Source organism: Condylostylus longicornis, unplaced genomic scaffold, assembly GCF_029603195.1.
Source record: "Condylostylus longicornis isolate FDR11 unplaced genomic scaffold, ASM2960319v2 ptg000048l, whole genome shotgun sequence".
NCBI classification, from domain to species: Eukaryota; Metazoa; Arthropoda; class Insecta; order Diptera; family Dolichopodidae; genus Condylostylus; species Condylostylus longicornis.
Window position 1 is genome coordinate 3793329 of NW_026578017.1, and position 72089 is coordinate 3865417.

At 27.3% G+C, this 72089-nt stretch overlaps 1 protein-coding gene across 1 annotated transcript; it reads right to left on the reverse strand.

The window, feature by feature from the left end:
* Positions 1 to 20518: 20518 nt before the first annotated feature.
* Positions 20519 to 52189, reverse strand: LOC129610907 (probable cyclin-dependent serine/threonine-protein kinase DDB_G0292550). The gene is made up of 8 exons (XM_055523705.1): positions 51731 to 52189; positions 51045 to 51671; positions 32279 to 32399; positions 26720 to 26771; positions 25983 to 26409; positions 24908 to 25247; positions 21315 to 21519; positions 20519 to 21238 (listed from the first exon to the last, which is right to left on the reverse strand). Exons 3-7 carry the CDS (start codon positions 32345 to 32347, stop codon positions 21352 to 21354), a joined length of 1056 nt encoding a protein of 351 aa, XP_055379680.1. The 5' UTR covers positions 32348 to 32399; positions 51045 to 51671; positions 51731 to 52189; the 3' UTR covers positions 20519 to 21238; positions 21315 to 21351.
* Between the last annotated feature and the right edge of the window lie 19900 nt (positions 52190 to 72089).

The following is a 72089-nucleotide window of genomic DNA, read 5'->3' on the forward strand; positions in this document are numbered from 1 at the left end:
AACAAACCAATGAAAACATTTTTTTAGTTTAATTTCATACATAAGTTCATACATATTTTATTCAGTTTATAGATATGTACTTTCTCTTATTATTATGTACATACATACATATATTCTTTTTTCAAAAATTTATTTTTTTCTCCAAATCCAAAAACACAAAAATAAAATGTGACATTCAATTTGAATTTTGATTTTCGCACCAAAAACTATTATGACAGGTAAATACATGAAAATTAATTCCGACATTGCCAGGTTAAAAATATGTTAAGGAATTTCCAAATTTTTAACTAAATTTTTATGGCTTCCGCGTTTAACAGTTTTTCCGTTTTTTTCAGTATTAAATATTTTTGCCCGAATTTTAACTTAGCATTTTTTCCAGCAATGACAGGTTCTCGACTCTCGCAGTGTCCGTCTTTGACAGGTTTTACTGTACTTTGTAATTCTTTGAGAGTTACCTACTATGCCAGATAGAATTTAATATTTTTATTTAATATTCAATATCAATAAATTTGAATCAAACAAATGGTTTTTAAAGTAGCACATTTCAATTGGAGGGACGACTATATTTAAAAAAAAATGTAGCTCCTTGAATCATTCTCATTAACAAACAAGAATTATATTATATATACAATAAATAATTATTGCATGCTTTCAGAGTGAAAAAAGAATTAAAAAAAGGGTTAACATTATAATCGAATCTGACGACTAATTAGCTGAGGTAAGATAAATAGCTATATTTTTTTTTTTATGGAAAAATATTTACCGTTAGTTTAAAAATAGAAGGAGCCGAGGATTAAAATTTTTAAAAATTTTGAGAGACTTCACAAGCTCAGGTTACTTGATATTTCAAATTTTGAGAGTCCTTGGTTTTATTAGGAAGAGCGTTCTTCCTTCTTTCAGTGTTTGTAGAAATTCTTAATTTCTACAAACTTCTAAAATCTTGGACTTGTACAACTTACCATTTAAGAGAGAAACTATGTACCTATATGTTAAAATTTTGAAAAATTAAAGCCGATTCAAGGCAATGGTTTGTTTGTCATTGTAATCTTTACCATTCCGTTTCACAGTAGAATAACTAAATGGCAGTATTTTTGTGTTTGGTCTTGTTTTTCGTGTTTGGAATAAATTTCCAAGGAATGTCATTTTTGAAACTGTGATGAGTTATAACCGCAAATATGGGGAGGTAGGTAAAAATTTGTTTCTGGAAAAAATAAGTTTCTTGCAAAGATTCGTTGCAAAAAAAAATTCAGCTTCCTATGTTAAAGAAATTGAATTTTTGTAAATCGGAAATCAACCAGATCAAGATCTAATTTATATTCAGGACATAATTTTATAATGACAGTGATGTGATGGCTAATGGGAATTGATTCTGCATTTCATTCATAAATTATCATAAATTTTTATAATTACGAATTTTTATTTTATCAACCTTCTATAACTAGCCATTTTCGAGTATATATGATTTTATTGAATCAGTTTATAATTCGAAATATTTATTATGTAAGGAAAAATTAAAACGTCGAATATTTTTATATTAAAACTTGTTATATGTAAAAAGTTTTAGTAAAATTTGCGCCCTTGCTTGTATTGTTAAAATAAATTTTTCATAAACTAAATGTTAATGGTATTTCCCAAATACTTAACTTACATAAAATACAAAGCGAGGTTATATTTTAGTCTAACATCTCCACTTTATACAGGTGTGTCAGTATTTACTATACTAAAAACACTCAAAAATCATATGGATTAAATGAATATATACGCACAATTCTAAGAACACAACTAAAAGATTTTAGAATTTAAGTTGAAAATGTATGGGGGAGTACTCGTCGTACTTAACTCATTTTCTATTCTTAAATAAAAAGTTAAATAGTATGTTTACAATTTAATTTTCATATAATTTTCATTATAATTTCAATAAACTTTTGCAGACTATATTTACAAGAGGTGAATTTTTATGAACAAAAAAGCAGTATTAAAAAAATATGTTCTTCGTAAAAAATGTCAACAACAGCCATCCGTATAGCCATTCAGATTTTAAGAAAAAGTGTTTACTCATACTCAATAACCTAGTTTATCCCATTTAATATACCATTATACTTATGTACCAACACAAACTTATGTTCATGTATAAAAGAAATTGCAAGACGTTGAATAAAGGAGAACCTTTTTTTTTGTGTTTGAAAACCATCTTGAAGTGGAGATAGTTAAATATTTATTGTACTGTACATTCAAAAGTTTTAAAGCTGTTCATACACATATTCACAAGTTTTTGAAATCAAACACAAAAAGTGAATGACCTCGATTTGAGCTATTTTAGCTCATATTTTTAAGTTTATAATAATTTTCCCTTATGCAATGGATAAATTAAGAAATATATAATAAGTTGACGACCGAAGTATGATGAAACAAAAAGATTTTTTTTATGATAAGAAAGCATAGGTGGTACACAGTATACACAGTATTGAATGCTTAGATTTTGGAGATTTATAAGCAAGAAAATTATTTTTAAACATTGCATATAATGATATTTTTGTGTATATAAGGAATATAAGGATTTATTCTATGATAAAATAGGATTTTTCTATTTTGTATAACTTGTGTTAATAATATATGTGTATATTATTCCTTTGTAATTAGGTTCGTTGATGTAGGAGTTATTTTAGTAGTATTAAACGAATTTGATATTTATAGAAATGATAAACTTATGAGTGTTTTACTGAAGAATCTAGGTAGAATCGCAATTGTCTAAACAAGAAAAATTTCTGGATATTAATCTTACATTTTATATATAGCATCATATAAATTTGTATAGTCTTCGAATTCATATATAAAAGCCATTTAATTGTATGTAGGTTATAAATCCTAAAACTCCGTATTCCGAATATTATTCTTAACTGTCCTTCTCCCGGACGATATAAAGAAATGAAGGCAACAATTTAGTTAAAAGGGAAAGCTGAAAAATTAACTGAGCCAAAGTATAATTTTTTGAGGAATTAGAATATCCTTTACTAAATGGATTTTACTTACTACATTTGACATAGTGCATTTAAATTTTTCGGCTTTCTACTTTACTAGATTTTTTAGCAGCAACTTACTGTCCATGCTCTAAATTTTTAACATATCACTTGAAAACATAATGTTGCAAATCTTTTCATAATGAATAGGCAGATAAAAGAATTTTATTAAAACATAAGTTTTTTTTTAAATATTTTGGAAAAGTCTTAAAACTCATAAATTTAAATAACTTCACTTTTATTTCTCTTTTTAAATAATTTTTCGCCTTTTTATTGCTTTGAATATTATGCAAATATTCCTAATAATTTCTTGCTAAAGAAAACTGAAAAGACGATTAATGTGGTTAAATAATGCTTTATTAAACTTGGTTTGCGTTAAAAGGATTTGAATGTTATTGATTGGTTAATTCATTCCGTTCATTTATAGATGTAAATTTGTACGAAATGTTGAAAATGTTGAAAATTTCATTGCGTTAAATTTCAGTTATAGGCTGCTTAAACCTTCATATTAAGGAAGATAAAAATTTCAAGAATATGTACACATTCTGCTTGAAGAGAATACAAGAATTTTAACGAGGTATCACAGAATCTGCAGGGCTTAGAGTTTAACTTATTTCGGATTTTAGTGATAGAGAAGAAAATCATTTTGTCGGGAATTCAAAACAGGTTGACGGAAGATCGAACTGATTATGAAATTAAAATCAATTTTGTTTGTTAATGTTCGTGAAGGAGCTTAATAAATTCGTGAAGGATTTTTAGGCTATAATGAATTGTTAAAAAAAATTGTCCTTCTTATCAATGTTATAAATGGAAAGTAAAGTCTTTATAGCAATCTAGTTTTGTTGCCGGAATAAAATGATTCAAAATGTTTTCACGAAAAAATTAAAACTTTTAACTACATGTTTGGTTTTCTGTTCTCGTTACCTCTTTTAACTTCAAGGAAAAAACAACAAAATGGAAAAGAATCGAAATGAATTTTCTAAAAAGATTTCTGGAAAATAAAAACCTTTTGAAAATGTGGAAAGAAAAAAAAAAACGGATAAAGGAGAGAAACAAATAAAAACAAATTTTTGAAAGACAAGTAATTAATCTTTGTTTTTTGTCCTTTTCGGTTTCGGATTTTCTTTTTTTATTTGATGACCCACCTATTAAGAGGAAATTATTCGTTAAGCGATTAGTTTTTCTTTTTTCCTTTTTGTAAAATGAGTGCTGGGATTTGATGGTTGATTTTTAATAAGTTTTTGTATTTTTAATTAAACTGAGTCTTTTAGTTTCAGATAGACTATGATACATAGTTTCACATCCTCCAATTTTAAAAAATTTAATTTTGTTTGGCTTATGCTAGTACAATGAATTGCTTGGACTATAATTATGTGAGCTAGTGGAATTTGTGACCATTTATTATGTTGGCTTTAGCCTTGTTCAAATTGTTAATTTATAGCATAAAAATTAAATGTCTGAAAAGTACTTTAAGTATTGGCTATAAAAAAATGTGCTTAATAACTTTATTTTGCTAAAAAAATTATTTTTTTCCGTAATGAATTTCACATGAATTTTTAATAAAGAGAATTGTCGTAAATGACATTTTCGATTTTTTATTGTGACTTTAAAATTGCTTTTTGAGTTCTGTATTCAAAAGATTTTCTATTTAATCTGAATTAAATTTTCTTAATTTGCTTTTCAAAAATTCTATGATTTCAAACTTTACATCAGTTTAATAATTTGTTCATTCAATAATGTCATTACGAACTGGAAGAATCGCATGCAAAATTATAAGAACTCGAAATGGTTTGACATTATATTTGGATAATGACAGTTATCTAAAGCTGCCAATTCATTCCAATAAAACTCCTGTAATATATATGAACAACCAATTTTCGTGCAAGTAGCCGTATAATTTTTTCAAATATTCAAAATTATTTTTTGGAGTTGTGTGGCAGCTATTCGAAATATTTAAGCTGTTTCATTAAATCTTACAGAATATATGTGTATCTGGACACATATAGTGTAACTGGAAACATGTTTACTAACTTTAACATTAAAATCTTTATTAGGTTTTGAATTATTAAAAACATTTGTTTTGTACTGTATGACACTTACCCGTTGTTCGAATGGTTCCAATCCAATTATAATTTCTACTTTCTGTGGCAGAAAAGGAAAGTAAAAAATTTGTAAAAGTTTGGTGGTATTCGCTATCTTCCTTTTCAATTTATCATTGGATTGGACGGACAGGCGGGATTGTCGAAATGTTTAAAGCAAAGCACAATCACTATTCACTAATTTTCATACCGCAGACTACAACTCTAAGGAGTAGACAAACTCCATACCAAATTTAACACCCTCTTCACTAAGATGTAGGGTACAAAAATGCATTCCTTTTTTATAAACAAATATAAGTGGACTGATAGCAAAATGAGCAATCAATTAAATTGAAATAATTTTGGGAAAAAAATATCGTAAATACTCCAACTTTTTGAAAAGTAAATGACTTGAATATAAAATTTCAACAAAATGTTTTTTAAGAATTTTTTTTCAAAAACAAATTGTTAGAAGCGGAATTAACATAAGATTTAAACGAATTTTCAGAACCAATAATTTGATTGTGAAATTTTGCATGTTGAAATCTATACTTACAAAGATTTACGTAGTAAATCCTTATTTCTAGAAAAGATTTAAAATTTTTTCTATCAGTATAAGTTACAAAACTTTTAATATCATGCTGGAAGTTTTAGAATTTTTCGCTTTCATTAAACTTTCATTTAAGATGTTTCCAATTGACTTCAATAATCTTTAATATCTTTTATTAAAATTATGTATTGAGAAAAAAAAGTTTTTTATTTACTCGTGCGTTTAATTTGATTCACAGATGGAAAATATTTATATATAATATGTTTTTTCATACACGGTAGAACTCCCGTATCTTCCTCAAATTGTAAATTATAAAATTCTTAATTTTTCATTTTCACACTAAGAAGTTCTCATGAAATATTAAAAAAAGGTAAAGTTAAATTTTATTATTTTTAAAGTTTTGTATAAAAAATTGTATAAAAGTTAATTGTAAAAACTTTGATATTAATTTCAACATATGTAGAGAAACAAATTTAAAGGAATCTAGAAGTTTGAACAATGACAAGGCTGAAAACATAAAAATTTAATTGAACATGCAATAGTGCTAAAATTTTCCGGATCTTAAGGCTTCAGAGGATAAAAATGTTTTGTAAAATAGCATTAGTGTTCCAAGTTCGACCTTTTGTCTTGAACAGTGCAAACATTTTTGGCAAGCAGATAAACCAACAATTGATAAGCAATCGCTATGTTCAGAATGGTTTAGTCTCGGAGCTTTATAATTTTGTTGATCATATATATTAGTGATTTAAAATATAAAAATATTTTTCAAAGTGACTTTTAATCGATTATTATTGACTAAGCAAATGAGATTATATTTTGTAAAATTATTAGAATAATATTACAAAAATAAAATTTCTTCATTTTATCAGGATTTGACTGCTCCTTCACAGTTCGTATATATATATACATGTATGTATTTAATATGCAAAAGAGATCGATTATGAGATTATAATATCATTTAATATGAAATTTATTCTTGCCTTTCAATAAAGTAACTTCTGCCCAAAATATATGTTTCTTGCTAGCATTGTTATTATTCTATAGAAATCCTTAAATAAAACGAATAAAAAATTATTAGAACACAAACAGAATAATTAATTCAAGGTCAAGGATATGAAATTATCCTGTTTTATATCCTTAAAATCTTCAATGATTGTTAATAATAACGATACAAGACATTTTTGCTTAAAATTTTAACGAAGCTGATAAAATAAGTTCGTGATTTACTTTCCCCTTCAACACTTCAACCAATTTTTCTTATTGTTATTCCTTTTTCTCAAATTCATTTTCGCTTTACGGTACTTATGTATGTATGTGTGGATGTACGATTTCTTTATAAGTTTATAAAGATATGAAGAAAAAATTGTTTTTTTCTTTCCATTGATTTTTATTGACCTTGATGAAATAAGTTTGGTTGATATTTGAAAGTTAATCATTTTCATTAATTTGTACAAGTTTGTACAATTATGTATTTATGAATGCTTACTACAACTAAAAATTAGAAATATTTTGGTGTAGGTATATTCTTCAAGATTCATTTGTCATTGTTCATTTACACATTGGAATAGTATTGTAATTAAAGTCAACTCTTTTGAGAACAAAAATTAATTCATTGTATAAAATTGTTATGTAATTTGTCGCTATATCGTATGATGTTGTTTGGGTTCTTATAGTTTCAGACATATAAATGTTTTATCTTCTTTCTGAAATATTTTAAAAAGAGTGACATTCAGAAAATCGAATTAAGATAAGGTCGAGCAAATAAAATTTTAATAATATTTTCCAATTATTAATCAATTTTATCAGCCATAAATTCAATTTTACTAATTAATGATGGGACAATGGGATCGGTGCGGTCAAAAAATAAAAGACTATTAATTTTATTTCATTGTATTGCGTTGGTATACTTTTGGTAAATAGAAAATAGTTAGCACATTTCCAAAAAAAATGGGAAGAAAGTGCTTAGTCGTTTCATTCTGTTTTTCAAGTATGTTTGTGTTTACAAATTTCTAAATCCTTTGAGATAGGCATTTTCATATGTAAATAGATTTTCGCGAGAAGTATGCTTTATCCGTGATTTTAACCTCGTTCTTCTCAAGTACTTGAAATTATTTTCCTCTAAGACAATTTTTTTAAAATAATAAATAATTTATTTGGTTGGTACACAATATTTGTTTCCTGTACCTTCCATTTCAAGTTTTCGCCCGGTAAAATCTGTTTTATCTTATTCCCCTTTGCTTCATCAAATTTCGACAATCAAAGAAGTCAATAAACTAAAAAATGAGAACGAAGAAAGATTTGGGTTTATACACAGTGGTAATTAAACTTGCGTCAATGATTTTGTAGAGTCAAAATTTTGCCCATTAAGCGACAAATGTAAACGATTAAATATGAAATTAAAGATTTTAAAGGTTAAAAGTTAAGCGTTGAGTGAAAAAGTACTGAATTTAGAAAAAATTTCTTACTTTTTGCACAGTTTAAAAATTCTTCCTTTAACATTTATGACATAAAGACCTAGGTTGACAATATTTATGTGCAAATACTAACTGCTTGTTATTTCAATATTCGTTACATCGAGGATTCGAAGTAACTGGTTCTTTGTAGGTTACGAATACTCGTTACTCAATACTCGTACATAATCTTCCATGTTGTCATGGTATTATTTATGTTACATAGGTAATGCAAAAACCAGAACGTAACAGATTCGCATAAGAAATGATTCACATGTTGTTGTTGTTGTTTGGGTGCAGTTATTACATTCTGGTGTTTGTTATTAAAATGTTGTACTTCTGTATAAGTGGAGAGAATTTTTAAATTTTTTTTTTATATTTGATTACTTATCCCGGCGGATTGGGCTACGAAATATCCGCAGTAAGGTATGCTTGTGGTAAGAGTCCACTAAAATCCAAATGAAAATCCAGACGCGACGGACTCACAATGAGCGGCTTTCTGGTCTGCGACTGATCGCTGAGAGACGGCAGAAATTACATGTGCTGCCTTGCACGAGGGAATTATTCTCAAAGGCTAGGAGAAGAAAACTCCGCAATAAAACAAACAAATGCAATGAACAAAACACAAGGATTGAATACCCCAGGTGGTAATCCAGTAATGCTGGAAAATCTACACTCTTCGGAGGCTGGTCTCATGGATTCTGGGGGAGACCACTTATTGCATAGTAGATCGGCGTTGATGGACCCATTTAGAAGGAGATCGGGGGTCATGCGATCACCTTCATTGGTGATTGCAGAGAAAGAGGACAGAGTTAAGGATGATAACTCTGAGAAAAAGTCTAATAAGTTTGCGGAAGACAAAAAAATGAAAACCCAAGAGGGTAATATGAAAAGGCATCTCATACAGGAGAATAAATTGGATTCTCAGGACTCGAGAATAACCGAGTTGGAGAGTCTTTGTAAGGTGCTACAAAACGAGATCTGCAAATTACAGGCAGAGAATGTAGATTTAAAAAATCAAATAAAATCTGCATCAACAGAAAAGAAAAACAAAGATGCGGAAGTTATCGTATATGAAACCGAGGAGAAAGAACTGGCAAGAGAAACTGACTGGATCCTAAAACAGAATAATGCAAAGAAGCGAAAAATGGAAAAGTCTCCTGAAATAAATTCAAAGGTAATAAAAATAATAAAACCAGCCCTAAAATGAAGGCTTCTACAGGCTGGGGTCTAGAAGGAAAACGACATCAAAAATTTGACAAAAAAAAAGACTTTAGATAACGGTAAATTTGAACGGCCATTTTGTTTTTCTAAAGTTTAACTATAGTATACCGCGCTAGGGAAAGCAAGCGTTTGGAAAATTTCAAAAATTCTTATGGTTTCATTGCAACAAATAGTTAAATAAGGCCATTTTTAGGGTTTTGGGGGGGTATAACTTCTAGAGGGGGGGAGATAGGTAAAAATTTTGTCCTACGGAAGTAAGTTTTTAGTAAAGATCTATGTACATATAAAATTTCAGCTTTCTATCTTCAAGGATGTAGAAGTTTTGTAAACAAAAAAATTGTCCACTGACGGATGGACGGACGGACGGACGGACGGATAGAGTGAAACTAATAAGCACTTTTTTTCAAAAATTTTTTTAGAAAAGTGCTAAAAATTGAAAAAGTGACAAAAAGTAGCACAATTTTTTTAAATCCGATTTTCTCGGTAAAGTCGAGAGACTTTATCTTTCAATTTTTTTTTCGCAAATTGTAAAGAATACTTTGTGGTTGGCGAGAGTTGATAAAGCACAGTTGGTAGAGCGTCCGCCTAGAAAGCGGTAGGTCACTGGTTCGAGTCCAGTTCGAGGAGAAAAATTTTTTAATGAATTTTTTCTGTCTTTAACTCGTTCCTTTGATTACGTCATCCATCTGTTCTGCAGTTGCATGAAGAAATTTCCATTATGTTAAATTCATTCTTTAATTTAAGATTTATAAAGAAAATTATTTCAAAAGGAGATCGTTCTAATTAGTAAGGCGTCAAAATATATATATGCAAGTTGAAAGATTTAAATTGGTAGAAGGAAGTGCGCTATAAGTTTGGTCGGCTATGTTTTTTATGCATAGTCTATAAAAAAATATGCTTAATATACTCTAAAATTTTATCATGTACAATTAAATAAATTTTGCAAAAATAAAAAGCAAATCTGCAATAAAAACTGTAATCTTTTTTAATTAAATTATTTTACTATGCATTATAAAATAGACTAAGAGTAAAGGCTGTTAAATTAATTTTGCAAAAAAGGATTAAAAAAAAAAATGAAAAGATGAAAAAGGATTTTTTTCTTTCACATCTTAAATAAAATGGTAGTTTAGATTTAAGTTTTTAGCTTTTCTGTTCGACATTTTTATAGGCATAGACAAACGTACACTCATATAGTTAGAATTTAATTGCTCGTTATATCTTGAATTTGAAATAAAACCAAAGGCAGTAAAGTATTTTAAGTCAAAAATCTTTATTTGGTTTCCATTAATTATCATTTTCTTCAAAAAGTAATCGAATTAAGAAAAAACTTTGGTAGTTGAATTAAACTAGACTTCGCATAATTAATTTTTTTAATCATTTTTTTGTTTTTCGTTTCGCAGTTTTTAAGCAAGCTTTCCTATTTAATTAACTCTATTTCAATTTTCCGCTCAATATATCTTACTTAATTGTAAATCTACTTACAGGTTTTTATTATAAAGAATCAAAATTTCCATGGCCTCAAATTTATCGTTTACCAAGAGTAACATCATAATATTTGAACTAGAAGGTTTATGTGTTTGTATTTCTGTTTTACTGTAATAAGGAGTAAATTTGAAAATTTAAGGCTTCAATTAGAGTGTTTTTTTATTTTTATTTGTTACTAGTTCTCTTCTGAAGATTTCTATATTTACTAAGGTATGTGTATGCTATGTGGATTGAGATATTGAGAATAATTAATTTTTTCAATTCAGGTTTATGTTAGAATTTTAAACAAATTTTGGTTCGAATTTTGCATGTTTTCTAATTTTAACTATACAAAAGTATTTAGATGAAGAAATTTTAATACAGGTTCGTTCTTTAGCGCAAAATGTTGATTGTGTTTTCTAAAAGGGAAATTTGTAAGTTTAAGACAAAAACTTACTTAGTAATAATGAATTTAACTTTAAAACTATTCAACTACTTCAAGAGTGTTGTATTTATATATTTCAGTAGCGATGAGAAATGTAAATAATGCCAATATTGGGCTATCAAAGGGTGACATTTTTGTAATTTAGTAATAGCGATTCTGGTGCAATTAAAATTGAATTTCAATTTTTTCACTATAATTATTTAGGCAGAAAACTCCTAAATCTACAATTTTATATAAACATATTTTTCTGATAAATATTTTTAAAGTTTTTGAATTGTAATTGCATTTGATGTAAAGTGCGTTTCCATGTTACTACAAATCTGCAATGCTCAAAGAGCTCATATACTAAAAGAGTTTTGAAGAAACTAAAGCACAATATATTAGATTGATATTATTTAAAGTGGCACTTCTTGTACAAAGAAATTTTGAAATTATCCTAATAATAGTACTATTGAAACTATTTTAAGTAAAGTACTATTTTAAGTAAAGTGTTTGCCTACACAGAAAAAGAAAAATAGCAAAATAATAATGACTTCTTAAAGAATAATTGAAGAAAACTTTGCGGATTTAGTTATAATCCAATTGGCAATAGAAAAAAATGGAGAAGAACAAAGTGCTCACTTAACAACCTTGGGATATCAAGGCAAAGCGTTAAGAATGAGCAATATTATTTCTACATAAATCATACGTAAAAAAAATAGTTACAGGTTTTCTTTTTTTGAATTCATATTGCTGCTTTATTTATGAATTTTACGTAGGTCGCTTTAATTCATTTGTAAGTTGAGCATGTTGTTTTAACAATTAAATATTTATTAGCACAAGAAAAGTAGAAATATTTTAATATCAAAATTTGTAAAACTAGAAGCACGTACGCGTTGCATTATATAAATGTATATTTATGTAAATGTTGTATACGTGTATAATATTCTGTGTTGTTAAATATTTAATTATTGTTTCCATTCAATGTCGTGTTACAGACCCTTTGTATAAGGGAGAAAAATAAAACTCAAACAAAATTATTTCAACCCAATAGAATTTTCCTCATCCCAATAGTCCTTAAGTATTAAAAACGGTTTGTAATAAACAATAAACAATACAAAAGCACTTTAATCCAATAAATTCGGAAATACTTATAATCTGAACTGAATATTGGTATTCTATCGTTCTAATGAAACACGAGTCCGTCAATTAAAAATATGAAACTATTAACAAACGCAACTCATAAATTTTATAGATTAGTGACGCTATTCTCCCAAAAAATCGAAATGAAGCCGGTATTTCTTTGCATAACGTACAGCCTTTTATTCTTTAGACAACTTTCGATAATGACTGTTCAACATCGAATGACATTTTCAATGTTTGAGCAAGAATGATAAACGAAAAAACAATATAATCATTTATACTCCGTTTCCGTTTCTTTTTACAGCTCCTCATGGAAAAATATTAAAAGATAGGAAGAGATTTTATACAGTTAATTTCAAATAGTAATAAAGTTTTGTGTGGCAATAATAATGCGTAGGGCTTTATATATAATGAGAACAACTTGTATTGGCACTTTTTTTATTAAGCTCTTACACTTACATCTTGAAGGGATTACAATAAATTTGTAGTAATTTTCATTGGAAATACAATGAACAAACTTAAATATTGCAAAATATAAAAGGAAGAATGAATATTATGCGGACACATGACTAAGAATAAAAATCAAAATGTGTATACACAAACATACAAAAATAATTTATATATGTACATATGTATGGATATTATGATAATCAAAAGAAATTACTGAGTTTAAGTCAATTGGGAAAGCCATTAGTTTCGTATTATCGTAAATTAAAAGATTTGCTGTAAGATAAAAGATGAAAAAATCACGTACATACCTGAAAGGACTTGTATAATTTAATATAGTTGTATGAATTTTATTCTTTTGTCTAATATATTGAGAATAACAAAATTCACAATATGTGCTGTTTTGAAAATGATATTCAAGGTTTATTAGCATGCTATTAGGAATTAGAATTTTTTTAATTATTTATTAGATTTTATTAGACAAAAAGTTGGAAGAAGAATTTCGTTTTACTTGGTAAAGAATTGAAGAACTTCGTCTTACTGCTTGTAAAAACCGTATTTTCTTGTCCATTTCATAATATTCAAGCGGTGGTTGGATCTATTTCATTTAGCTTTATCAGACTCTCCTATAATTAGTTCTAATGAACTTTTGCAATTAATTGATGCCTCTTTTTATTGCAACGAAGGAATTTTGTAAGCGAGAAATATGCATTACTCTATTATTTGGTCTACGGTACTGTGAAATTATTGGTCCTGAATTCTTTGGAAATGAGGAGGAGGAACAATTCATTATAGTCAACGGTTATTGCTGAATTATATATAAAAACACACAATTGATTCAAAAAAGGACGCGACATGTCATAAAGCCAGTCATACAATAACTTTATTGATAAAAAGTTGGGTGAATTGATTACACGGCGAAATTCTCCTAGGAATGTCAAGAATTACTAGTAATTGAAGTCGACTAGATTATAAGTTTGTGATTTATTTAAAATTCTTGGAAAGTGAATATCAAAAGCTGCCATATACTATTGAACATATGATTCGTGAAACTATTCCCAGATATTGTATAATTTGAACTACATTAAATTTATTAAATTTACTCTTGTATCTGCATTAGAGCTGGCGCTTCAAATGATATTCCATGACGTATAATGTGTAATTGTATTTAATATATTTAAAACTGAATTCTAAAAAACTTTTTTTGGCTTATTTTGACAACAAAGTCGGGTTTTGCATACTTTTATTAAAACAACTTTTAAAACTTACAGTTTCAAATTTATTGAACAACAATAGCTGTTATTAAGAATTTATTTAAACTTGCTTAAGTTTAAAATATTTGAGGGTCAACTATTATCGGTATATATGAGGGTGTCAGAAGCAGAGTTGAAAATGATGTTTCTTTCTACTGTTCAGGTCCAACCAAATAATTATTTTTCTTATTTTTACATTTCTTGTTCGATAACTATAAAAGAAACAGGAATCAGAAATAAATTTAAAATTGCATCTCATATTTTCATAATATAGAAGCTTGAGTACGTAAGAGCTAAAATTACGGTCCACTTTTGTATTTTTGCAGAAATTTATTTAAAACATCACGATCTCTAAAGACTATTTTGGAAAGAGTGTAGCAAACAAGTATTGAGAAGAATTAAAATCTTAAAATTTTTAAGGAAGTGTTGAAAATCGTAATAAAATCTTAAAGCAAAGCCGATTTTATAAAGTTACTGGCAAAAAAGAATCTTTCAGAACGAAAAGTATCTACATACGCAACTATTATAAATAAAACAATGCGCTTAAATATAAGCATTTCTATATCTGTACGAACGATTTTGTGAACGAAAAAATAAGTTGAAAAATTAAAGCTCACATTTTTGATAGCCTTAATTTAATTGAAAAATGATTTCAATGCAAGCATACTCGTACCTCTGGTTTCCAAAAAATACTTCTTCCATTTTGGTTTGTTGGTTTTTATTTCGCTACTAATGCTCTAAGAGTTTAAGAAATAAGAGGTTCATTTATTTTAAATTTATTTCCTTTTTAAATAGTACGCTAATTTTCCTCAACATATTCTGTATTTTTAGTAAATTATTTTAACTATTCTTTAAAAAAATATCAAATAAAATCTCTGCAATCCATTAATTTTAATCTTAATCGTTATTGATTATGGGTTCTTTGTAATCTTTACTGTCCGTTTCTGCTATCGTAAAGTATATTTGTAATTTGTGTGTGTGTTAGTTTAAAATCTCAATTCCGATATTTTTATTAAGGCATCTATTATTTTGGTTTCGGTTCGGAAACATAATAAAAATCCAAGGAAAAATAAAAATATAAGAAATTACAAAAGAACATTAGTTATCCTTTTTCCTTATTCTTCTTTTTTTTAAATTTTCCTTATACTTATGTCCTAATTTTAATTCATGTCATGCACAGTCTTATGTTACAAGAAAAATATTATAAACCATAACAAAAAGAGCTGAAAAAAAAAAATTAAATCATGTCCTTAAAAAAATTATATCCAAGAATTTGTTATTGCTTTTAATTTTTTTAGCATTTTTTTTAGTTTTAATGTTTTTTTTTTTTTTTTTTAGAAATATTAAGGTTCCTTTCTAATTGACCGATAAGTAGTCATAAAAAAAGGCTACGAAGAATAAAAAAAAAAATAAAAAAACCGGAAATATTTCTTTATTGTTGAAAATTTTCACAGCCATTGCACAAATTTTCACGAGAATACCGAACTTCCGACATAATTTGGGATAAAAAACGTTTCTTGTGTATAATGAAGATATGAAACGTGACAAAATTTGTATTATTTCTCCAAATATACACACACATGCACATATACAAGCGTGTATAGTTTGCATTTTTGTTTATATTCAGCTTATCAAAATTGTCGTGATGAGCAATAAGTTAAAAGAGAAAAAAATAAAAAAAAATAAAATGTTTTTGTAAGTCTTATGTATTTATAAAATTTGACCTTTTACGATATTAAGATTTTAAGAAAATAATTTGGATTCAAAATTTGTAATTAGATAACTATGAAATTTTTGTTGAAAGCAAATTTTAACAATTAAGCATAAAAAGAGAGAGAAGAATTTTATTGCAGTGCAATGTAAAAGCTTAAAGAATATTTCCATATATATTGGTAGCTCTAATCAAACGAAATTAGCATAGAACTAATTTGGAAAAGACAATTCGCATTTATAGCGTATATAATATAACTACTACTTATATAAAATAGACCGACTTGACAGTTGCAGTTATAAGGTAGGACTGCAGTCATAGCAGTGTGATTTAATTTAATTATTTAATTATTTCACTGCACCAAATAGTTTAAGGTTGTAGTTGTGTAAATATTTGTCTAGAAAATATGTAGGAAAAAAAATTGATACTTACTTTCTTAGAGTTTTTAATTATATCCGAAAATATTTCAATTTTGACCTAAAGCGCCGATCATCAAATTATGGAGAAGAAGGTTACATTTATTATACGATATTTAATAATAAATTGAAAATTGAGGAAGAATCAAGTATCCGAACTTTGTTTTGTGATTTTTTGTATAAATATTCGTTTATACTGACAGTTCTACTTTTTTTAGTGCTACCCTCTTGCAATTCTAAATTTATAATAATTCATATATAGAAATATTGTTTACATGCTTAAAACAGGGCTGAAAACAATAGGTGAGTTGAAATTATTTTGTAAATGGAATGTCAATCATATTGCTAAAATAAACGTTTCAGAATATCAACAAAGTTTTCGTTTGGAAATTCTTGAAGTTATTTGGCTTGCAATATAGATCTAAAATCGATATAAAAATTTGGTGATACTTTTATAAATAAATCTTTTATTGAAAAAAAAAATATGCCAAAAGTTCAAAATTTACACTTTATTTGTATTTAATATGAAAGGTTGAAAAGTTTTGGTATGAAGTCAAGAGCCTTATATGGCACATAATAGTTCTCGGAAGAAATTTTTTACACAGTTGGTTATTTGTAATAGTAATTGATTCCTGGAACCAAATTGTATGAAAATATTAAAAAATTTGTTTGATTTGTCTGGCTAAGGCTAAGGCTTATATTATTATTTGTTATTATTTTTCTTTCTATTTTTTAATACCTCTCATATTTATAGTTAATTCCTATGTTTCTTATTAAATATTAACCAATAATTAAGAATAAAACCCATTTTATAAATTAAAATTTCAATTTTTATTAATCGATTCAAAAATTTTTGTACATGTGCATGCACATAGTATGCATGTACGTGCAATTTAAAAATTTAAAATGTATGTACGTAACTCGATAAATATAATATATAGATTTAAATATTTTATTAATGATAACGTATGTTACACACAAATTTTCAAATAATTATTTAAAATTAAATTACATTATTCATATTTTTCGTTTTGCTTGAATATTGTGCTGTTTGGTGACTAGTAAAATGATTTTCTTAGCACCCATCCATCGTATATATTGATTTGTTGCTGTTATCTGTAAAAAACAAAAAATAAATTAATTTAATCAAATCAACCATTTTAATAAAAATCACAAATAGTTTTTTTAATAATTAGTCATAATATTTGAATTATGTATGAATTGAAATTTAATAACTCATTATGTCGAAATTTTCTGAATTCCTATGCGGGTTTTCAAGTATATTTTAATTGAATATGTAAGTAAGAAGGATAATGCAAGTATCCTTCATACTAAAATTGAATTGTGTATATTAACAAAATATTTAAAATACTTGTTAGTGACATATAGGAAAGGTTCAAGTAAAGCCAAAAATTTTGTTTTATTGCATAAATTTAGATTTCCATTGGAATTTATTCAATTACAAATTAAGGTTGGCAAGGAGGTCATTCTAATCATTTTTAATGGAAATTGCTTTTTCTGATAAATGGTAGATGAAGTTGTTAATGATAGAATCTACTAAAGAAGATATATGCTAGGAAATTTCAACTAAAGCAACAACAAATGATTTTGAAAAGGTTAATTAATATTTTAATTAGAAATAAAATTTCATCAACTTACGATTCTCAGTAATTCGTTATCTTTGTGATCTTTGATTTATTAATACGAGTCGCCGACATTTTTTTTTTTTTTGAAAATTTGTGATAACTTTTCTTATTTTACTTAGATTGAAGTCGTTTGATTATTCTATATTATGTCAGATAAAATATAATGCCACTTCGACATTATTTCTTTTAACGCACCTCATTTACAATTTTATCATAACGAAAATAGTTTCTTAAATTACACTTAGTATCTAATTTTTATAATACTCTATACGTTTTCGGAAATAGTTTAGAACTTAAATATTTTACAAAAAAAAAAAGAAATTTAGGGTAATAAAGTAATTATTAATTATCTCGTCACTTAGTTTACTAAAAAATAAAATATTTATAGTTAACGTTTTATTATTGAATTCGTTTCAAGAAATTTTAGCGCTAAAAAATTTTTGATAGTATAAACGACCTTCATTATATCTGTAAAAAGAAGAAAAAAGAAAATTATTCAAATTTCAATTAATATAAAATTAGTCTGTGTGTGCAATTTATATGAATTTAATGAACTTCTAATTAAAAATCTACTGATTTTCTATAAATATTAAGGTGTTTTCCAGAGAATTTCAAGTTTTGGAATTTTATTATGAAACGTTTACTTATGATTTTTTAAATAATTGCAATTACGTAGCTTCTGAAAATTAGAAAATAGTTATTTTCTTTGAAAAGAGAACTTTAAATATAATAAAGGTTCATGATATTCGAAATATCAAAAGGTTCATTAGATATTAAGAGTTAAATTTAAGATTTTCAAGAAAACGGAATAGTTAAAAATGGGACACCAAGAGGCAATACGTAATATCCGTACGAATGGGAATTATAATCACAACTTAATTTTCAGCTTTCATTCTTATGGTATGCAATAAAAGATCACTCATAAAATTTCAGCATTTTCACAATTTTTGTTTCCCATTAACGCTCTGATCGATTGTACAAATTATTAATTTACGAGTAAATAGGGTCAGAACTTTAATAGGGTAATGTAACTAATAAAAGAAATAAATTTTTGAATAGACTTAAACAAAAAAAAGAAAAATGGCAACATTATACAAGAAGATTTTACGCGCTCTAGCGATGATCAAAGATTGCTGATTATCTTTCTTACTAAAAAAAATTAAATGTTTTCAAGAGAAACCAATGTGCATGTGCAGCATTGTTTCTTTTCCATCTGAAATTATAATAAAATTTTTAAGACATTTTATGAGATTGAAGTATTTTAAGCACGTATTGCACATTTATATAAAGTCTTTATGTATACAAATTCAAAAATAATTTTAGAGCCGATTAAGAAAAAAAAAAGTTTCCATTTTAAAATTCTTAAGGACACTTTACGTAATTTTAAAACATATTTTTTTATGCTCATGAATAGACAAAAAAAACAACAAGAAAATAAATTTTTATAAAGATTGAAAAATCGGAACTGAACACGTTAGAGCTTTAAACATTTCTTGAGGAACCTTGAAAAAAAAAAATCCTTTTTTTATTGCAGATAACTAAGAAATATCATTTGAGTATTTACTCGAATTTTTTACTGCAATATGTGTACTTTTTATTTGTTTTAATTTTATTTTGGAAAAAAGCCAAAAAAACTAAGTAAACTAAAGTTTTTCTTCAGAAAACAACTAAAATTCTGCAGCATTCATCTTATTTTATTTCTTTTTTTCCGTGTAGCGAACTTTGGATATTTGTAAGTTGCAATTCTTCTGTTTCATTTTCAATGTATGATATTGTGTTAAAAAATTTCTATACCCTCTTGGTAAACATTTTTCATATCTTATGATTCCTTATTTGGAGGTTTTTCCTAAATTAGTGGCCATATTCCTGCGATTCTTCGTGCAAAGTTTTGCATGTATAATTCATTTTTTTTTTAAATTAAAGACGTGAGTCTGAATTTGGTTAAAACTTATATTAAGATCAGTTAGAAATTTATTAAAATTTTTTTTGTTCGATGTGACGAAAGTTGGTTTGTTCCTGTTAATAATACTTTTTCTTTATATAATTATTAATTCACATTTTTTTCTGTGTAAGAACTTATTAACTGAATTCGCTGTATTTAAATTTATAATTCAGAAAATTTTATGCTTTACAAAAGATCAGGAAAGTGGCCACATTTTTGAGATAAACAATCTTTTGTGGCTTAGAAAAAAATGAGGGGTTGCTCGTAGAAATCATATGGTAAATGATAAAAATTCAATTTTATTTAATCAAAAGTTTAAATGTAGTATAAAAAATACGACGAGTTTAAGTGTGTAACCTCAGTTGTTTTACATTGTCTCTACGCGGATGAAAATTTGTGATAAGTAAACACTATGAAATTTGGATTCAAATGTTTAAATATAAAATTTTGTCAATAACATCAAACCCTTTTGGTCAAAACAATGAAAGATTTGTATTAATCGGTAAGTCCGACCATAAAAAACTTGATTTGAGAACATTTTTTTAAGGGAAAGATAATTTTAAAAATACAATTGAATTTTCTCAATTTAAAACAGTGTGCGAGTATATAATATTCATAGAAATATGAGCATTTACTCAAATGAAAAAAAATTTAGCACTTTCAATTTAATTAAAATCATAAATTGAAGGATTTGTACTATGCAAAGCACATATGTGGGTGTAAGTGTTAATTATAAAACACTGTGTAATTATAAAAGTGCTGTGAAATTTTACAATTATAATTTTTAATGTGTTCTCGTAATTTGTATATTTTTGATTTATGTAAAAGTACTATAGAAATATTTTAAAATTATTATATACGAAATAGAGACAAATTGTATGCAAAATAAAACACGATTTTTCCAAAGGATTATGTACTTCTTTTTGTATTCTTGTACGATTCAATACCTAACAAACATTTTTATTGCCAAAGAGAGGACATTGAGCTTGAAAATCTAGTGTCTCGCTTAGGGATAACTAGCAAACTTGAAATATTGTATTGTAAATAAAGATTTTGAAATCTAGGTGCGTCTTATCAAATTAACAGTTTGCATTCTTACATAATTATTAAGTTTATGCATACATATACTTATATATACATATGTATATTTTTTAACAAATAACATAATCATTAATCAATACGGACGCAAAACAAAACACGAATTCTTTTCAGATTTAAAATATTTCTTTTTAAACTATCGTTAGTCACGCAATTATATTTATGATAAGCAAAGCTTTTATGCCGTTGTTGGGTTTTATTAGTATTAAAAACTATTACTTTCTATCTTAAAAATCGACACCATATCTAAAGAATGTTTTTAATACTTACCTCCGAAAAAGTATGATTTTTTTTATTCCTTATCTGACAACTATTATTATGAGAAACTACGATGATTTTAAATGATGGATTTGCACTTATTCACTAGATTTCCACCTATATGATTGATGATCATTGAAATTTCAATAGATGTTTGTAATTTTATAATACGCAATATTAATTTAACATTTACCGTTTTTTTTTAAATATTAACTTGTTGTTTTAAAAAACTAGCTTTGATTTCGATTTACTTGTACAGCATTATAAATTTCTCTGATGTCAAAAGTTTGTTCAGGTTCAATATTAAATGATCCACCATCAAAATGACCAAACGTATCGAGGCAATCTTCTAATGAATCATCACAATCGAAATCATCATCGCATTCAAAGTATCGACTCTATATGTAAAAATAAAGTGGTGAAATTTCTTTTTAATAACTCATGATTTAAGATTCTGAATTATTCATTAAATTTTACAAATTTTCAAATCTTTATTCTAATTGACTAAAATTTTGCTTTCTGGTAATTGATTCTAAAGATTGTAAAATGTTAGAAAGTTGAGTCAAACCAATGGTTTGTAATGTAGCACTTTTTCTTTCAATAAGTCAAAATGCTGCTTTTAAAAACAATCTAGCTATGTACAAGATTTTGCTTTTTTATAATATTCAATTATGCTGTGTTGCGGTAGAAAAAGCCCGACCCTACTTTTCTGCGTTAACAAATCTGAAAAATGTTTATGGTTTCTTTGAAATGAATGGTCAAAAAATGGCATATTTCAGTCTTTGAGGGGCGGATGAAAATTTGTGGTAGCAAAAATTTGAAATTTGATAGGGCGCTGAAATTATTACCTAAATGCTTACTTCCAGAAAGTACTTTAATATTTTACGAAACCAAACATTAAAACACTATGCTAAAGAGAAGTTACATTAAAATTATTTACTTAGTAATAATTAAATTTTATTGCATACATTTAAGTTAAAAAATGAAAAAGTTGCAAGATATTAAAATTTTCAGTATTTTAGACTTGCCGCTTAAAAGAAAAATCAAAAATTGTAAAAAAAGCAGTTCAGAATACCCATTTATTTAAACATATTAGAATAACAATCCTTTTTAAAAATTTCTCATGAAAAATAATACATTATAAACTTTCTGTTTTTTAAATTTCAGTTTTTTATTCCTTAGGTCTCTTAAAGAAGCACATAAAGTGAAACTATTGGGTTTATGTATGTGCTAAATATTAATTTGTGCTTTACATAAGCGTTCTCAACAGTTTGAAGACATAACCATAAAAGATTTTTATTGCAAATATGAATAGTCTATAAAAAACTTCTATGTTTTGGGAAACAGCAATAAATTTTGTTGAAACTTGAGTTTGGTTCACTTCTTAAAATAAATTTTGGACGATTAAATCAAATGTCTAACATATGAAAGCTAGTGGTTAAAATAAACAATAGAGGACGAGAGGTTCAAGTTCTTTTATGCCACTTATTAATATAACAATAATTTTATGGCATATTTTTGCCATAATATTCTGGAAACTATGTGTTGATAATATTATTAAAACATAATTGAATTATTAATAACAAAATATTAAATTTTTCATGTTTAAGTAGCTGAATTATGATATAACAAGTGAGAAAAATTAAATTAATGCGAAAGCTGTAACAAAAGCTGGACATATGCATCATATAACCTGATCATAAAACATCATGGATATTAGAGAGATATAAGAAGAAAATTTAATAACTTCATTCATTAAATTTTTTCGCTTTTTTAATTTTAGTTAAGGCAGCCTTTCGGTCTTATATCAATTTTTTTATAGCATAACTCTTGAGTAATAATAGTTTTCATCGCAATAATACTGTATAAATGAACTTTCTTGTTTCTTTGAACTCAATTTTTGTTCAGATGAGAATACTGTGAAAGATAAAATTTAACTGAGATTTCGAGGAGCGTGAAAAAACTTTAAGGAACTTTTGTTAATTTTTTTTAATAAGCTTTCAAAATATTTAAATTTTTAAAAGTTTTTTCTGGACCTATTCTGATTCTAACAATATCAAATTATCTACTCGTATATTTGTGTAAGTTTCATAAAACAATAATGTGTAGGTGACTGAAAGACCTTGGAAAACTTTTAGTAGGCGCATTCAAGGCTAAAAATTGTTTTTCTAAATATATTTTTAAATATATATATTTATATACATATATTTTTTCAATCAACTTTTGTTCTGATTTTACAGCTTTCATTTAAAGACAAACTTCATGTTACATTTCACAATGCAGAAGGAAAATTTTCTATTATATATTTACCAATAATTCTATTGTACTGTGGTGCTATTGTTTGTGAACATTTTGTGTTTAAATTAAAAAAAAGGAAATGTGAACAAAGTTTCTATTGTTTTCTGATTTATCATTAGTTTTGAATTTTACATAATTTTTAGCACTTTTCCAAAGAAAATTTGAAAAACATGGTTATTATTTTCACTCTGTTTCTCCGTCTGTTCATCTGTCTATGTGTCTATTCATTCCTCAAAGCTTATAGTCCGTCAGAGTCCCGAAAATGTAATATTTTGACTGGCTTCCACTACAAGAATCCAATTTGTTTTAAATTTCTGATATCGTTTTTCTTCTAGACGTTAAGTTTTTTTAAAATTTTAACAGCTGTCCCTCTCAGGTTATCGCTTAACAAAATTCATTTAACTTGAAATTTCAGCGGCTTATGTACCTGAAACTGAAAGCTTTTTAAAATTTCCATAAAGGCAGTAACGGTAAATGGCATGCCATTAAAAAATATACATAATTACATATCTTAATTATCTCACTTGCACGTCGAATTCGACTACATATTATGTTTGCGCTTCTTTCAAATTTCTTTCTTTAGTCATCTTCAATATATGCGATAATTTAGTACACTTATATTTTTGTGTATGAACGAAAGTAATTTAAATAATATATGTAAGTAGGTGGTTTTCAAAAGCATTATTCTGATTTGTTTAAGGGAAAACTGCTAATTTGCAAACCTTTGGTTTGTTCCAACTTTATTTATTGTATTACAAGACTGTAGTTGTTCTGTTATGCTTACTGTTATACCACAACGATTTTATCATTCGTATGATTTCATATAACACTTTGTGCGAAAACAATTTGAGTGTTTACAATGGAAGAATGTACAATTTCAAAAACAAAACTTATTTGTGTTGTTATTAACTCTTAACTTTGAAAATGTTCTGTTTTGTTTTATACTAATGCTTCGGTACCAATTGCGATTTATAAGGTATAAATTAATGATAATCCTATGCCTATTTAAATATGTATGTGTTTCCAACTTCTTGAATGCTGATATTTTGCACCAATAAAATAGAAACTACGATATGTGTCGATAGGATACCAAAAGAAACTTCTGATGAAAAGAAGCTAGCAAAATTGTGCTAAATAAAAATTATGTTTTTGTTATGAGGGTTTCTGGGACCAGGTATTTCAGAATTAAAAATTGTAACCTGTAATAGGGTCTTTAGTCTCATATATATAAGTAACGATTATTACCATCTCTTTTATAGAAACTAGTCAGTTGAATTGCAGGTAAGATGGGAATAATAAAAATGTTTCGAATATTTAAAACTGTTACTGTGGTTTGCATTCAGTAATTGTTAAAATAATGTTAAGCTTAATTTACTGATGGTCCAAAAAAAATATTGTCTTTCAAAATAAAATTGAGAAATCTTGTTAAAAAATATGCAGAATCTTATTTAATGTTCAACCAAAGAACTTACTAAGAATTTAATTTACCTGGCAGTCTATGCAACGGCAATTATCACATAATGTACATGAAAGACCTAATAGTTGAACAGCTTCTCGATATAATTCTAAAGTACTGTTACTATTTGATGTTGTTATGTTGCTTGAAGTTCCTGTATTTTGTTTACCATTATTACTAATATTACAACAACTGTGTTTGCTTTCGTTAGCATTGTAATTGTTATTATTATCACAATTTAACAAGGATGAAGTTGTCGTTGGTGTTGTTATTGTTTCAGAATCCGATGTTGACGATGTATCATTTCTAATATGTAAATTTAGATGACCTTTAGCCAATTCTGATCCTTTTTCGCTATTACCGCTACTAGAACTGTGAATTAAAGTATAGAAAAGTGATATATAAATATTTGTTACAAATAAATTTAAGTAAACAAGAAAAGAGATGCAAATGTATAAAAGTAACGGAGATTATAATCAAAAAGATTTTCAATATCGATTCGTTTTTTGGAATATCAGGACTTTTAGCGTTTTAGCAAATGAGTTTTAATGGTAATTCTATAACCAGCTTCTTTATTACAACCATTGGCGAGAGTTACCAGATCATAAAAATGAGAGTCCAAATTTTAAGCAGAAAACAGAAAACGAAGGCCCGTATTTACTGGCAAATGGAAACATTTGCTCGTGTGAGTTCATTTTTTCGATTAACAAAGCATACTTTAAAAACTTTCAATGTCTTAAATTTAACTCGAAAAAAATCTGAGATACAAATGACAAATCTTCTTTAATAGTTAGTTTTCTTTAAGAATGTTTTTGGGAAAAATTTAAGAAAAATCTTATGCAATTTCTTTTATGATTTTAAGAGCACCAGAAATAGAATTTGAAAGCGCCAATTTCTGGTGACAGTGGTGGCAGCCAATTTTAAATAAAAAAATGATAGTATGGCTCGAGACAAAAAAAATTAACCAAATGTCAACCGCAACTTTTATAAATCTGTTATACTTAGAAGTTTTTTTTCTCAATAAAAGTTTAAAATTTTTTATTTATGCAACTTAATCGCTTTTTATAATTAATGCCCTTATATGAAATTTAATGTATCACGCATTACCTGATTCGCTCTTTTGGAAAACTTTCAACCGAATTTTTTTTCCATTTTTCTTCTTCTAAAAATTTCCAAAATTTCGTTTTTTTTGCTATTATCGTCGGTTTAATTGTTGGAAACTTTTTATTTTGTGCCAGTAATGTTGCCGTTGCTGGTGAAATATATAAATTTTTTTGTTGGTCCTTGTTTTGTCGAGTTATTAATGACTTTTGGCTGTGATTGTTTAATTGTGGTTGATGTTGATGCTGAATTTGATGACCGTGTTGAAAATTAAAAAATTTATTTTTTTGATGATCCTGATGTTGTAAATATCCAAATGCATTACTACATGGGAAAAAATTCGCTAAAGCAGCTACACCACAACTACTACCACTTGATGTTGAATGGTTTTCAGCATTCCCTATTTTATTAGAGACCAGATGGTTAGATGATTCTAGATAATGGACAAGATATAAAAAAAGATATGAAAGGAGATTAATAAAAGTTATAAGCTATTAAAAAGTTTTCTTGGTTTTTGGTTTTTTCTTTATTTTCTGTTTTGTTTCAAATTTCATATTTTATAATAAAAGTTTACATAAAAATCAAAAAAATAAACATTTTAAAGTTTAATGTTTTTCATTTTGAAAGGTTGATTCAGAAAATTTCTTAAAATTATTGTAAGAATAATCTGTAAAACGTAAAATTTAAAATAGCAAAAGTATACTATAGATTCGGTTGTGTATGTAATGCGAATAGCTACCTACCATAAGAATAAATAGGACGAGAAGTAAAATCTGTATTCAATCCGCCGAGATCCTGAAAGTTAAAATATGCGTTAATTTAAAGTAATAAAAAAGTTATCAAAAAAATGAATTAAATAAATTATACAGGCTTGTGAATTATGTATTACACTTTGGTATTTAGTATAAAATGAAATTAATATTATATTTTAAAAAAATTCAAAATCCGTAATTCGAACCGTGTGAAAAAGTAGTTAAACCCCAAAATATTATAAAGGACTTCACAATTTTGGTTTGGATAAACATTACATTAATCCAACCAAACTCACAACAAAAGTAAAGTAATGAAATAGATATATGGTAGTTACAATATCTAGAATTACGATCATTTTTATCGCGACCGAGACAAAAACTTGCTAAGCCCTGTGAGAATTTCAACATTTTAATAAATCGATATTAATATAATTAATTTACTTCTGGTCAAATATCACTGACATTGACAACGAGTTGAACCAACTGTACGACTTTGTTCGTGCTACCAAATAGCATCACAGAAAATTTTTCCATTACTTTTTTGAGTAATTTTTCTTTACTTTTTTGAGAAAAGTCGTTTTGAAAGTGTTTGATTGTGAATATTGGCTTCATTGATTATAAGGAAGCATAGGACTTTAGAAAATGGAACAAAAGGAACAAAATCAGGCAGAAAAGTAACTTCTTTTTAGTAAATAAAAATTTCATTGGAGATATCATATTAAAATGCTCTGGGAATGTTATTGAAAGCCAACGGTTTAATCCCTACCCTTTAAAAAAAAAAAACGTATTTTCCGTTGATCAAAATTTTTCCCAATTTTTAATTAATGGAACGTTCTTATAATTTTAAAAATATCTTACAACATCTGTTGGATCTACGTGGAAAACTTTAATTTTTAAAACCAAGCTCATAAAATGCGTTAAATTTAAATTAAATTTCTTTAGAAAAATCAATACAAAATTTTTTAAATGATGTTTAAAATACTTTAAAAAAGGTTTTGAATGAAAATTGAAAATTGAAAAGAAGACTATTAAGGTATAATTAGTTTGACAAACCTAAAAGGCTGCATAAAGTAGTTATAGATTTTCCTTACTTTGAAAAATATTGAAAGATCCATTCTGTCGAAGTCTTCTGTCAAATTCAAATGTTCATTAACCTGTTTTTAATCGCAAAATAATTGTAACAAGATGTTGTCTTGGTCGAACTTGAGCCAATTTTTTGCATAATGAATTTCATTACCTTTCAAGTAAAAATTATTATGTGAAAATTTTATTACTCCTTTCTTATTTTTACGATTGGTCATAATTTAAGATTAAGAAAAAAATCCTTTTTGTTTTTAAAGTAAGCTAAAAATTGATGACTATTACAATTACTCTTATTCACATTTTATTTAGGCCCACACACATAATAATATATCAGTTCCATTACATGGAGTCATTTTTTATAAATAAAAAGAATAAAAGTGTAATAAGAAATGTTGAGTTATTGTGTTCTAAATTAAATATATAAGGAAAAAGGAAAGCATGAAAAAACGTCAAGACCCTTGTATTTCAGTCAACTATAAAGCATAAAAATGTTTTCAACAAACTTCCTAAGCGCAGGTAAATTTTTTTCAATTTGTCAAAGTTAAAAAGAGAAAATACAATCGTAAATATAAAAGATGAAGGGAGAGAGAGGAAAAATTAAATATGATGTTTTCTTCTTTTAAAAAATATATAATGAAATTAAAGGTAACAGTATTTTGAGCACGTCTCAAGTTTTATTAATCATAAAATGTTACACGTTTCAAGTGTAGCATATAATTTGGACGCACATTTTATGTTTTGTCTACACCTATTAGAACAATTGAAATTGTAAGATATCACAGAAAAATTATCAAAGACTTCTTTTGTCCTTGTTTTATGCTTATATAAAATTATATAAAATGACTGCGTTGGTGACTGCTGTTTTACTGACATTTTAATTTTCCTAATGTTTTTTTAATACAGTGTAGGATTCATTAATATTTTCTACTTAAAATGAGAGTAGCAGCAAATACTCTACCGAGTAAGTAGATCACATGTTTTGCTGATAAAGATTGACCACCTGAAACTATTTTGTCTGTCTGATTGAAATATAAAAGATTGCATATTGTATATTTTGTACACATATATTATTTATTTCTTTCATTCTTCATTCTAGATCTTTTTTTTATTTTCATTTTTGCACTTTTGTTAGAAAAAAGGGCTTATTAGTTACAATCTGTGCACCCGTCCGTGTGTCTGTTTATAATGCTTTTACACACTTTCTAGAAAGAGAGATTCTAGAAACTTAGTTTTTGGAAGAAAACTTTTACCTATCCTGCCCCTTCTAAAAGTTACAGCCGCTTTAACGCCCCGGGAATGCCATTTTTTTGACTATTTATATTATATTCAAAACTTGGCTATATAAATTTAAAAACTTTGCAAACGCAGAAAAGTACTGGCTTGCTTTTCCTGGCACATATTTGAACATAGAAATGACAAAATACATGCTAACCGTTATCTAAATCCCGATTTTTTTTTTAATTTTTGATATCTTTTTTTATTTACCGATTAGGTAATAATTGGCAGCTTTTAAACATAAATACATATATAATTAAGTGCGTAAAAACAAAATCTTTTTCCATCTCAAGTTATCATTTGTAAAATTTGAATTTTCTGTGTACTATATTTCCCAAACAGCAAGATTTTTCGAATTTCATTAAAATCGAACGGTAAATGTTTAATATGGCATTAAGGAATATAATTCTTCTTAACTCACTTACTTAACCGTTATGTTATTCTCTATTAATTAATTTTTTTTCTCATCCTAAATGTATGCAATCTTTTAAATATTTTAAGAACATATGAATGAAAGTAATTTTAATAATGTATTATATTGCCATTAATAGCAGCATTTTCAATTGTTCAAGGGGAAACAATTGGTTTGGTCTATTAAGATAAGTATTTAAGATAATGTCTTCAGGCTACTACGTTTTTTACTACCCGTACGAACGTATGTTCAAGGGTATATGAAATTTGCTTTACCGTTTGTAACGCTAAGAAACAATGATCTGGGATATGGACTCAAGCATATGTTTTTGATCAGCGTGAAATTCTGAGTTGGTTTAGCTTTGTCTGTAAGTCCGTCCTTCCGTTCGTCCGTCCGTCCGTCCGTCCGTCCGTCCGTCCGTTCCATAGTCAGGTATGGTATATTTATCCGCACATAGGATAAAAAATTTATACGGGTATCACAACGTTGACATGGTCAACTCTATTTCTTCTCGTTTAACTATAAAAATATGTAGAACAAAATTTTCTCTTAAACTGTATTCTGAGAACAGACCTCGACTATATTAGCTGCTTATTATAAACAGGTGGTAGCTTTCATAGTTTAAGATTTTTAAAGATTTTGAAGTTTAACTGCAATGTACTCGTAACTCTGACAAATATTTTTACAAACAGTGTGCTTATTATCAAATTCACTTCTGTATAGATTGTGTTACAGCATCTAAATATTCTCACACATGTGTATGTGTAAGTGGTATAATCAAATATATTCAAATTATAACCGAGTGTAATGAATTTATTTTCGTTTTCACAAAAGATATAGTACATCAAAAATGCGTCTTGTTTTGACTAAAAATAATGGAATAATTAAACTTGAAATATTTCAAAATTAATTTTCTATCATAAAGTTTCAAATGTTTGATTATATTGCATGTACGTCTATTTCAAAATGTATCCGCCTCCATTAAATTACAGTCTTTAAATACCATACCCGAATTCATATAAAAATTTTGAATGTTATTTTATTGCATTTAAATCAATTGGGTTGAAATTTTCATTTCCTCGTGCAATCCATTTTTATGCCACATTTATTTTTTTTTTAAATATACTTTAACGAATTACATTATAATATTTTTTGCTTGGATGTTATAGTTTTCTACAACAATTGATTCACATTTAAAAATTTCTCTTCTTCTGCTTACAATGTCTGGTGTCCATATTGTTTGCAATTCTGAATGCAAATAAAGTATATCATGGCACAGAGAAAATAAAATAAAATATTATAAATTCTAAAATTGTAACGCATGAAAACTTTAAAATGAATGTTGTATGTTTGTGAATAAAAATTTTTACTTAAATTGAAAAAATTTTATTCTTCAAAGCAACAAAAACAGTTCTGCATCACCATAAACATCTCACTTGGCTCTTTTCTATTTATTTTTCATGCAAGGTTTATGCAAATGAATTTAAGTTTTTTTATATTGTTTTTAAATTAAAAACTAGATAGTTTTCTTTTTATTTTTTTTTTAAGGAAAACGAAGAAGAAAGACAGTTTTTAAAAAATGTTTTAATTTCGTTAAAAATTGCTTGATTTTTCAGTAAAAACTATTCTTAATGTATGTGCACTGACGTATATAAAAAGTTTTTATTTATTCCGCATATTGTAAAAAGTAAAAAGAAATAAAATTTTTAGAACTTTAAAACAAATTTTACTTACATTAAACTAAAAGATTTTATTCAAAATAATGTCCTGTATAAAGGACACTTTATGAATAACGCTTTCTTAGCAAATAAACAAAAAAAAATATGGTTGACGTCAAATCACATTTTGACTCAAGTATACTTCTTTCAATGTGGCAAGTGAAGGCAACAAATTATTTTACTGTTTAAAAGCGAGGAGGTCTACCATACCAAAATAACGAGAAAAAGTTTTTTGTCTAAAATTACGCACCATGAGTATAATTCCAAAATTCTTTAATCGATTATGCAAAAGCTAGCCATTGGCATGGATGTTTCCATTTCGATAATGATGGCGGTGTGACTTACTTAGTAACTGATATTTATTCATATTACGATTGTATAATTTTTTGTTTCCAACCCCATAGTCTATTTGCTGGATTTTGAACCAAGTAAATCATCTGACATAGGTACATAAATCTTAAATCGAATATTATTTGTAAACTAGTAAAAAAATTGATTAAAATTGGAAAGATTATTTTAGTATTTTTAATATTATAAAATTGAAGTTAAAAAAACTTTGTTTTAATGTTGATAGCATGTCTAAGATTTCGATTAATTCAGCTATCACAATAGAGAAATTTTGAATGGACACCCGCGGCAGAAGAAGAGCATCATTAATCTAAAAGTTGTTTCATAATATTATTCTGTCACTATTTTTTGAATTTTTTCATCACAAGTGGCAATATTGCAAAATGCTTTGTAATATTAATAATAATAAATGCTTGGAAACAAATATATTTTTTGAATGTACTTAATTTTTAAAATTAAATATCGAATCCTAGTTTGTACAGCCCATTTAAACACAAAAAATTACAAAAAATTAATTTGGCTGTGCAAAAATTATTTATTAGCGTCACCGTAAATCAAATAAAAAGCTGTTGAAAAATTATGATTGTAAAGATATTGAAAAATCATAAATCATCCCTTAAATATTGCTATTATTTGTGTAAATTGTTGAAGTACATGAAAAGAATAGCATTTTTCTATGATAATTTATTTGCTTATTTTCTTCTATTTACTTACTCCATAATTGTAGTTTGTATTTAATACATAAATTGTACTTTTGTTACAATGAAACGGTAGATCATCCATTTAATTGCTTCTCTTGTTCCACTTTCCAATTGTTATGTTGACAATTTTAAGCCTGAAATTTGAAAAAAGTAAGTTTTTGTCTTGTTATTTTAATATTTGTAAAGTAAACAAGTAAATAATTTTGATTTTGTTTTTCCTCATTTATTTCCAATACTTATACACATATTAAAAGTTCGCATTATTATTGAAAGCTACGTCACAATAGTTTGTTAATGAAACGTTATGATCTGTTGCAATCATATTATGTAGAAGATTAAACTAACTTATATTGAATAAAGGAAACTAGTTTTTAAACCAAGAGAGCTTTTAACTTTTCCTTTATTAAAATAGCCTGGCGTATTTTGGAATTTTTTAGGTACTAATGAATAGTTCGTTTTGTAAGAAGAATGTTTTTTTTCCACCTCCACCCGCTCTCAAGTTAACGCCTCACAAAATTTGTTAAATTCGAATTTTTAACACCTTATATTACCGAAACTGTAAGGTTTTCATACCATTAAAAAATTTAATTATTTTTCTTAAATCATCCTATTAACCCTTAAATTTGAGTTAACTTCTCTTTCAATTTCTTTTCCGTCTCATTTCAGAGATTGTTGACATTGATCATCCTAACGGTATGCAATCTTTAAAATATAATATTCGTATATGAATTAAATTAATTTTAATAATGTAGTAGTTTACTTTTTTAAAGTGGTATTTTCAGTTCGTGAAGGGAAAGTGCTACATTACAAAACATTGGTACATAAAACATTCGTAATGGCCTTGTTTTTTGTTATGCGGTTATTCAAATTCGTTTTAGTTAAGTATTCTCTTTTTATACCCGCACGGTACATTTTAGAAAAGAATATATGGAATGAAAACTTTGGTATGGAATTTATAACTCCTTCATGGAGCCGTCTGCATTATGAACATGCTCATTTTCTCAAATTATGCGTTTATTTAGACATTTCCGTCCGACCATACGACAACTTGAAAGAAAAAAAAATAAACATCAGAAACTTTCAGAATTTTTTTTTTGCATCAAATGTCTACTCTTGTGATTGGACTAATTCTGATAATGAGTTCTGGCAGGAATCTTAAAAAAACCATATTTTAACTATTTCAGAAAAACTATTTAAAGTTACATTGTCATGATGTAGGGTATAATTTAGTCGGTGTAAAATCAACTGAAACGATTTACTCGTTTTACTTAAATTTATAGTTTCAAAATATTTAATATCAACCACCTTCATAAAATAAATAAAATGAAAATCCCAATACTTTCTAATTTATTACACAAATTTCCATTTCTAGAGCTATAAATAAATCAAACCAATTTGAAAACTTAAACCCTTTGACTGAAAGATTTTATCGTCTACTGCCACATTATATTTGGCGTCATTATACTCAGTAATCGTTTTTAATGTGCCCTACATTTATTTACGTCAGGATAAAATTCAAAGCGTTGAGAAAAGAAAAATCTTAAGTTTTTTTTTTTAATGAAAAATCACTTGTGTCCAAAGGAATACACTAATAAATTAAAGATTTAAATTTTTACCTGAATTTCGTTGTTATAATTCGAATTTTTCATGGAAATATATTTTTCTTTTTTCGCAAATCCTTCCCATTTAATTAACAAATTAACAAAAATAGCATTAAAAAATAAGGAACAAAATATCCTTGATATTTTTGTTAAAAGTGGAGGAAAAGTATAATTAAAAGGGTAAGACAGAGTTAATAATTTCGATGTGTTGATATGATCACTTTAAAGCTATGATAATTAATTTTAAATGTACGTGTGTGTGTGTATGTATGTAAAGAATTAAAAAAGCAAAAAAATTAAAATAAAGGAAGAAATCGAATTTTTTCTTTCACTTTCTTTTTAGTCTGCTGTTTTGCCCTCCCCCAAATATTAATCACTATAAGTTCTCAATTAATTACATTTACCCACCATGATTCTAAATTTATAAAAACAAAAATTTACTTTTGTTATAAAATTCGTTATTTTTTGTATTCTTATCTTTACGCGAAACCTCGACCAACAGTCCTTGAAAATTTTAACTAAAATTTTATATTTAATTAAGTGAAACAAATTAATCGATTCTTGATTATTATACACTAAATTAATCGATATGTGTATACTTGCTATATACTAGAGAACCTTTACATATATAGAATTTTTCTAATATATTCTATTAAAATGAAATCAAACGGCAACTAATGAATAAATCCTGCGAGTTATAGAATATGTAAGCAACTTTTTTATGTTTCTTTTTTTCTTTTTATAAAAAAGATAAAAAAACAACCGCAATGACGTCATATCACAAAAATGTTTGACCCCATTGAAAAAATGAATTTTTTTTTAAGCACATTTATTATAAATAATTTTATTGATTTTAGAATAATTAGGGCGTTTCAGCAAAATTCATTTAGTCAAGAATTTTTTTTTATAAGAAAAAGTTTAGATGATTTTGAATATCTTGTATACCTTCCGCAAAATCGACTCAAATCAATTTTATACATATAAATATCACAATATATAATCTTGTAAAGAAAGATAATAAAATTTAAATCAGAGGAAACAAGATTCTAAAAATTTATATACATATGTATACATGCATAGGAAGCAATATTGAAAAAATTGAATTTTCATCGAACGATATGAAGGTAGATAAGGTGTTCTTGAAAGCAAACAGTACACAAGGAAAAAATATTCGCGTGGAAAAGAAAAATGTTGGTTTTCTACATTTTTTAAAATTATTTAAGATTTTTTTTTAGAGAAAGCGAATGCTTATTTCGTTAATCACAAGTTAAAATATAATTTTAATGTATCAGAACTTAAAAATGCTAGTGCCAATTTAATTTGCTTTAATAAGACGACAAAAATTTACTTAATAATTAATTTTTGTCACAGAAAATATGAACAATAAAAGTAAATGTAGAAATGCTGACTTGATAATAAAATATTCTTGACTCCTGTAATTTAAATTGGTAGACTAAGAGAATTTGTTTAAGTTTATGCTTAGTTAAAGCTAGACTTTTGAAAATAAACAAGCATTTTGTTTGAGTTTAAAAATTTAGATGGGTTATGAATTTTGTGAGGCTAAAAATCGTACGCACTCGTCTAAAAATACTTTGTCGTATTCTTAAATTGGAATGTTTGATGCGAACTGATTCAGTTTTAAATATTTTTCATAATGAATTTATATTGAATCTTTTTCATATTATTTGATTACTGACTAATTAGACCTAGTTTAGAACAAAAAACTTTTGACAAAAATTACGAAGTTTTTTTAAAATTTGTGGTACAAATTTTGAAAACTTTTTCACTGTGTAAATAACTTTAGGAGTATAGTGTTTCTTTTCTAATAACACTTAATAATTCTAAAAACAGATTAGATCCAGCTTCCTTATACCTATATATATATATATATATATAATTAATGTTTGTAAAGATATAAACTTAGATTCCATTCAAATACATAGCTTGTCTTAAAAAAATTCAAGACAACCTAAAAAAAAAATTCATGTAAGAACTATCTATTCACTTGGCAATTTATTTTCATAAAATATTAATAATTTAAAACTTGTTTAAGTTATTATAAATTTTTAAAAAGGTAACAAACACTTTTGTGTTATTAAAAATATAGAGTCCTTTGAAGGTAAATGTACGGTTGCCTTAATAATAGAGAAAAATAATTTGAAAATATTTTTATATAAAAGTTAAAAAAAAGAATTTCTTGGGTGTATTCTATACACCTGTGTACATGACATTTGAATATGTATGTGTTTATGTTTATGAATATATCTTTGTAATTTTTGCATACTTTTGTGCGTTTTATAATCATTGCTTCTACATAGAAAAGGAAAAACCCAAATAACCTTGAAAACAAGTAGGCGCAAATTAAAATGAGATGTTTAGTGTGTAAGCATATAATTTTTTTTTTCTTTTTTGAAATCTTTATTTTCTCATTTACCCCGCCATATTATTTTATTTTGCATCTGGATTCTAAAATAGAATTATCAATTTTTTTTTTGAATTTAAGAGGAACCTCAACCGTTAACGCTTTCAATTTTCTCTTTTTTTTTAAATTTTAAATTATGAAATTTTGGCAGGTGATTAAACAAAATTGTAATGCAAATTTGATAACTATGAAGAGGCTGTTTTTAGTTAGAAATGATAAGAATAGAGTTTTGAAAATATTTTGGCTTCGAACAAAATTAGATTGTTTTGCTTTAATTTTTATTTAGGCTGCTTATTATTAAATGAACAGTTTATCATAAACTATGAGCTATTATAAATTGGTTGTGATAAACTAGATTTTAATTGTGATTTGTTATGTAAGGATTAAAATTTTGTGGGAGAAAAATGTTATTTGATATCTGTACTTTATGTTGAATATTTTGATATATCCGGACTGGAGCCCAATCGTACTACATATAGATGAGTACTGAAAACTCTTTCGGATAAAATTGACATTTAAATGCCAAGAGGTACACTTTGGAACTGTCCTTTCAGTTACTTCCATTCTATGCATAATATCTGTGCGAATAAATGAGTTTTAGAAGAAGTTCCTACTCTGGAGAAGAAGAACTACTCACCGCAAAAAAAATTAATAATTAAGATTTTAAGATAATTTAAACGGTCACACTCATTCTGAAAGTATTTTATTTGAACAGATTGAAGTTTTCAATAGGGTATATACGTAGCTTTCACAACAATATCCTATCACAGCATGAAGTGAGTTTTGAGAAATACAGGAATCAGTCAATAACTACAAACATACATCTAACACGGAAATACAAGTTTTCTGATATTATGCATTGGTTAAGAACGTCAATATTCTTAAATTTTAGTAATCGAGTGTATATAAGTATATTGAACTTTTAGAAGACAGAAACTAAAGCTTGAGCTAATGACATGTTGGCTACAATATCAGCAATAAATAATAAATTTAATTATTATACCTAGCTATATTTATGAGAGTAACTATGATGCAAAGTTTTGTAATATTGTAATAAATTAAAAAAAAAAACATTTATTATATTAAAACAAAAATGCTAACAAGCAGTTGGAGTAAGACACGGATACAAAATCGTTTTTCAAATTTTCTTAAGTAGAAAACGTGATACAAAATTTTTGTATACGTATCTCGAAATTCAATTCCTTAAATAAAAACAATTTCCCATCTTAATATCACACACATTTGTCCTTGAAAATTTATTTTATGAGAAATCTGAAAACAGAAAAAACAGCGGCTATATGATATAGAAAATATCCGAATATATATCAGAAAATTTATTAAAATGTCGACAGTGTGGCTACAGCATTCTTCCATTTACATTGGCGCCTCTAAGAGATCGATATTAAAACAGCATACAATTTTTCTCCTTTTTTTCAATAAAACACGCTGATAAAATTGTATTTTATATTCCCTCTTATTATAAAAATTTGCAAATACAAAATAGTAGAAAAATATATTTTTAGTTTGTACAAGGTCAACCAATATGTTTTTAAAATAGATGTGTACGTGAAATAAACGAAATTCTTAAGTATTCTCTTAGAAACGACAGTTTGGGGTTTTCTTTTTTGAAAATACTGTTTGATTTTATATCGGTTTATTATTAGGATAGCTGCAATTATTGTTAGAAAGAATTAAAGAAATTTATTTAATACTAACAATATTCTTGTGTTTACAAAATTCAATTCTACAATTTGATTATTTGTTTGATTGTTTATAAATAATTTTCATGCTTTTATTTCTTGTAATTTAGTAACCCTATGTATATGAAAATTATAACAAGATCTATTAGATTCCAAGGGAGAGGAAGGTATATATCAAAAATACAAAACAATTCAATATTTTTTCAAAATGTTTGCTTACATCACAGAACACAACATAGAAGATTAATAACAAAAAAGCTATTTTTCCCTTTCCTTTTCGTTGTTGATTTGGTTTTCTTTGTTTTGCCTTCTATCAAATTATCTGTTTATATAATTTGAATGTTCAAAAGTATATGAAGTATCGTTTAAGAGGATTGATAGAAAGAGATAAAAAGAACATAAAAGTGAATTTATTGAAAATTTTTCTTAAGGTCAAAGAAAACAAGTAAAAACGTTTCAGTCGGTATAAACCGATTGAATTATACCCTGCACCTTTCGTTATTGTGTAGCAATTACTTGAACTTCTAAAATCATTCTATAGAAACTTCACGGACATGTCTGATCTATAATTGGACATACGACTGCCAAGTTTCATGAATCTGACCTTATAATTTTTCCAAATATTTAAAATTAGCTTTTGGAGTTGTATGGTAAGTACCTGAACCTGCCAAGCAGTTCCACCAAACCTTCACAAATATATCTGATCTATAATCGGACAAACAACTGCCAAGTTTCATGAATCTGACTTTATTATTTTTCCAAATATTAAGAATAAGCTTTTAGACTTGTATGGGATCTACTCGAACCTGTTAAGCAATTCCACCAAAACTTCAGAAATATATGTGACATATAACTCAACATACAACTGCCAAGTTTCATGAATCTGACTTTATTATTTTTCCAAATATGTAAAATAAGCTTTTGGAGTTGTATGGCAAGCACCCGAACCTGTCAAGCAATTTCATCAAAACTTCATAAAAATATCTGATCTATAATCGGACACACAACTGCCAAGTTTCATGAATCTGACTTTATTATTTTTCCAAATATTAAGAATAAGCTTTTAGACTTGCATGGGAGCTACTCGAACCTGTCAAGCAATCGCACCAAAACTTTAGAAATATGTCGGACCTATAATTGGACACACGACTGCCAAGTCTAATGAATTTGACTTTATTATTTTTCCAAATATTTAAAATAAGCTTTTAGACTTGTATGGGAGCTACTCGAACCTGTCGAGCAATTCCACCAAAACTTCAGAAATATATTTGAGCCATAATTGGACACATGATTGCCAAGTTTCATGAATCTGACTTTATTATTTTTCCAAATATTTAAAATTAGCTTCTGGAGTTGTATGGCAGGTACCCGAACCTGTCAAGCGATTCCTCTAAAACTTCAGAAATATATTTGACCTATAATTGGACACATGACTGCCAAGTTTCATGAATCTGACTTTATTATTTTGCCGAATATAAAAAATTTGCTGTTGAAGTTGTATGGCAGCCACCCGAACCAGTGCAGCTATCCCATTATAATTTTTATAGCATGTGTAGAATATAATTGGACACATGTATACAAAATTTTATATTTATACCTTTATTAGTTTTTGAAATATTTAAAATAAACTCTTTGAGTTGTATGGCAGCTACCCGAACCCGTTGTCCGAATTAGTCCAATAACAATAGGGCTCGTCCTTGGCACAAAGGAAAAAACTTGTGAAAGTTTGGTGTCGATTGCATTATTCGTTTTTGAGTTATCGTGCGATCGGACGGACGGACGGACGGACGGACGGACGGACGGACGGACGGACGGACGGACGGACGGACAGACGGACATGTCTAAATCGACTCAGAATTTTACGCTGAGCAAGAATATATATATATGTCCATACCGCAGATGACTCCTTCAAGTAGTTACAAACTCCATACCAAAGTTAATATACCCTTCACGAAGTGCAGGGTATAAAAACAACATAGAGATTTTTGTTTTATTGGATTTTTACATCACAAAATTAAAGAAAATGTTAAAAAGTATAAACAAGATGAAAAAAACCAACCAAAAAAAAAAAGACAAAAATGAAATTGGAAAAGTTGAAACCAAAAGATGGGTTTTCCAAAATTTTAAAGTATTATTGTAATATTTACGATATTATTTATGTTTCGAAACATGTTAAATTTGACTGTTCTATAAAAAATAATCTTCAGCGGAATGGCATCTTTGAGGCTTTGCTGTTCAAAATTTTGAATATTGTTTTCTCATTTGAATTTGCTTTCTCCATATGATCCTTAAAGTAATTCACTCATTGATTGTACTTAAAAAATTATTTGATTTAGTATTTTTCATGGTTTGTAAACGGTTAGTATATAATGGCATTCCTATTCCCACAACAAAGTAATTTCTTTATAGCACGAAAAAAAAATTAATTTTAGCTTTGAATATTTACTATTCTTATAAAAAGTTACATGTTATGGTTTTAGAAACAGTTTGGAAAATTTAAAAAATAATTGGGAACGGTATAATAAATTTTTTAGAGAGTTCAGGTCTAAAGAACCTTTGATACTGGTTGACTTCGTAATTTTTACGATATGTAAAGAAACTAATTGATGGATTTTCTTAAAATTTAATATCTGAGTTCCTGGCTGTGGATTAAATGAATTGGAAAACTATGCAAGAAAATCGGGCCATAAAAATAATCGAATCAGTCAAACCTTTACCAAGAACCAGATTTATACATTTTTCTACCTATACAGGGTGATTCATAAAGGTATACAACACCATTGGTTAGAGGGTCGAAACTGGGTAAAATTTTTGTTCTGGACTAGCTGCGAAAACTCAAGAATTTGCAAGAAAGAGGGATTTTAATGAATTTTCACGAAATTTCTATTTATCCGAGCTTTTTTGATTATAACTTCCGTTCCGAAAAAGATAGGAGCTTTAAGTAAACAGTTTTTGAAAGGGCTAGTACAGGGTTTGAAGGCATAACATATTACTTGATTCTGTATTTTATGTACCTTCGGAATACCATGCATTCGAACTTTATGTGCTTTCGATACCATGCATATTTAAATTTTACCTACTACCTTTCAAATAATGTGAAATTAGAGTTTATATTTGCGACATTCTAATAATTTTGTTCCCAAATTTAAAGCGGCGGTCAGTATTGCACATTTTATCCAAAAATTTACTTGATAGATCTTTTATTTACCATTCTCACTATCAGCACTGCAGATATGGAATTTCTTTTAACTTTTGTACCATTATTTTCTCATTTTTAGTGAACTTCTACTTTTCAATCCATTCCATATAAGTGTGGTTTTTGAGCGTGCGATACTAGTATTAACAATTTTTTTTTTAATTTTTGTAGTTTGTGTTACCAAAGTCAAAAGTTTAATTAACAAAAAAAATAATAAATGATTACAAAATAAAAATAAAATCTAACTTTTTAAAATTAATTATTCTTAGTGCAATTAAAAATTATTGTTCAACAGTATTGTTAAAGCTGTGAATGTGCAAAATTTTTAACAAATACCGTAATTAGGTTCGTAATTTGTTATTAATGTTGCCTATTATAGTAAATATAATTTGTTTTGTACTTATTAAACGTTAAATGAATTGTTGAATAAAGAGGGTAACATTATATTATGTTACCACGCAATCACGTATGAATGTAACGTAATGGTTTATAAATCTGCAAATATTTAGTTTCTGATCCATTCAAATTTATAGTGTCTTAAAATAATAGCATGTTCTATAATGATAATTAGAAGTATTTATAGAATTTTTCTTCGCAATCGGCCGAGATATCACCATGTCCATATTGCTGATCTTTAAATTAACTATAGTTTAATTGATTTAGCTGAAGAGATGACAACGAGAATCGTATTTATTGTATTGATATACAACGCAAACAATAAAGGGAAAATTCGGTACATGGTTCAATTTGTATGCAAAAATTATTTTCTTAAGAGATTAATTGTGATTCGAAGATGAAAGCGCAATTGAAAAAAAAAATTTTTATTTTTATTAAAACTTTGTAGACAATAATTATCCAAAAACGTTAACCTACTTTATTTTACATTTAAAACTCATGAGAAAATATCTCATTACTTTAAAGAGAAATTAAAATATTTACCTTTCCACCGCACTAAAATTTTCCCTTAAATTGTTTATATTTGAACTGAATTACTTTTGAAATTCAAGCCCTACATGTTTATGTATATAAAAAAATAAATTCAAAATTTAAGCTATCAGTATTCAACAAGATTAATTTCTAAATTTTTAAGAATTTATTTCAACAAGAAACAAAAAAAAACCTTAATGAAAAGATACATTTAAGTATTTAAAGTCAAAAAATTTTAACCCAAAAAAATGTAAAGCTGGAATATAAGAGCACATAATATGCAAAAGAAGAACCTAAATAACAAAATACAGGAAGAGAAGAACAATACAAATAGAGTTGTATTTTGTTTTTCTTTATTCAATTATTCTTTATATCCTTAAGATCCTTAACCTAAATTCCAAGTGATATTTATTTATTAAAAAAAAAAAAACAACAACAAAAAACAACAGAGAAGCAAAGTTATTCGTCAGAACTAAAATGGGGAAAATAAAATCTAGTGAAATTTTGCCAGCGTGAAAAGAAATGGAACAAGAAATTTAACAAAGCAAAAAACAAAATAAAACAAAAGGAATTGAATACAAAATTTGGGACACTAAAAATTTTAAACTTTTCCACTTTATTTCGTAACTAAGGCATACACACAGCACACAGTTGCTTCGTGTATTCTGTAGTCACTAGTTATTCCATATTACGTACATAGTTATAAATAAAGTTGGGTCAAACCAATGGTTTGTATTGTAGCACTTTTCCCTTCAACAAGGGAAAATTCTGCTTTTAAATACAGTCTATGTATACCTATCACACTATTAAAATTATTTACATTCATATACAAAACTATTTCTAGAATTGCATATATTTAGGATGACGCATATACTCGTATGCAGTCTTTGAAATAAAGCAAATATTAATATAAAAAGGGGTCAACATAATGCTCGATTTTAAGAGTTAATTGTGTGAGTTAAGAAAAATAATTATATTTTTTAATTTTATGGAATTTACCGTTAGCTTTTCGCGTTTATAAAAATTTGGAAAAGCTTGTGGTTTCGGAAATATAAGGTGTCAAAAATTCAAATTTTACGAATTTCAAGAGGTGATAACTTGAGAGGGGGTGGAGATGGAAAAAAATTTTCTTCTAACGAAATAAACTATTTGTTAATGCCTAAAAGCTCCTAAAATTTCAAGCTTCTACAGGCTGGGGTCTAGAAGAAAAATGACATCAAAAATTTGGAAAAAAAGGACTTTAGATAACGGTAAATTTGAACGGCCATTTTGTTTTTCTAAAGTTTAACTATAGTATATCGCGCTAGGGAAAGCAAGCCACTGCCTTTCTGCGTTTGCAAAATTTCAAAAATGCTTATGGTTTCATTGCAACAAATAGTTAAAATAGGCCATTTTTAGGGTTTTGGGGGGGTATAACTTCTAGAGGGGGGGAGATAGGTAAAAATTTTGTTCTACGGAAATAAGTTTCTAGTAAAGATCTATGTACGTATGAAATTTCAGCTTTCTATCTTAAAGGGTGTAGAAGTTTTGTAAACAAAAAAAGTGTCCACGGACGGACGGACGGACGGACGGACGGACGGACGGACGGACGGACAGAGTGAAACTAATAAGCACTTTTTTCAAAAAATTTTTTTGGAAAAGTGCTAAAAAGTAAACATTAATTTTAGCATTTTAATTCGCTTTCATTGTTATTTCTATACACACATAGATTCATACATTATGTATGTACGTATGTACATATCAACATTGTATTTTGAATGAATTTTTGTGTATTTATAATGTAAATTCATTTATAAACCAAAAAGAAGAAAAAAACGAGGAAATAGTTTAAAGTTTTGGAAACTTAAATTTTTGTGGGAAATGTAATGACTTTGCCTTTATAATGTTTTTTTCAGTTATCTCTTTGTGTATGGAAATATTTTTATAGGGTATGTTGAATATGAATGTAATTTGTGATAAAAAATTGAATCAACATTTTAAATATAGTATTACAAAATATTTGTTGTAAAAATATTCTTGGCCACTTTGTGAACTGAAAAAAGACAATTGATTACACAATTCACTTATTTGAATTCAGGAATTGGTTAAATAACTTTGCTATATGAACTTTGGTGGAATAAAAACACGTAAATGTAGCGGAATAGCAGTGTAAGATAGTGCAAAATGTGTAAAATGGAGGGACATCAGGCAATGTTATTTACAGCAGGTTTAAGGTCAATTGGTTTTTTTGGGAATAAATCGGAGTATACAATTCTATTTCTACGAAATAGAATACATAGTTTAATAGAATATAAAATCATGCTTAAAGCCAGTTGTATAAAACTAGAGACACGAAAAGTTGACTGAACAGAGCAAAGCAGAAAAAAAATTAAAAAAAAGTGTCCGAATTACAAGAATCGCACTGTTAACAAATCTGTTTTAATTTAAAGTATAATTAAATTTTTGCCCTAATTTACTAGATCTGGAAACTGAAGCACAATTGTCGTAGTACGTTTTTTAATTATTTCAATTTCATTACTGATGATAGCAGCAGATTCGCCATGTCGAGTTCAGCGAACGTGCATTTAATGATAGACAAGCAAAAAAAAAACTATTTTTAACGAAAAGTCCTCTGTTTGTGTGCAATGGCAGATAAATTGGGCCAGACCTCGGAGACTGAGCTTTAAGTTCAGCCCAAAACTTACAATTGTGCGACATTAAATTTGCACATTAAATTTTTTTTTAATATTTTTTACGTTATAGAATCATTTTAAAGTAACGGAATAATCCTAAAAATTGAAATCAGTTTCAGAAAGATAGAACATCCGGTTTCATCTGGATTTTTGTACTAAAAATGAAATGACTAGCACAATTCGCTTGAAAAAATCTTTTTTATACAAAAATTTTATTACATTTGGGAAAAAATTGCATATTTTTTGGCGAAGCAAAAAAACAAAAGCGATAGTTTAAACTAAAGAAAAAGTTTTAATTCAGACTTGTACAACTTGCTATGAAAAAGCGATGACTGAAATTTGGAAAATTAAAAAAATGGTTAAATTAAACGCTCTATTTATCATTTCAGTAATTGATATGGTGTCCTGCAAAGAAAGAGGCCAGCAGCTATTTTTCTCGTTTGTGGAATTGTAAAAATTAGGATTTTGCTAAAAAGTTTTTGCCAGGAGAAAAAGTTTTCTAAGTTATAAATTGAGGTAAAAGTAATAAGCACACTTTTCCCTACCTTTAAAAATATTCTAAAAATGGACATATAATTAAGAAAGGTATACAACAACGTATACCATTAGTCAGAAGATCGAAAATGGGTAAAACTTTTGTTCCGGACTGGTTGCCAAATATCAAAGGTATGAAAGGGAAAACATCCTTTTATTCGGAATAAAATACTTATTTTTTATTTTCTGCTAATATATTTCGTGCGCTACATACGCACTTTATCAAAGCTGATTTTCTTCTAATTAAGACAAGAAACAATAAAAATTAAAATCTATTAAAATTAGGAATATTATGCCTGACTTAATATAATTATCTACCTGACTTAATCTAGAATTTGATTATTTATTTATATATTTTTTTTCTTTTTTCTTTTATATTTTTTTTTTATTAGTTGCGAACTAAATTTATACCTGTTTTAAACCTTAAAACTGGTTAAATAATTAATTTAAAGAACCAAGTAGCCGCGTTACCTTCGTCCGTGTTCAGTACGCAGTCTTTGTTTGATTTGTATATCTGGATGCTTTCATAAACTTCTCTCCTGTGTTTTCCTTTTACCTCTTTTAATACCTTTTTTTTGAAGATTTTAACGAATTTTTACGAAATTTTTACTTATCCAAGTTTTTTGGATTATAACTTTCATTCTGAAAAAGATAGGAATTTCAAACAAACAGTTGCTAAAAGGCTTAGTAAAGAACTTAAAATGGACATGCTGCTTGATTCTGTGTTTTATGTAACTTCGGAATACCAAGTATTCAAACTTTAGGGAAAATCAAATTTTTCCCTTGTTTTATTTGTTTAGTTTTTTCTAACTGTATAATTTCGTAAGAATTTTTTCTATTGAATTTTTCCCACCTGCTTAAGCTTTAATTTGAGTTCTCAGACATTTTTTATGGTGCAGAAGATATAGCACAAAAACCACAAATATTGTGAGCCACATATTCAATTAAAATCAAACCAGATGTTAATAAAATGAAAATTAAATTCAATTTAATAATTCTTTATCAAAATTTGGAAAAATACGAATTCCTGATCCAAAAATTTTGCAAATTTCTCAAAACAAACGCTAAATTCTACAAGGAAACTCATCTAATTCGACAAAATTCATGTTTTTCTTCTTTTAAATTGATTTCTATTCAATCACATATTTTAAATTACATAATTGCTTTACTGGAACGCCTCTTTAGTTGCATCAACCGTATGCCAATTTAGTTTTTGTAGAAATTTGTTTAAAATTTATTAAATTATTTATTAATTATTTAGTAACTTCATAATGTGAATACCATATCATTTACAAACTCCATTTTGTACAAAAAAATTAAATTCTCCCATTAAAAAAATTTTTTTCCATTAAAATAAATGTCAAAATTTGTATGGCAAGTCTTTAAAAATTCGCTCCAGCTGGTTAATTTCAATAATTTCAGATGCTAAATGGTGCCTAGATTTCGAAAATATTTTTTTTAAATTTTTAAATTGCACCCAATCTGAGGAAAATGCATTTAAAAATTTCAAACCATATAGGTACCATTTCTTATAAAAATTGGCAAAAATAAAAAACCTATAAATTTTTTTTACCAAGAAAAGTTTTGAAAAATCATTTTTGATTACTAGATTTTTTTTTTGTTTTTCCTAATACAAAATTCTAGTTTTTCTTTTCAAAAATTTCAAATTTTTTAAATTCAATTTTTGTTTTTCAAATTAAAAGTTTGTATAAAATTTCGTTTCAATTTTGTTATTATTTTTGTTACATTTCAATAAAAACACTAAAGTTTTGATTTTTTATCAAAAACACGGCTTCTTAACACACGATAATTACAGCGTTTAAAATAAGTAAAAACAAAAATAGTGAAAAATGGGAGCTTAAAAATCTTTACATAGAAATAGTTTTTGTGCTAAATTTTCTGTGTCATAAAAATTTTTTTAATCTTTGAGGATTTAAATTAAAGGTGGGAAAAATTCTATAACAAAAAATTCAAAGTTTTAAAAAATTTCTTACGAAATTATTCAACTAGAAAAATCTGAAAAAATCAAGGGAAAAATCTGATTTTCTCTAAAGTTTAAATGCTTGGTATTCCGAAGGTACATTAGATACAGATTCAAGTAGCATACGTATTCTAAGCCCTTTACTAGATCTTTTTGAAACTGTTTGTTTTAAGTTCCTACCTCTTTCAGATTAAAAGTTATAATTCAAAAAACTTGAATAAGTAAAAATTTGGAGAAAATGCGTTAAAATCTCTTGAGCTCGGGAACCCTTGAGATTAAGCACCCAGTCCGGAATAAAAGTTTTACCCATTTTCGATCTTCTAACCAAGGCAAAGGTAAATTTCTTTTTAGCCAGCTATACATAGTTTTCATCGTATTTCAACAGGCTTAGCCAACAATTTGGCTCTTTTAGATACTGCGACTTATAGAACGGAACTTTGTATTCGTGTAATTTGCATCCCATAAGATTCAGGAATTCGCAAACTTAAATCAAAAGTTAAAAAGTAAGAGTCGAAATTTTATTTTTTTATATAAGATTAAACTGAAACTGAATGTAAAATGCCCAAAAAAATTTACAATAAATCAGATGTGTCAATTGAATTTCAAAATTTAAACTATCTATCAAAATCGCAATATAAATTTTAAACATAAAATAAAATTCTATTTGATTGATTGACATTTTTTCAATTTAAAAAAAAAAGATCACATTTCATTCTATATGAAAAAAGATTAATGACACAAGCTAGAAGATTCATTACAAGGACAACAGAAAAAAATTCAATTATAAAAAAATCATTTCAATCTTAAAAAACCATATTATTTAAATTGAAATATTTCGAAATTTTAGAATGCCTAAAGGATTTTTTTTTCTTAAAGAAAATCATCTTTTTCAAAACTTTTATTGTTTTCAATAATTTCGATTGAAAAGGATATTTTGTTTTGTATTTTCAGGATTAATTAATTTTTGTTGTTAAGATTTTAATAATTATCAAATGACATAAACATCATTATTAAGAAACGCGTGGAAATTACATCAATTATTAAAAAGGTTCAATCAACCTTTAATATAAAATTTCTTACTTGTTCAATAAAGTAAAAAAAATCATCTGAGGGAAGAAGACCTAATAAATTTGTATTTAATTGTATATAGAAATAAAGGGTTTGAAGATTTCACATAAGAAATTTTGTGGTTACTAATCTGTGCAAATTGCGTCAAATGACCCTATAATGTTGAACATTACATGAACTTTAAATTTAAAAAGAGAGTAAGCCTCATATAATGTGCGGACACTGCAATTTTCTTTATGTATTTCTCACGTATTCAATTTTTAAATAGCAAGAGGAAGGTAAGACAGCATTTTAAAGAACGTTCCAATTTTTTTGTTTTGAAGGAGTTTAGCGGCGTTCAATTAAATAATTGTTAAATTGAAAATTGATGGAATAAACAATTTTGAAGTTTGTGTTTGATATGAGTGTTTGAAAAGGTTTTTATTTTGGGCTCTTTTTCGAGAATCGCTAGAAATAAGCCTCCTGTTTCCTGCCTTTTAAACTTTGCTCGTTTTCTTTACTTGTTTTTAGAGATATTGCGAAAAATAAAATATTTTTATTTTCAATATGTAATTTTCAATAAAAATATTGTTAATTTTAGGGAGATTTCTTTTATACAAAATGTTTCAGGTGTCGAAAATATTTTTAGGTGAAAATCTATATTTCAAGAAAGCTAACTCAAATTTAAGTAATTGTAACATCTAAGTGGAACAACATGCTATGTACCTGTCAAGAAAATTGTGATCAATTCTACATTTTACATGCGGACATTATCGGCTAACAAACTAGAAGGATGGACCGCTCTGTTAATGATATTAGTGAAGGCTAGTTTCACGACGAGAAGGAGAAAATCGAGACCCACTTTCTATACTTATCGGCTTTGGATTTCAGGCGAAGATTTCTTGAATCTATATAACTCTATAGCGGACTACGGACATGTAAATGATCCCTGGCATTTATCCTTGGCCGGTTTTTTTAAAAAATTCAGACCGGTTCGAGTAAAAGAAGAAAGGAAGAGATCTGGTGACATCACATCGAGCTTCATATCATGTGACATCACATGATAATTTCACCATTCTTCTTCATTGTACTCTTATTAATATTGGTTGCAAATTAATAGCATTGAAGCTTGGAACTCAGCATTGCATTATTCAAAATCATTGTAATTATATCATAACAAATGTAGTCAATTTATTTTGTTATTTTGTATTATGAAATATTACAAAAGTACCTACTCGTTAAAAGTGTGAAATCCTAAAATATTTTAATTTATGCAAAGTGAGAAAGTGAGTTTCTTATCATCTTATGTTTACGTTTTTATTTCGTTCATAATTAAAAAAATACTTTCATACATTTTAAATTTGTTAAGTATTTGCATTTTCACCTTAAGTATAATATTTATTTTCTACCAACGACTATAACTTATACTCATACGCTGTAGACAAAATACATATATGCATTCATGTGTGGTAAGTTTCGTAGAATCTACATGTCATTACGATTTCTGAGAACTAAAGTGTTTTTATATTTACAATAGTAGTGTAACGTACTGTTTACTGTGCATCATTTTAACACATAAACTTCTTACTCTATATAAACCACAAGGATATTAACATTTAATATATTTCAAGTATATATGTAAATATATATGCATCTATGTATGAATATGCGATATGCATATTTTGGAGTTGAAGGGAGGTTAACATAATGTTAAATTATTTAACTTGCAATATTTTACAGCCCATGCATTATTTTATAAAAACACAAGCATCCAACTTAAAGATGAATTTTTGTTTTTCATACTTACTAAAGTTTTATTCTTAAGATGATTTTTTTCAATTCAGTTAAATTAATTTTAAAACAAATTTTCAATGGGATGCCGAAGGTTTTCGAAACTTTTGTTCAGTTAAAAGTTTATGTAATTTAATTTTAGGTGTTATTAAATCCGTAAACAAGTTTTAATAACGAATAAGTTTTTGTGAGTTTGATTGGCTACTGTATTGCAATTTTATTATATGTGCTGCCAACTCATTACAATTTTCAGTGAAAATTTTATCAACCATACTCTAAAATTCGCTTGACTTATAATTAAGCTTAATGGCCAGAAATTTTAGTAAAATTTGTGAAATTGAAGGTTAACGTTAGTGTCCGACAATATTAAATTATTTGCATTGTGATTTTTAAAGTAATGAAGCTGCTCTATTGAATTTATAGAATTTTTTTTATATTTCTTCAATTCCTGTTTGAATTCTCAAGTTACATATCTTGTAATTAATTGTTTAATTTTAAAATACGAAGGCCGTACCTAAGATATTTTGCATGAGAATGGCTGATTAAACAAGCGATAATTGATGATTTTTTAGTGGAAATTACAGCAGCAGCGCTAATTGTACAAATTTATCACATATGATTTTGTTACTTGATAATGAAATAAATATTTAATTTCTAATACTTAATTAAGATTCGCATTTAGTTTGATTTTTCCTTCTGTTGAACAGTGTTAGCTTTCCATTATTCTCAATCACAATTTCAAAAGTACTTTTAAGCCTCGATTATTCTCATTTTGAACCCTATTTTATGATTCTAAACGCTGTCAGATTGTTGACTAATGATCGTACAAATTTTCATATAACTTACTAATTTATTAATTAAATTTTATTTTAAAATTACAATAATTGAATTTCAGAAATTTATTTTACCTTTTATTTATTTTGTTGAATTTATTTTCGATAAATATTTTATCGGTTTTCAATCAGCATGTATGTACATATATATATATATATGTAAAATAAACAAAATCCTTTTTTGAGAATAATTCAACTGAAATCCCGTATTTTATGTATATACACACAACACATACAATAAATAATTATTTTACATTGGGTATTATTTTTATTGTAATATTTTATTGAATATTCATGTACACATGTAAGTAAATTGTCAACAGAATAAAATGAAAAATTTTGTTTTATCCTTCGTTCACTTCACTTTGTTATCATCTCTTGCTCTTGTTCTTCAAATTGGTTTTCTTTTTCATGTTCATGTGTGTGCGACGATTTTAACTTATCCTTTATTAATTTTTTTCTTTTTATACACAATAAATAATTATTAATTCATTTCATATACATATATATGTACATACATATTTTATATTTTTTCTTTATTTATGCCTTATTGATAATTTATTACTTTTTATAATTGTACATGATTTTTACTTCAGCTACAATTAACTTTTGTTATCTGCATACATTTGACTACACAAAACAGTGTGTACAATAAGAGCTTAGCAGAACTTAAAATTTCACATCAACTTATAAAAAGACGAACTAAAATAAAGACTTAATCCTTAGAATTTAAGATCAAGGTTGACTATATTTAATCGTACCTTTTAATCGTACTTCTATTTTAACTCACTTGTATTCATTTCAAATTAATTCAAATTTAAATATTTCTAACATAAAATTTTAGCACAATAAGCAAGCATAAACAACAATTAGAAATGTTAATTAAAATTTAAAATCTTTTTATTCCTTTGAGTTTTAAAAGCTCATCTCTTGTTTTAACCCAGCAAATTACACTCTTTGTACACAAAAAATGCTTGTTATTAAAGAAAAATTTTTAAATTAAAATTTTGTTTATAATTTTTTAAATTTAAACTACACAAAAAAGAAAATATTCCATTTAATTCAAAAATATTTTTTTTTATAAAAGAATGGACTGAAACAAAAAACAAATGAATGATGTTTTTCAAACAGTTTCAAAAAAGGAAAAAAAATAACAGCGAATGAATTTCTTTTCGATCCGAAACCTTTGAGAAATGTCAGATGACTAAATGGTCCTGACGGAATCGTTGACTAGAAATAGATGGAAGAAAATGAGACTCACTTATTCTTTTTATATACAGAGATTTTTATTTTTTTTGTAACTACATTCAATTAAACAACTACATAAAACATTTTCAGTTAAGGATTTTTAAAATTTTATACAATATTTTGTTTAAACAAAAAAAAAATTAATATTTCATGAATTTTCACCAATGTTGTAAAAATTTATTCCAACTAATTCACCACGTATCATTGGTGAAATTCATTTATTAGAGAGAAAAGAATTTGTTCCTCAGCCCATTAAGAAACGAAATTGCAAAATACGGTTAATAAATTAAAATATTACTCAACTGTTCACAAAAAGGAACTTTTTGTGTGGGGAATATTTTAAAAATTTTAAGTTTGTATTGTGAAAGCCAAACGAATGATAAAATTTTCTCTTTGTTTTAGAAAATTGAACTTTATTAAAGAAAAACCAACTGTTGCTTCATCTGTGGTAACAATTTAAAAAAGTAAAAATGGTTAAAATGACGTGTTGTATGAGCAGTAGTACCAGATAGCACAACAATTTTTGATGTTAATTCAAAATATGAGGCATCGGGATTTTGTTTTTCAATTTTCAAGGTTCCTGTGACATGAGAACTAAAATCTAGCATTAAATATTCACATATTTTGTAAAAACATTTTTATTTTAGTTGAGTTGGTTAAATTATATTTTGTTCAAATATCTATTTAAAATTTTATTAACAACTTAAAAAAACTGGATAGTTTAATTTTATTAAACTATCTCGATTATAAACTTTCTCCTTTAAATTCTATTAAAATTTTTTCCGTTATTATTAAAATTTTTATAGGTAGAAAAATTTACTCAACTGTCTAAACATTTGCACTTTAATATAGTTTACATAAAAATGCAAAACGGCACATGACAATCCATTAATTTTGACAGATTACGGGGTTTAAAACTGAACAAATGCACTTTTCTATCCATATCTATTTGACTGACTAATTTTCGAAAATTGTATCCTGATAAAAGAAACAAAAGTTTGAATGAAATGTTCTTCTTTGTTTCTTTTGAATTAATTATTTTGTGTCCTAATTTGTGTTCATTTCTAGCTAAGCGTATTGAAGTGTGTCACTACATTTAAATGTTTAAAAAACTATGTGTCTATATGAAAAACACTAAAAAATATCTCGTGCGAAATTTTATCCCTAATAAGAGAAATATGTTATCGAAGAAGTGAAACAAGCCGTCTTATTGGAAGGGTTAAAAACACTATTCTTTAAAAAATATTTACTATGGCATACTGTATATATATAAATATATATACGTGTTTTTAATCCTGTTATGGAGACATAATATGAAAACCTACTTTTACTGATTTAAAAGTCTTTGAAAACTTCTCATCGCCTTTTATATATGAATTCCGTTTGGCATAGGCAACCTCTTGCTTACTAATTTATAAAGTTGGGTCAAACCAATAGTTACTTTTTCCTTCAGCAAGTGAAAATACTGTTTTTAAAAAGAATCTATACTTACTACACTATTAAAATTACTTTCATTCGTTCACGAAACTATCTCAAAAGATTGCATACATTTCGGATGAACGATTTATGCAGTCTTTGAAATAAAGCAAAAATAAATTTCAAGAGTTAACACAATGCTTAATTTTATGGGTTAATTGTTTGAGTTAAAAAAAATAATTATATTTTTTTATTTAAAAAGTTTGCAGTTTCGAAAGTATAAGATCTCAAAAGCTCGAATTTCACAAATTTCTAAAGGTGATAGTTCGAGAGGGAGTGGAGGTGGAAAAAAATTTTCTTCCAATGAAATAAACTATTTATTAGTATCTGGTTGGTTGGTTGGTTGGTTGGTTAGAGTGGCCGGTGCGACCCGACTGGCCAACACCCCAATTAGCACTGACGTGCCGTTTTGCTACCACCGCCTCGTGAAACCCGGTTGTCAAAGTACGTTGGTCCAGGGCCAGCGATCAGAGCCACCCCGTTCTTTTAAGGAACTTATTTACGTCCCCGATACTTTTATTAGAAATGTTCCCCAGTTCCATTATGTCCGTTTCCCCAAATGACAACAACCTGGCCCTTTGAAGAGCCGGACACTCGCAGAGATAGTGAAAAAGCGTCTCTTTTTTGTCTATCTCCCGACAACTGCGGCATGACGTATTAAAGGGAATTCCCAGCCTAGCTGCATGATCCCCCACAGGCCAATGCCCCGTGTACACAGCCACTAACTTAGCTATGTCCGGTCGAGGCATCGCCAGGAGGCCCATTGATTTCTTATGGTCGTATTTCGGCCACGTCTTCCTAGCCGTTGCACATGTGCTCAGGCCCCTCCACCTGCCAACGTGTATTGCTTATAATGGATAGATTGTTCGATAGTCCTCACTACCTCGTGTAGTGCGGTGTCTGTGGACCTTCCCCCGCAATATGCATGCTGGGAAGGCGAAAGTCGAACTTCCTTCATTCTGTTCCTGAGCCCTAGCTCCAGAACGCGCTCCAGCGCTTTTAGAACGAAGGAAGTCAAACTAATTGGTCGAAAATCTTTGGCGCCCTCATGGCCCCTTCTTCCCGGTTTGGGAATGAAAACAACTTTTACACGTCTCCACGACTTGGGCACGTATCCAAGGATAAGACAACTTCTAAAAACTTTTAGAAGCCACGGAACTATTAGTTCCTTCGTCTTCTGTAACATAGCTGGAAATATCTCATCTATCCCCGCCGTTTTGTATGGAGAGAAGTTGTCTATCGCCCAGCTAACCTTCTCCACCGTTATAATAGCTTCAACCATTTCACTCGACACAGGCTGCCCCGGAAGGGAATCCAACTGGATAGCCTCCCGAGCCGACCCGGTATTACCCGGGAAATGCGTGTCCACTAGTAAATTGAGAGTTTCCATAGATGTTTTTGTCCATGTCCCACCCTCATCCTTCAGAAAAGAAGGACCGGTATGGTCCTTGGAAAGCACTCTGCTCAATCTGGCAGAATCCCTGGTACATTCTACAGTTCCGCAAAAATCCCTCCAACCCTGGCTTTTTGCGGAACGGATAGCCCTTTTATACTCTCTCAGGCACTCCTTATAAGGTTGCCAGAACCCATTCTTGTAGCAGATATTGAAGACATCCCTGGTAATCTTCCGGAGATTACTCAAGTCTTCGTTCCACCACGGGGGATACTTTTTTTTTGAATATTTCAAAGGACAGGATGCTCTGAAAGCCACGCCCATGACTTTCTCAAATCTACTGATTTGCGCATCAAGTTCTTCGACTTCCTTAATATAGTTGTTAATATCGGGCATGACCATGAGCTTGGCCCGCACGATGGCTCTGAATTTAACCCAATCCGTTCTTTTAGGGTTCCTAAAAGGTTTGGGATTCCCAACTTCGAATCCCACCGTGAAGACTATCCAGGCATGGTCAGAATACGACCTTTTGCTAGATACCCTCCAGTCCTCGATTATACAGTTGTTAGTTTTGAGTGTTATATCTATCACATCTTCCCAGCCAGCAAACCTGTCTGTGCTAGGAAAAGTGAAGGTAGGGGTGTTGCCTCTATTTGCTATCTCTAGATTACTATCTAAGACAAAATTAAATAAAGACTCACCTCGTTCGTTGATCTCTGTGCTGCCCCAGAGGGTATGTCTGGCATTGGCGTCGCAACCCATAAGCAGACTTGCTCCTTCGGCTGCGCCAACCTCTGCTAGGTTTTGAACTTCCGGAGGTGGAGCAGGCCTATCATGAGCCATGTAGACTGAGCTCATTAATAGGTTCCCGCCGTTTCCTTCAATCCTCACCACCGTCATGTCTGCGGTACTGAAATTAGAGCAAAGAAAGGCTTTTATATGTTTTTTAGTTAAGACACAAGTTCTGATCTTACCTTCAGCTGGATCTACAATCCTGTAGAATAGGTTGTATTTCTGGGTGCCCAGTCCCTTTATCCTGTTACCGTTCACCCAAGGCTCCTGAATTAGAGCGATGTCTAAAAGTGTCTAGTGTCTAAAGATTATTAGTGTCTAAAAGCTGCTAAAATTTCAAACATTCACAACCTACGGTCTAGAAGAAAAACATCAAAAATTTGGAAAAAACTGATTTTAGATAACTGTAAATTCTAACGGCCATTTTGTTTTGTTAAAATTCAAGTGTGATATGTTGTGGTAAAAATAACAATCCACTGCTTTTATTCGCTTGCAAATTTAAAAAAATGTTTATGGTTTCCCTGCAATGAATAGTTAAAAAATGGCATTTTTAGGGTTTTGGAGGGGTATAATTTTTAGAGGGGGAAGATAGGTAAAAACTTTGTTCTACGGTAATAAGTTTCTTGTAAAGATCTATTTACATATAAAATTTCAGCTTTCTGTTTTGATGCGTACAGAAGTTTTGTAAACTGACGGACAGAGTGAAACTAATAAGCACTATTCCATAATTCAAGTAAGACATTTTAGTGATCGTATTGCATGCAACTATGATACTAATCACTTTTTTTAAAAATCACGCATTTCTCTGTATAAGAGAAATAATAAATTATCTAGTTTAAATCAATGAAAATTGTGAAAATTTATATTTGAGTTTACTTGGGAGATATAATGAGATGTTTCAGGTCCCAGAAGGAAATAATTAAGAAATTTTCTGCTATAAAATTTCAAACTAAACTATATTGAAAGACAAAGTTTACGGAAATTTTCACACTGGTTCGATATTACTTTTTTGACTTCATCTAAGTATAATTAATTTGTTTTGCTATTAATTAGAAAATTCGATTCTCGGTGGTGAATCTCTTGTGAAACTCCCAGTTGTTTACTTTTTCAGCTAGCTATGTTAAATAAGAATTTACTAGTTTTTGCAATACAGAGTATCAATAAGAATTGAAGCTTGCCTATGTGTGAGCTTATAATAGAAATAGATAGTCCTTTATGTTATTTTTAAAAATTAATAAATACTTTAGAAATTCTACACAAGCTTACCAATATATACGAGTTATGCATAGGCTCATGTTTGGGCCTATATGAATTTATGAAATTTGCTTCATAAATGCATCGTCTTATAGCAAATTTTGAAAAATATTTTAAAGAATTCGAAAGAGTAGTATAAAATTTATATTTCTTGTTAGGAATGCTTAGTGCCCCTTATGTATTTTTCTTTAGTAATTTAATAAATATTTTTGATAACGTACGATTTATAGATGCATTTTCACTTTAAAAACACAATGTATATCCATGTGTATGTAGGTTGATTAAGAATCTATTCAAGAATACACAAATTTTTAGATATTCTTAAAAATATAATCACATTACTAAAGAGTTCAACAATATTGTTTAAACAATGAAAATAATTTTTGTGTTGTCCTGATTTAATAATCAATATTATTTATTTAGGACATCCAAATAATGCAACAATCAAAATGAAAACGGCAAATAAAATTTTACAGGTACATACAATTTTGCACAGATAAACAAAAAAAAACAGAACAAAGGGGTTCACATGTCCTTCAATATTTGCTTTAAAATTTATAACAATTATTTTTGCACTTTTTTTTTTGAAAAATCAACAATCTAACATTTAATTTCAGATTTTCTACATTCATATGAACAAAGATTTCCTATATGTACATATATATAGTAAAAAAAAATTTTTTTCAAAAAGAATACCACTTGTTACACAAGGTCAGTATCAGACTTTGCAATGCTGCGCATGTTACCACTATAAATTTAACAATCAATTCGTTTTTATTTCCCCTTTGCAAAGATATTTTATTTGGGAGTCCTTTGTATGCATACCCTGGTTTTCTCATTTAACAAAAAAAGGAGAATATTTTTAGAGAATATGAAAATAGGTCGAATTGAAAACAAATCATTTATGTACAAAAAAGTTGTGAATCTTATGAAAGAATGGAAAAACAAAATCACAATATTTATTTGTAAACCATGGTTATTACAAGTAAAAAATTTTTTGTGATTATCAGTACGCTTCTTTTTAATCTTAATACATTGGGCTTCATCAACATTTATTACCGACCGTGTTGCACAGAATGTGGGAACTTATATTCAATTTCATAAGACAACTGTTCTATTGTTTTTATGCGTTAGAGAAAAACGTAAAAATATTTTGTTTTAATAAGATATTTGTCCATCTATGTCTGTTTGGACTGTGTGGACTTCTGGAATTTGACCTGTATCATGGATCGTTTTTAATTTCCAGCACTTCCCTTTTCACTCCCGGTTTTACTTCAAAATGAAATTGAATGCACAATAAGATCTAAATTAAGAAATTGTTTCACTATTTTTCTTTACTCAAAAACTATAGTTCTTCAAAGTCATCGATGTACATATTGTAATTTTTGACAAGCTACTGTGTCTATACTAAAGACAGTTTGTATAAATTCTGCTATCTTCTTCTATCATTAAAAATTACTAGTAAAAGCGAGATCTTCGCGTTGGTCCGTCAAACTAATATTTTTGTCAGCAATATTTCTTTTAGATATAGTAAATTTGGAGAAGTCTTAAATCCTAACAGTTCACAAAAATTGATTTTATTTACAGCAACGAAATTTCGGTGTACCTTTTCTCACAAAACAGGTATTGAATTTCAAAGTTTGCAAGACACAATTTTTTGGTTCCTTATTTCACTACCTCAAAAAGAATGTAGCAATAATCATACTCTTACTCAAAAATTCTTAACCTTGTTCCTTAACCGAATTCAACAATACGATTCAATTTTCATAATATTATTTAGTTCTTACTCTAAATCCTCTCCTAAATTTATGCAAAATTATATGGTTGTACGAGAAGTTAAAAATATTATTATGTTTGTTTGGGTACGTGTTTATCAATGTAACTTTCTTTTTAACTTCTAAAGAAATTAGTAGACACACGATATTCATTATTACATAGTATAGCAAAACTATTGCTGCTCTCACTCACCGATAAATCTCAAACTTATTGATCTCGTGAAATTTCCACAAGTCAGAAAATGCTAAATCAAGTATTTTTCTTAAATTATTTATCTATTATTTTTCTAAAATTTTATGAAAATTTCTGATCCCGTGTTATCCGGGCATTATTCTTTATTTTCAGTGATGATTTTTATTTTCACTGTTTGTTTTACAAAACTTGGAAACGTGATTGTTTTCAACAAATTATTGTTAATTTTAAGGCGATTGGAAATTCTTTTTAATTCTATTTTTTTAAAGCAAAAACGGCGACTAGCTTCTATTTTTTTGATATTAAACGTAAAAGTTTTAATTTAAAGAGAGGAAAATTCAAAGTTGGAAAGTTCTATAAGAATAATAGAAAATATAATATATTGCATATATACACACATACTTGTGTAACGTGCATTTATTTACGAAATACAATATGAATACTGGAGCTTATGTTAACGTACAAAATATAGAATACCCTTAAGGACGACAGCATTTCTTCTAACAAAATAAGTTTGAGTTGTTATAGAGAAATAAATTAAATTTATTGTAGCATTACCTTTGATTTATGGATAATTACTTAAATTCTAAAAGTTTTACCTCATCTTCAAATTCGAAGAAGAACTAAAAATTCATTCGGTATGCCATAATGTTGAATAATTTAGCGGATTTTTTCAAAGTTTTCGTTAAAAAACTTTTATTTTATTTTAAAACTTTGTGTGTTTAAATAATTGTTGGTGGTATATAAGATGTAATATGTATAAATTTGTGTTATACTTATGTATACACTGTTTCCGAAGTATTTTAAGGATGATAAAGGAATTGTTAGTTTTTGTAAAATTTCTGTGAATTGAAGAAACTTTAAAGTATTTTAATACTAAAACTTTTTGGGTTTTTGTTTTAGATATTCAAGTCCAGACATGTTTTGTAAAACGATTACTTTCAATATAAAAGCGTGTTTTATTTATTACCGACGAACGCAAAAATGAAACTATTTAATTAATTTAATTCAAATAAAAAAATTAAAAGGAGGGAGTGGTAAACCATTTATGGTTTTAACGGAAAATGGTGAATAGCTACTCTCGTTTATTACTGCATTAACTTGTATAGATTTTTTAAAACATCTTAATTTTATTGTAGATTGGCGCAAAATTTTTTATTAATTCATTAGAATAAAAACTTAAAGAAAGTAAAATATATTAGGGGAATCCAATAAACAGAGAAAACTCTGGGGTGACACCGAAAGATATAAAACAACAAATACATGGGCAAACATATAGAAACGTTTTGTTTGAAAGCCCTATCTTTTTCGGAACGGAAGTTATAAACAAAAAAAGTTGGACCGCCATAAATTTCGTGAAAATTCGTTAAAGTCCCTGTAACTCGGAAACTGTTGGGTTTGACATCTAGCTTTAAACAAAAAATTTAGTCATTTTTGATCCTCTAACTAATGGTATATTTTGTTGCTTTCTTTTTTGAAGCACCTTGCATATCTGTGTATATATATAGATGACAATAATTTTAAATATTCTCTAATTCTAAAACAGTCGATTTCTTTAATAAATTAAAAGAAGCCCTCTTTCTCCCACAATATACATATGTCTAATTTAACACCTATACGCTGAAGCTAAGGGAAAAGCGTTTAATACATTTACTCTCCTTTGATATTAAATTTTATAAAATTTTAACATTCTTCAAAGTTATTTTTCTTGTTTCAAATTATTTTGTAAAATATTTTTGAGTTCAGAAAGAAATTTCTTTAGAAATTTTTTTAAAAATAATACAGAAGAAGTTTTGAAGGAAAAACAATTTATAACTCGAGGGAGAAGTGTTACAACCGTATGTTACATGAGATATTGTAATACAATGTGCAGGTATATGTGGACATGTTTTTTATATGTAAAAATGGGAAAATCGGGTTCTGTCTGGTGTATATTCTGCGGGAACAGTGACGAAAGCGTCATACACATTCTTTACTATTACACAAACTATTCGGCATCTGAATTATTTCGACAGGGTCTTGCAAGCATACAGAAACTTTTCTCCGACTCGCTTGGGAATATCTCCAAATTTATATTTGAAACAAGGATAATATGTGCGTGCGATATTGCTATGTAATACATATAACGTACTCTAAAGTAATTATTTTTACTTTGCTCCCCTGCAGAAATGCAATTTTTTTTATTATAAAAATTTTTTGTACTTAAGTCTTGACAAATGATCTGCCACATTTTTCTTAAGACTATTTTTTTGCAGTTATTCTTACATAATATGTAGAACTATTACAAGAAGTCATTGGACTGGTTTAGATTGTTTTACGAGACCTTTGTTTAACTGTAAACCTTAATTTCCCTAACACTTCTAACCATTAGTTTTAAACAAGCTCGTTATAATTAGATATTTTTAAAATTATTAGTCTCTGGGTCCAACTCCTAGAATCCAATTTCTCCAACAAGTTTTACATTTTATTGTTTTCAAATTATATAAATTCAAAAGCATCAGAAAGCATCAATATAGCTGAATTTTTGCGCGATCCTTTTAGTCTATGATTCTGTGCGGTCGGTAATTGGATTCTAGAATATAAATATGTGCATTTTAAAAAATACTGAATGAGTGTCTCAGTGAATATTAAGTTAAATTAATATATTATGTATTTTTTACTTAAAATTTGGAAAGCAAAAGTTTTAAATCTGATGTTTCTGTTGTAAAAGAAACTTTTGTGTTTATAAAACTGAAATTGCTAAATCTAGTAATAATCAAAGAAATTATGGAAAAGTAATAAGTAAATTATAAAAACACCAAATATCATTTTTACCAAGCGAATTGCATACGATAAGTGAGGCTATAAGATGGCACCAATTTTGGGTGGGATCGCACTTCACCATGGTAGAGAAGCGTAAATAAACTATTTTTAGAGACTGAACCAATTTTGATGAAATTTTATATGCGAGTTTATTTCGGTAATCAACTTTTGGAATTTATCAGTCTTTTGGGGAAGGTCCTTTTTTCCGACCGATTTTAAATTTTAACCCATCCAAAGAGAAATTATCAAAGTATTTCCTTGAAATTTTATACTTATTTTGGGGTGTTAAAACAATAAACGTAAAGCTTTTTTTGGAAAGATCAGGCCTCAGAAACCGAACTTGTGGGTCGATTTTACATTTTTTGCCTTATCTATAGAACGAAACTTTTTGAAATTTGATATTTGAGTTCTGATTGTTACCGACACAACTTTTAATTAGGGAATTCGGAGCACAAAAGGAATTCAAAGAACTCAACTAAAAGCCAAATTTACATTTTTCTAGGTATGTTAACTATAAGCTTACTAATGTCCTGAAAATTGGAAAGAAGTATTTAACAGACATTTTTATAATATTCTATAACACTTTCACTTAACTATAGACAATACACATTACGGTCGGTTATGTGCTGATCACATCAGATTCTTTTTCTTGTTTTGCTTAACTGATTTATTTTTTAATATTTTTCTGAGCTGTAAAAGAAAAAAAGAATATTTAAGTTTTGGTATTTTTAAAAAACTGCCGAACAAAATATCGGGAAAATTAGAAAAGCATAGAAAAAAATAAGGGAAAATTACGAAATTGCGAGATATTTCAGATGCTAATAATTATCGAAAGCTCGCACGAGATAAGGATTGCAAATTAAAATTTACAAAGAAGCCTGGAAAGAAGAATAATCTAGCTTGTCCATTGAAATACATTAATAAAGAATTAATGTTATAAGGGGACGGAAATGAGATGGTTTCCCTTATTTCCCTCTGTGTAGATAAAATCAGACGAAGTTTCTTACGGCTTTTAAAAATTGTTTTAAATTAAAAAGAAAAATTATGTAAAATTAATTAGTTTAACGTTATGTAATAAGATTAAACGCGTCTAAATGTTTGGTATTTGGTATACATATTATGTATATATAAATACATATATGTAAACATTTATATATATGTACATACTTATAAACATATGCACGTCATTTTAAATTTCTTTAATCTGTTTTTTATTTGTTTGCGGAGATTAAAAATGAAAATTTTCGTTCTTCCGTGAACCGGAATAAAGCAAATAAATTTCTTGGAGAGTGAATTTTTCCGTTTATTTGTACACATAGATTTAAATGTAATATGTTTTCTTTCGTACATACATATATTTATAAATTGTTCATAGATTTATAGGTACACATACACAAATTAATATTATTCTATTCATTTAAGCGTTTTTAATGCTATAAATTGCTTAAAAAGGAGAAACAATTAAATTTATTAAATTTTTTCTTTTAAAAAATAAATTTTCTAGCATTATTGAAGCTTTATTCTTTTAACATTTTCAAGGTTCTTTTAATTCACATTTTAATTAATTTTTTTTTTATGTGAGAAAATTTGTTGGATTTCGTATATAGTTAGGCATAGTGAACATAATGAAAAATACACCGTTCAAAGACTGTAAGGCCTAATTCTTATTATTTTAGATATATGAGATCATTATCGCATCTTGAAATTTTTGAGAAAAAAAATTGATACAGCAAAAGTTTTATTTTGAAATTCAGTGTTAGAACGCAATAAATATTCACTTGATATTCTCTTAGATACTTGGATTCGTGGTAGAATTAAAAATTTAAAACAAATAATTTTTTCAACTTAAGTAAATTTTTTAGAAAATTTTACACTTAATTTTGATTTTGCTATGCAACATATTCGACAGTTTTATGAATTTGTTTTACTCAATTAATTCAGACTTAGCAAACTGAAAATTGGAAATACGATAAGAAGTACTTCAAATTTAGAATTACTTGAAATAGTTAAAATGGCATCTAAATAATCAATCTTTATAAAGCTTTAACAAAAACTGCACCCGAAACCGGTTAACAATTGCTTGCGCCAATTATTAGATCAATGAGACAAATTTCGTTACCGCTTTAAAATTTCAAGCATTCCAATAGGATTTTTAAGCTAAAAATTGCTGTGTAAATTGCTGTGTTGCGTTATGTTGCTTTTTTGTCTGTAACATATTTGTTACACTTACATTTATGTATTTAGGTCTATGGTATGAGATTTTAATAAAATGAAAAATTTATGTAATAGAGCCAATAATTTATTTGTTTTTTTTTTGTTATTATTTTATAAGGATTTTCAAATAAATCGCCTGAAAAATTTAATTTAACATCATCCTTATACTTTTAGCGAAATATAATAGAATATAAGAAATTAGAGAATTAAAGGCATAAAATTGTAATCAAAAAGATTTAAAGTGATTCCAAAATTTTAATAAGTGGAAGGAAGCTAAATTTTTTTTCCATTTGATTTATTTATACACAGAGAATTTTTTATTCTCTTTAAAATTTCGTACAAAAAAAAAACTCTACGATCCTTAATTGCATTCAAATCCTAATTTAGGTTGAATTAAATAAAATATACTTTCAATTTCAATATTTCTTCATGAAATGAAGGTTTTTTTTGGAATTTTTCTAAGAATAAAATGTAAAGAGTATAGGAACAGAAACGTAAGAGAATCAATTTTTCGAAAAAAATTTTTTTAAAAATAATATGAAAGAAATTTTTATCGAGAATCTGTAATAAACTCAATTGCAAGGCTTTATTACTTTAAGAAGAAAGTATTTAACTGTTTTGAGTAAAAAATATTTTCATTTATTGAGTTTATTAAAATTTTTGAAATTTCATTAGTTAATATTGACTTTCGATCCTTCTTTTATATTTATACAGTTTTTTTTGAACACTATAAAAATGGATCCATATACGAACTCTTCAACATAGAAAATCATTTTTCAAACTTTTACTTTTCGTAGAATTGCACATGAAAATTTGTCAAACTCATTTTGTTCTAAGAATGGCAAGTTAAGCTGGTAATTTCGAATTTTTACAAGCTATGAGTTTTTTTTATTGAAACAAAGACAATATTATTCAGCGCACTTTTTCTCATTCTATCATTATGAGACAAAGTAACCAGAATACTTAAATGAGGCTAAAGTTCAGCTATTTTGGTTATACTTTATGAAATCTTATTTAACACTGGGCACTGTGATTCGGCATTCTTGTTACAAAAGCTCAATTAGTCTTTCATATTCAGGGCTTACAAAATGAGGAATACTAAACTAACTGAAGCATGCAGCCACTAGATTTTATTTTTAAAAGGTTCATTGTTGAATTTTTTAAACAATAGAAGTCAAAAGCATGAATATTTGATTTTCTTAATTCAATATTTCATTTTTGACCGAATTAGAATGGTCTTCTTTTTTTTAATTTTTTTTTGCACTTTTAGTCAAAAATAACATAAACAACCTTCAATTCATAAAATTAATTTAAATCTATAAGGACATACTTATAGTCACTCTTCAAGGAAAAAGTGTAATAGTATATGGTATCCTATAATATTGCTGTAGTAAAGAGAAATTCAAAGTTTTGTTTTATTATTCATACCAAAAATATTTTTTTGAAAAAAAAGATCAATCCCATTTGACCGTAAGCATAAATGAAGCGATAACAATTTGTAAAATTTATGGATGACCTTATCCTGTTGACTGGATTGTTTTTATATATGTATAAGTGACACATATATTCACATACATGTATAAAATAGGGTAAATATGCATACGCATCATATACGTACATACATACATGCTTGTGAAAAACTTAGTCTTAGGCGTATAATATAAATTTAAAAATAAAAACTAAAAGGACATTTTTATTTGATTTTATAGTATTGAATTATTTTATCAATAATTTTATGATCAAGGCATTTTTATATTTTTATTATCATAAAAAGTATAATTCATAAATTTTCTTGTTTATATTCTGCTTTTGAATTTAATTTGAAATACTTGCGTATATTCATAAATTAATTTAATAAATTTAATAAATATGAAATTTTATTTCATGAATGAAAAATACATTTTTATTTTCTCAGATTTAAGTATTTGGATTTGAAGATAAAATGAAACTAATTCAATTTCGATTCTTGTCCAAGTTGGAATTCAAATGAGGTTTGGAGGAGGAACATACAAAATAAGAACGGAAGTAAATACAATGCGGAAATGTAATTTCCAATTTTAAAATAATAAATTAAATACATACAATTTTGCTATGAGAGTTACGAATATGAGTAAAAATGAAATCAAGTCATTTGGTTCTAAGATTGTGTAAATGTAGCTTTTCACCTTCATCTAATAGAAAATAGCAGGTATTTTATCTCCAAAATCATCTTCTGTTCTACTTTTTTTTTCTACTTTATATAAATTTTTGTATGAATAGATAAATAAACGCCATTTTATAGCTAAAGCTGTTTTTCCATTCCATAGTTTTCACGTTCAGAATTTATTACTGCAATATTTAACACTGAAACAAACAAAATTTTTGGAAATTTATTTGTTATATTTGAAAAATATGCTTTGAATGAATTTAGCAAAATTTATAAGAAAATTACATTTATTATACTTTCCCGTGGCCCGTTCTCTGAATCTCTTGCTGGCGTCGATTGCAGAGAGTTTACATTTTATAAACATATTCTAGAGGGTTACATTATTTACTTTTCCTATCTATCGTTTTCTGTAACAAAACTACAAAATTTTTTTTAAAATTTTGAAAACTTAGAAAGCAAGCGGTTTATATAAATTTTACATTGACCTAAGTATTTAAATTTTAACTTAAATTTAGCTTTAATGAATAAAGATTAACTATTGTCTTAAAGAAATTTTTTTGTTAAATTCATTCAACACCATAATTAAATTACAAATTACAGAAGTTTGCAATTTTAAATTTTTGAAAATTATTTTCTTTTAAAACAAATTTCGAAAACCTAGTTAATTTTTTGCTAAACTTTGGTTAAAGTATTTTTATCTTGACGATTAAGCATTTGATATTATGATTCAAATATTTTGACAAATAATAATTTGATAATTGCGGAAACTGTTTGACTTGCAATCCTAAACTATTGTCGAACAATAGCTAACAATTAAACTATTGTCCGAAATTTCGGACACTAGCTATTATCAATGCATTTTTCCAAAATTATATGATTACACTATATCAAAGTCCGTCCTGCAAAGCAATTATAGTCGAAATAAAAGAATGCTTTAAAGCAGTTATTCCCAAAGTGGTCTATATAGACCCAAAGGGGTCAATATGAAAAAATATGAATTTAATTAAATAAATTTTTTATTTAATTTTCTCACATCATGGCTTAAAGTCAAAACTGTTAAAAAAAAACAGTTATGCTTCACCTTAATGTTTCATGGCAATTATTACTTTATCGCAGTGTTTACTGCATCAGATAACAGTGACAAAATTTTGTAGTGATAAACTGTTATACTGAATATTATTTCAAAATCTCTTTACAAGAAGCAAAAAGAAACTTCAAAAGAAAACTCGATTTTCATACAGTTGTGGAGGCTTCCACAATTATCACTAAATGTATGAATTAAAATTGTGTAAAAAATCTCAATTAATTATTATTGTCTTAGATAAGCCTAAGATAACGAAGGATGGAGAAGATAAATTGAATTTTTTAAAGCATGAGACAAGCAATTACAAATATTCATTTTATAAAGGCGTACGTTACTCTTTATAGTCATAAAAAAAACATTTCTAATTTAAATATTTTTTTTTTTTAAAATGTTCATTGTTCACCTCAAACATGAATTTTTTAACAAAACACAAATATTTGCGTAATAAAAATTAAAATATGCTCAAATTTATTTCAATTTTTTCATTCTTCAAATATCAAAAACAGTAGTAAATTGTAAGGCAACAACATAATAAATTAAATTAAATGATATTATCTCATAAACTTACATACTTGAGTGCTTTTAATAGGTTGTGACTGAATATATAAAACATGTCACTAGAATGGGCAATAAAGACGTTCTTTAAATGAATGCTTTTCTAAGTTCCTTTCTTTCCCAAAATGTTTTTCTTTGTTCTAAAAACAGAAAAGAAAGAAACAAAAAATTGAAAATTATATTTTTCATTCCTTTAAGGTTTTTGTCCTCTTTTCTGTTTTCATAAAAGAAAAAATAATTTTCAAAAAAAAAACAAAAAAAAATCACCTTCTTCGATATTCACCTGAGTTAAAATCTACCAACACAGTTTCTTTTTTGTTTGCCCTTTAAGGTGGTTTTGAGAATTTTTGCTTTTATTTTGTCCAAAACGAAAAAAAAACAAAGCCTTTACGCATTCTTTATTTAATCTAAGAAAAAAATTACAAGAAAAAAAAAGAAACTGAAAACTAAAGGTTCCCTTTTATTATCCTTTTGCGTAAAATAAATGTCCTTGTAACATTATACATTTTTATCCCCTCAACTTTTTGTCTCTACATATAGTTTACACTATATGTACTTTATCAAATGTTGTAGTTTCCTTTTATTTTCATATCCTTTGTTCTACTGAATTTATGATTCGTCAGCATAATTCTCTGCAAAGAAAAACAAGAAAAAAATCTTTTAGCAGTAAATTATGACCAAATAAGAGTAGCATAATAACAGTCGTAAAAGAAGATAAAATAAAAATAAAACGGTCACATAATAATTTCTAGCTGAACGACAATAAAATTTATTATCATAGTTTATAAGAAAAGAGAAACGAATGAAACTTCCACTTTTAAAACTAAAATATCAGCAGTATGAAGAACTCAGAACAATTTCTGTTATGAAAATATTCATTTGTATATGAAATGAATAATATTTTGGAACTTGTTATGCAATCTATGCTAATTTTCATTTCTGGAAAAGTTTTGAATAAAATATTAGAATTGTTTTGCACAATTTTATATTTATTGTTCTACGTACGACTTTTTATTATTAACAATAATTCATTTTTATATTCAACCCTTAAAACCTTCAAAGCAGAATTTAAATATATTGTAAATGTTTCGAAAACTAAAATTTCTGAAAGATTTTATTGTAAGTTTAAGGATAGAAATTGAATTAATTAAAGGCATACTGGCAAATAATACTAGATAGATAATTACAAATTTTGTAAAAAGGGATTTTATCGCTTTCTTGCAGGTCTAGTGTTTTGAACCTAATAGCCTTTATATTTTCTTTAGAAGCTTTAGAAGTACAGAAAACTACTATTATAATCTTCCTCTCACATACTTCAAAGACAGTTTTTTAACTACAAATTGTTCATTCCTGCAATATGAATTCAATTTCTTAAAAAGAAATGATTTTAGATAAGCATATTCGAAGTAAATTTTTGTTTTCTTTAAAAAAAAAAAATAAAATTACCGAAAATTGAGGTGCCGCTAACCTGTCGCGCCGGCCATATCAACCAACTAACCCAGAATTCTAAAATAATAAAGTCGGATCAAGCTAATGAACAAAGTGGCGCACCTTTCCTTGTACATATTATATTACGTATATAAATTATTGCATACTTCTAGGGTTAGAACAAAAATAAAAAGGAGCATTTAACTCGTTGACTGTTAAAATTGTTTAAGTTCAAATACTTCTACAGTTTCAAAATAATGTACGAATTTCAGTCTATAAGAGAAAAACGATGTCAACCATTTAGCAACACTAAGTTTAAATTAAACGGTATACTTTTTCATTTTCCAGAAAATAAGAACAACTTTTGGTAAGCAAATGAATGGGTGGACAGAAATATGCTAAAAAGAGTTACTTGTACTGGTCCAGAGCAATGTGTTACAAGACCTCTTGTTATGAACTTAGTTTTTTGTGTCAGCCACCCTAAACTTTGCTGAGAAAGGGTCTTAAAAACACAAAAGAATCTTATTAAGTAAAAAAAAATTGGCATAATAAAATTGAGCCTCAAAAACTCTATTGAAATTTATATTTAAAGTTTTTGACACAAAAGACTCTTATTTTCATTTACTTCTATTGATTTTAGTGGATTTAATGGTTCGACACTCTAAACAAATTTAAAATGCAAAAATCCTCTAATTTTTAGCACTTTTCCAAAAAATTTTTGAAAAAAAGTGCTTATTAGTTTCACTCTGTCCGTCCGTCCGTCCGTTCGTCCGTCCGTCTGTCCGTGTGTCTGTTTACAAAACTTCTACACCCTTGAAGATAGAAAGCTGAAATTTTGTATGCTCATAGATTTTTACTAGAAACTTATTTCTGTAGAATAAAATTTTTACCTATCTCCCCCCCCCCCCCCCCACCCCTCTAGAAGTTATACCCTCCCAAAACCCTAAAAATGGCCTTTTTTAACTATTTGTTGCAATGAAACCATAAACATTTTTGAAATTTTTCAAACGCATAAAGGTGGCGGCTTGCTTCCCTAGCACGGTATACTATGGTTAAACTTTAGAAAAGCAAAATGGCCGTTCAAATTTACCGTTATCTAAAGTCTTTTTTTCCAAATTTTTGATGTCACTTTTCTTCTAGACCCTAGCCTGTGGAAGCTTGAAATTGAAACAAATTTCGAAAACCTAGTTAATTTTTTGCTAAACTTTGGTTAAAGTATTTTTATCTTGACGATTAAGCATTTGATATTATGATTCAAATATTTTGACATATAATAATTTGATAACTGTTTGACTTGCAATTCTAAACTATTGTCGAACAATAGCTAACAATTAAACTATTGTCCGAAATTTCGGACACTAGCTATTATCAATGCATTTTTCCAAAATTATATGATTACACTATATCACTTTTCTTCTAGACCCTAGCCTGTGGAAGCTTGAAGAAAATTTTTTTCCTTAGAAGAAAATTTTTTTCCATCACCGCCCCCTCTCAAGTTATCGACTCTTGAAATTTGTAAAATTTGAATTTTTGACACCTTATATTTCCGAAACCGCAAGCTTTTTGAAATTTCTATGAACGCAAAAAGTTAACGGTAAATTCCATGACATTAAAAAATATAACTATTTTTCTTAACTTACGCAATTAAACCTTAAAATCGAGCAATATGTCAACCCCACTTTATATTAATTTTCGCTTTATTTCAAAGACTTCATAAATCATTCATCCTAAATATATGCAATCCTAGAAATAGTTTTGTATATGAATGAAAATAATTTTAATAGTGTGATAGCTATACATAGACTGTATTTAAAGAAAAAATTTTGACTTGTTGAAGGGAAAAGTGCTACAATACAAACCATTGGTTTGACCCAAGTTTATTTATTTCTCAATCTAAAAACACAACCGAGTACAACAACAGAGTGTAGAATAATTATATTATAGTAAATTTTGTGACGTTGACTAGAAATCAATCTAAAATCTAGTTTCCTTTTGAAAACCTTTTTTATTTGATTAAACTTATCCTCGAAAAAGGTTTTACTCAAGGGAGAAAAATTATATGAAAATTTCTTACATAACTAAAGGGAATAAAAAATTTATTTTTCTGGTCATTTATAAAACTCAAACTGTCATAAAAAATAAAAGAACTTGAAGTTTGCTGTTAATGAAGAGTCCAAGTGTAAAGCAAACTAGCAAATAATTATGTGATGAAGAGGATTATGCCTATAATTGCACATATGTGTATACACGAGTAGTAGAAATGAGAATCTTTTTATATGGTTTTTATTACATAGTTACAATGCAAGTTTTATATTTCGAGCTGCTTCTTTTATAATGAATTTTTACACACCATCATACACATAATAATCTTAAATGACTTGCATAGTTATTAGTGCCAACACAAAAATTTATTAGTTTACCTCGTAATTATAATTGTATTGTGAGTTTCCTTCGTTAAAAAGTTGCTTTTCATTTTACAGAACAGTTTCAGTACCAAACGTATTTCATTTTGCCCATACGCGTTACCCAGTTTTTCTACAATAATATTATTCATACATATTTTAAAATTTAAATTTTGAATAAAATATTTAAAGTTGAATTTGAAAAAATATTTAAAGTTGAAAAGCGGATAACAATCATTGGTGTAATTTACAGTACTTAAATAATATCGATGTCAATTTCGGTAATAAAGCAGGAAGTTCAGTCAAAATTGTGTCGTTAATTTTAAGCCTCATTCCATTTCTACAACTAACTGATTGT

Bases quoted from the DNA above. Each gene is read 5' to 3' on its own strand.
- LOC129610907 (XM_055523705.1), bottom strand. From the start codon at position 32,347: ATGGATGATCTACCGTTTCATTGTAACAAAAGTACAATTTATGTATTA. The intron at 25,248-25,982 runs GTAATGCGTGAT...TTTAATTCACAG, and splicing joins TTTCCAAAAGAGCGAATCAG to TTCTAGTAGCGGTAATAGCG. The intron at 21,520-24,907 runs GTAAATTAAATT...TTTTACATATAG, and splicing joins GCCGTTGCATAGACTGCCAG to AGTCGATACTTTGAATGCGA.